At 50.2% G+C, this 71618-nt stretch overlaps 1 protein-coding gene across 1 annotated transcript; it reads left to right on the top strand.

Annotated features, from left to right (window-relative positions):
• Positions 1 to 22410: 22410 nt before the first annotated feature.
• VSTM2B (V-set and transmembrane domain containing 2B) lies at positions 22411 to 49567 on the top strand. Its single transcript, XM_032613627.1, has 6 exons — positions 22411 to 22532; positions 23020 to 23643; positions 24196 to 24380; positions 25381 to 25410; positions 26681 to 27152; positions 48859 to 49567. Exons 2-6 carry the CDS (start codon positions 23562 to 23564, stop codon positions 48945 to 48947), a joined length of 858 nt encoding a protein of 285 aa, XP_032469518.1. The 5' UTR covers positions 22411 to 22532; positions 23020 to 23561; the 3' UTR covers positions 48948 to 49567.
• The last annotated feature ends 22051 nt before the right edge of the window (positions 49568 to 71618 follow it).

Genomic DNA, 71618 nt, shown 5'->3' with positions numbered 1-71618 from the left:
CAGGGAGCATGCACCCTTTCTCCAGCCCAACATCCTTCATCCTGCACACTCAAGCAGTGCAGAGACCACTACGGGAGACCCCAGTGTTGGCAAGTCCCACCCCCTTCAGTACCCAAGAGCCCTCTGCTCCATCTCCAAGGGTCGGCTGGTGCACCAGATCCTGACTCCGAGCATAGCCCCCATCGGACTCTGCCAGTAACAGGCAGCTCATTGCTTCTCGGGGTGATTCTTCTCATCCCTGAATATCTACGACTATTAAACACACCTAAAACCCATCTCCACCAGTAGGTCTAATTCTGCTCTCAGGGGCCACGTATAGCAGATCAATTCTTCCTATGATAGTCCTTCAGCTATTTGAGGAGAGATGTCTGCCTGTCACTACAACTCCTCTCCAGCTTTGATACCTGGGTAGCAGGGGGCTGTTATGGACCCAATGCCAAGACAGGACAACTGAGTCTAGTGACATAAAGAAACAGGGTGGTTCTGCTTCATTTCTGGGCAGCACCCCCGAGTGTTCATGTATCCCCCCTCCACACCCCTCCTGCAGTCCCACACCTGCAGCTCACCTTCCCTGCACGCCATGCTCACTCCCACCCAGGGGCGTCGCCAGCCTTTCTCTCCACACAGCATGATTTCTCTAGTTTCTACATTGCTATGTAGAAATAGTTTCCCATCTTTCAGGTCCCAGGTCCACAAGCAGCCTTCCCCAAGCTCCCTGCTAAAAGGTACCCCCCATCATGCCCAGGCACACCCCTCTGTTTTTAATTCTCTGTAGCAGTGAACACTATCTGCTTTATTTTTCTTCCTTTTTATTCACGTGTTTATTATCTATCTCCCCCTCTAGGATGTAAGACCATGAATAAGCACGGGGTAAGAACTCAATAAATGGTTGTCATTTGAATAAAGAAAACAGCTTTCCAGGCAGAACAAACAGCAGCTGGAGCCAAAGCGCCCAGAGAAGCGGTAGAGCCTTTTGATTCTGAGCACAGCCTTTGAAATGAGAAAGATTCAGGTTAGCCAGCTGTGTGGCCTTGGGCAAGTTACTTGACCATCCTGAGTCTCAACTTCTGCACCTGCAAAGCGAGGACAATAACAGCACATGCCTCCCATTGCTATGAGTGACGTGGTGTCTGGGGAGCATTTGGCAAAATGACAGTTCAGAACAAACTCTCCACCTATGGGGCTATGGTGAGTAGTGGGGGTGCCCAAGGAGCCCTGCCCTGTGGAGGGAGATGAGGCTGGGCTGGGCAGCGCAGAGGGGACAGCACGGTGGGAGATGCTACCCAGCCCGTGGAGCTGAGGGTAGAAGAGCCAGAAATAAATGCCACCACTGAAGCCCAGACTAGGAACCCAGCCCCGACCCTGTCAGCTGTTTCCCACACTTCTCCTTTTCACCCCTTGGAAGAGCCTCAAGCCCACTGGCGGCATCAAAGTCAGGGAAGGTGGCTAAAGGGGAGCAAATCCACAGCCATCTCATCTGCTGCTCACATCCCCCAGGAGTGCAGAGGCCAGTGAGAAAGAAGCCAGGCCCAGCACTTCAGGTACAGCCTTCAGCATCCCTTTCAGGAGGCTCAACGGCCTCCCCCTTGGCCAGTGTTGGCTCCCCATGGGCAGGGCTGTGAGAGAAAGTGGAGGCCCTGGAGAAACGGACTCCCTGAGGGCCCTGCCTCCAACCTCCCAGGCCCAAAGCCCCCCACAGGTCCTGGGCCAGAGCCAACGCACTTCCGTTGATCCCTGGTTCCCCAGGACACAGCCAGGATTGTCTGGCCTGCTGCAGGCGCCAAGCCACAGCTGAGGGGACAAGGCCCAGCTGTTCCTGGAGACAAGCAGGCAGCTTTCTTTCCACAAGAAAAGAGAACCTGTGTCCCCTGGGGGAAGGAGAGGAGCAGAAGGGAAGGGGCCAGGGCAGACCCAGGCGGGGCTGTAAACATCTCCTCGGGGTCCCCACTGTGCCCTGGAGCAGGGCCAGGAAGAGGAAGGCAGCAGGGGTCCTGCGCAAGCTTCCCAGCCTCCTCACAGCCGTGGGCTCAGCCCTGCCGGGGGCCACAAAAGGGGGACAGACAGCATGCCAACAGGGTTGAAAGATGAAACCGTGAGCACACAAGCAAGGGCTTCTAGAAGCGGGGGCTCATTTATGCTGGGCCTTATTAAAAACAGCAGTAGCTTCTATTTAATGAGTACTTTTTAACTGGGGATAAAGACCTGGACAGATACTGCCGGAACTCTTCCAGTAGGAACTGACAGAAAACTGCACTCCAACTGGAGTGTACAAAGGAGGGTAATGGCCATGGAATTGAGGAGTCTGGGGGTGCACCTCCTTCCAAGTGTGGCTGCACCAGGGACTCGCGCAACTTCGTAGGATCAGCTGGGTGTCTGCTCTGCCTTCCCCCCAGAGGGAGTTGGCTCTGGCCATCTTCACAGCCCACCATTCTGGAGAACAAGGAGTGCTGCCCTCCCAGTAACTCTGGCCAGACTCCTTGTCATGACATGGACATTACCTCCAGCCAGGGTCCTGGGCATCCCTGGACCTAATCTTGTGGTCAGGAGCCAGAGTGTTCTGATTGGCAAGATCTGAGTCACATTTCTACCTCTGAAGCTGGGGAATGAGGTTAACTCCACTCATCCAATAAGGATAGGCCGTGCAAGAAAAGGCCATGTGGAAAACCTGCAGGTTTTTTCCTTTAAAAAATCAGCCATTGGCTATAAACGTGAACAGCATGCCAATATCACCCTTCCCCACATGGAGGGGGAGGAGTTGGGGGGTGCAACCTGCAAGAGTAGAGGGAATGAGGCTAACATGCAGAGAAAGAGCCTACAGAAAACAGACAAGAGTCCTGATAAATTCATTTGTGTCCCTCAATCAAGCTCTGTCTGAAAGCCATTCCAGTTATGCGAGTCAACAGATTTCGTTTCGTTTGCTTGTTGTTTTAAATAGTGTGAATTGTTTTTCTGTCACTTGCAACCAAAATGAAAGTACGTTTAAATGCCTGCCCCTCCCACCTAGATGGTGAGCTCCAAGAGATCAGACAAGACACCATATCTTCTCCATCTCTGTACACCCACCACCTAGCACAGGGTTTGACATTGAGTAGATGCTTAAAGAGTGCTTGTTGGACTGGCTTCAGCAGGCTGTCGGGAGAGGCCAGGTTGTGTCGCTAAGGAGCTGGAGGCCAGCATCAGCCTCCCTCAGTGGAAGGAGCTCCCAAATATGGCTGCTGCCAGGATGAGTCCCAGTCTCCCTGCCTCAACTGGAGAACTTGCAAGACCAGCAGGTGCAGCACGTGGGATCTTCGTTGCCTCCTGCGGGATCTTCAGTTGAGGCACGTGGACTCTTCGTTGCACTATGTGGGATCTAGCTCCCTAACCAGGGGTCAAACCTGGGGACCCCTGTACTGAAAGTGTGCAATCTTAACCACTGGACTGCCAGGGAAGTCCCTGTTTGTTTCATTTTTAAAAATAGCTATTGGCTTCCCGCTTCGCCGACCCACCTGCTCTCCCGCGGGCTCCACCAGCCTACGGACTTCTCCGCGCAGCACAGCCTAGTTTGGACACCTCCTCTAATGGCGGGAAAAGCGTTGGGGACCCGACTCCAGATAGTAGCCGTGTGGAGGACAGGCTCATGGTGCTCCAGCCAGGCATCAGGCCTGTGCCTCTGAGGTGGGAGAGCCAAGTTCAGGACACTGGTCCACAAGAGACCTCCCAGCTCCACGTAATATCAAACGGTGAAAATCTCCCAGAGATCTCCATCTCAATGCCAAGACCCAGCTCCACTCAACGACCAGCAAACTACAGTGCTAGACACCCTATGCCAAACAACTAGCAAGACAGGAACACAACCCCATCCATTAGCACAGAGGCTGCCTAAAATCATAATAAGTCCACAGACACCACAAAACACACCACCAGATGTGGACCTGCCCACCAGAAAGACAAGATCCAGCCTCATCCACCAGAACACAGGCACTAGTCCCCTCCACCAGGAAGCCTACACAACCCACTGAACCAACCTTAGCCACTGGGGACGGACACCAAAAACAACAGAAACTACGAAACTCCAGCCTGTGAAAAGGAGATCCCAAACAGTAAGTTAAGCAAAAGGAGAAGACAGAGAAACACACAGCAGATCAAGGAACAAGGAAAAAAACCAACCAGACTTAACAAATGAAGAGGAAATAGGCAGTCTACCTGAAAAAGAATTCAGAATAATGATAGTAAAGATGATCCAAAATCTTGGAAATAGAATGGAGAAAATACAAGCAACACTTAACAAGGACCTAGAAGAACTAAAGAGGAAACAAGCAATGATGAACAACACAATAAATGAAATTAAAAATACTCTAGAAGGGATCAATAGCAGAATAACTGAGGAAGAAAAACGGATAAGTGACCTGGAAGATAAAATAGTGGAAATAACTACTGCAGAGCAGAATAAAGAAAAAAGAATGAAGAGAGTTAAAGACAGTCTCAGAGACCTCTGGGGCAACACTAAATGCACCAACATTCGAATTATAGGTGTCCCAGAAGAAGAAGAGAAAAAGAAAGGGACTGAGAAAATATTTGAAGACATTATAGCTGAAAACTTCCCTAATATGGGAAAGGAAACAGTCAAACAAGTACAGGAAGTGCAGAGTCCCATACAGGATAAATCCAAGGAAAAACACACTAAGACACATATTAATCAAACTATCAAAAATTAAATACAAAGAACAAATATTAAAAGCAGCAAGGGAAAAACAACAAATAACACATAAGGGAATCCCCATAAGGTTAACAGCGGATCTTTCAGCAGAAACTCTGCAAGCCAGAAGGGAGTGGCAGGACATATTTAAAGTGATGAAGGAGAAAAACCTACAACCAAGATTACAATAACCAGCAAGGATCTCATTCAGACTTGATGGAAAAATTAAAACCTTTACAGACAAGCAACAGCTAAGAGAATTCAGCACCACCAAACCAGCTTTACAACAAATGCTAAAATAACTTCTCTAGGCAGGAGACACAAGAGAAGGACAAGACCTACAATAATAAACCCAAAACAATTAAGAAAATGGGAATAGGAACATACATATTGATAATTACCTTAAATGTAAATGGATTAAATGCTCCAACCAAAAGATATAGATTGGCTGAATGGATACAAAAACAAGACCCATATATATGCTGTCTACAAGAGACCCACTTCAGACCTAGGGACACATACAGACTGAAAGTGAGGTGATGGAAAAAGATATTCCATGCAAATGGAAATCAAAAGAAAGCTGGAGTAGCAATTCTCATATCAGACAAAATAGACTTTAAAGCAAAGACTATTAGAAGAGACAAAGAAGGACACTACATAATGATGAAGGGATCAATCCAAGAAGAACATATAACAATTGTAAATATTTATGCACCCAACATAGGAGCACCTCAGTACATAAGGCAAATACTAACAGCCATAAAAGGGGAAATCGACAGTAACACAACCATAGTAGGGGACTTTAACACCCCACTTTCACCCATGGACAGATCATCCCAAATGAAAATAAATGAGGAAACACAAGCTTTAAATGATACATTAAACAAGATGGACTTAATTGATATTTATAGGACATTCCATCCAAAAACAACAGAATACACATTTTTCTCAAGTGCTCATGGAACATTCTCCAGGATAGATCATAGGTCACAAATCAAGCCTTGGTATATTTAAGCAAGTTGAAATCATATCAAGTATCTTTTCCGACCACAACCCTATGAGATTAGATATCAGTTACAGGAAAAAATCTGTAAGAAATACAAACACATGGAGATTAAACAACACACTACTTAATAACCAAAATATCACTGAAAAAAACAAAGAGGAAATCAAAAAATACATAGAAACAAATGACAATGAAAACACAACGACCCAAAACCTATGGGATGCAGCAAAAGCAGTTCTAAGAGGGTAGTTTATAGCAATACGATCCTACCTTAAGAAAAAAGAAACATCTCAAATAAACAACCTGACCTCACACCTAAAGCAATTAGAGAAAGAAGAACAAAAAAAAACCAAAGTTATCAGAAAGAAAGAAATCATAAAGATCAGATCAGAAATAAATGAAAAAGAAATGAAGGAAATGATAGCAAAGATCAATAAAACTAAAAGCTGATTCTTTGAGAAGATAAACAAAATTGATAAAGCATTAGCCAGACTCATCAAGAAAAAAACGGAGAAAACTCAAATCAATAGAATTAGAAATGAAAAAGGAGACGTAGCAACTGACACTGCAGAAATACAAAGGATCATGAGAGATTACTACAAGCAACTATACGCCAATAAAATGGACAATCTGGAAGAAATGGACAAACTCTTACAAAAGCACAACTTTCTGAGACTGAAGCAGGAAGAAATAGAAAATATAAACAGACCAATCACAAGCACTGAATTTGAGACTTTGATTAAAAATCTTCCAACAAACAAAAGCCCAGGACCAGATGGCTTCACAGGTGAATTCTATGAAAGCTTTAGAGAAGAGCTAACACCTATCCTTCTCAAACTCTTCCAAAATATAGCAGAGGGAGGAACACTCCCAAATTCATTCTATGAGGCCACCATCACTCTGATACCAAAACCAGACAAAGATATCACAAAGAAAGAAAACTACAGGCCAATATCACTGATGAACATAGATGCAAAAATCCTCAACAAAATACTAGCAAACGGAATCCAACAGCACGTTAAAAGAATCACACACTATGATCAAGTGCAGTTTATCCCAGGAATGCAAGGATTCTTCAACATATGCAAATCAATCAACGTGACACATCATATTAACAAATTGAAGGAGAAAAACCATATGATCATCTCAATAGATGCAGAGAAAGCTTTCAAGAAAATTCAACACCCATTTATGATAAAAACCCTCCAGAAAAGAAAGAGGGAACTTTCCGCAACATAATAAAGGCCATATATGACAAACCCACAGCCAACATCGTCCTCAATGTGAAAAACTGAGACCATTTCCACTAAGACCAGGAACAAGACAAGGTTGCCCATTCTCACCACTATTACTCAATACAGTTTTGGAAGTTTTAGCCACAGCAATCAGAGAAGAAAAAGAAATAAAGAGAATCCAAATTGGAAAAGAAGAAGTAAAGCTGTCACTGTTTGCAGATAACATGATACTATACATGGAGAATCCTAAAGATGCTACCAGAAAACTACTAGAGCTAATCAATGAATTTGGTAAAGTAGCAGGATACAAAATTAATGCACAGAAGTCTCTTGCATTCCTATACACTAATGATGAAAAATCTGAAAGGGAAATTAAGAAAATACTCTCATTTACCAATGCAACAAAAAGAATAAAATATCTAGGAATAATCCTACCTAAGGAGACAAAAGACCTGTATGCAGAAAATTATAAGACACTGATGAAAGAAATTAAAAATGATACAAATAGATGGAGAGATATACCATGTTTCTGGTTTGGAAGAATCAACATTGTGAAAATGACTCTACCACCCAAAGCAATATACAGATTCAATGCAATCACTATCAAACTACCACTGGTATTTTTCAAAGAACTAGAACAAAAGATTTCACAATTTGTATGGAAACACAAAAGACCCCGAATAGCCAAAGCAATCTTGAGAAAGAAAAATGGAGCTGGAGGAATCAGGCTCCCTGACTTCAGACTATACTACAAATCTACAGTAATCAAGACAGTATTGTACTGGCAAAAAAACAGAAATACAGATCAATGGAACAGGATAGAAAGCCCAGAGATAAACCCACACACATATAGTCACCTTATCTTTGATAAAGGAGGCAAGAATATACAATGGGGAAAAGACAGCCTCTTCAATAAGTCGTGCTGGGAAAACTGGAGAGCTACATGTAAAAGAATGAAATTAGAACACTCCCTAACACCACACACAAAAATAAACTCAAAATGGATTAAAGGCCTAAATGTAAGGCCAGACACTATACAACTCTTAGAGGAAAACATAGGCAGAACACTCTATGACATAAATCACAGCAAGATCCTTTTTGACCCACCTCCTAGAGAAATGGAAATAAAAACAAAAAATAAACAAATGGGACCTAATGAAACTTAAAAGCTTTTGCACAGCAAAGGAAATCATAAACAAGACCAAAAGACAACCCTCAGAATGGGAGAAAATATTTGCAAATGAAGCAGCTGACAAAGGATTAATCTCCAAAATTTACAAGCAGCTCATGCAGCTCAATAACAAAAAAAACAAACAATCCAATCCAAAAATGGGCAGAAGACCTAAATAGACATTTCTCCAAAGAAGAAATACAGAATGCCAACAGATACATGAAGGAATGCTCAACATCATTAATCAGTAGAGAAATGCAAATCAAAACTACAATGAGATATCATCTCACACCGGTCAGAATGGCCATCATAAAAAATCTACAGGGCTTCCCTGGTGGCGCAGTGGTTGGGAGTCCGCCTGCCGATGCAGGGGACACGGGTTCGTGCCCCGGTCTGGGAGGATCCCACATGCCGCGGAGCGGCTGGGCCCGTGAGCCATGGCCGCTGAGCCTGCACGTCCGGAGCCTGTCCTCCGCAACGGGAGAGGTCACAACAGTGAGAGGCCCGCGTAACGCATAAAAAAAAAAAAAAAAAAAAAAAAAAAATCTACAAACAATAAATGCTGGAGAAGGTGTGGAGAAAAGGGAACCCTCTTGCACTCTTGGTGGGAATGTAAATTGATACAGCCACTATGGAGAACAGAATGGAGATTCCTTAAAAAACTAAAAATAGTACTACCATACAACCCAGCAATCCCACTACTGGGCATATACCATGAAGAAACCATAATTCAAAAAGAGTCATGTACAAAAATGTTCTTTGCAGCTCTCTTTACAATAATCAGGACATGGAAGCAAGCTAAGTGTCCATCAACAGATGAATAGATAAAGAAGATGTGGCACATATATACAATGAAGTATTACTCAGCCATAAAAAGGAACAAAACTGAGTGATTTGTAGTGAGGTGGAAGGACCCAGAGACTGTCATACAGAGTGAAGTATGTCAGAAAGAGAGAAACAAATCCCATATGCTAACACATATATATGGAATCTAAATTTTTAAAAAAATGGTCATGAAGAACCTAGGGGCAAGACGAGAATAAAGATGCAGACCTACTAGAGAATGGACATGAGGACACGGGGAGGGGGAAGGGTAAGCTGGGACAGTGAGAGAGTGGCATGGACATATATACACTACCAAATGTAAAATAGATAGCTAATGGGAAGTAGCCGCATAGCACAGGGAGATCAGCTCAGTGCTTTGTGACCACCTAGAGGGCTAGGATAGGGACGGTGGGAGGGAGGGAGATGCAAGAGGGAAGAGATATGGAGACATATGTATATGTATAGCTGATTCAGTTTGTTATAAAACAGAAACTAACACACCATTGTAAAGCAATTATACTCCAAGAAAGATGTTAAAAAAAAGAGTGCTTGTTAAATGAATAAATATTATTAATGATGACGAAATTTTTGTCACTGTCCTCTGCATACTCCTAGAATTTGCAGAACATGTTCACCTATTTCATTGCACCTGAACATACAGCATCTTCCCCAGCCCCCACGATGTCTCTGGGACTCAGGTGGGGCAGCCGCCCTGGCGCCCTTTCTACAAGAAGAATGAGGGCTGAGGAAATTACCCAGCCTTCTTTCCTCAGGGACTGTCATTTTTTGTGTGCTGATTAAGATGTCTTGGAGAGGCCCGTTCACGTTACTAGAGAGCCACCTTTTGGACAGGTGGTGTCCGTGCCTCCTCAGAGGGTATCCCCTCTCCAGGGTCTCCCTGCAGAGCTAGTGAGGCACACAGGCACCCACTGATGTGGGGCTCCTGCAAAGCAAGGCAGGCAAAGCATCGGACATGTTTTAAGAGTGAGATGGAAGTTGTTAGCTCCCATTTTAATTTAACAAGCCCAATTTTATAAATAAGAGTAAATTTTCCCAGGCTATTATTTCTAATTATGCATTTACATCAATTCACATTATGCGGTTGATGAAATGTTAATACCAAAGGCAATTTTCTGCTGATGGGTGGCATGGAGAAGAGCTTTCTTCCCATTACAAGTCAATATTTTTGGAAATAATTACCGAGTTGCTCACCAACGTCTGTACTGACTAACCCAGTAGCTGCGTCTACACAGCCCCCAGCTGGAGATACTAAGAGGGGAAATCCCCCAGCGGAGAAAGGAGGAGGAGACCAAGGACAGGAGGAGCTGAGCCAGGGACCCTGGACAGCTCCAATTGCTGGCCTCTGCTGGCAGAACAGGCTTCCCTCAGCTCTACCCAGTATCAGAGCTGTGCACTTGGCTATGTTACTAAATCGCTCCAGAACTCAGACTTTTCATCTGCATAATGGGAATGATAATAGTAACTCTCCCATAGGGTGTTAATGCATTCATGCCTTCATTCATTTATTTGTTCAGGAAGAATTTATTGCAGATCTACTCTCTGTTGGTACTCAATAAATGGTAAGAATGATTATGAGGAAAAGAAGGAAACACACTGGACTTCCTGACAGACCAGGCTGGTGGGTGCCTCTCAGTCCTAAGTGACAACACATCTCAGGACTGACGGAGCCTTGCAGGAAAGAGTCAGAGGCCCACCCTTCAGCACAAAGACCCAGCAACTTCACAGAGCTTCTTTCACAATAGAGGCAAATGCTAGGTGCGGGAGACCTCAGCATGGTCCAGGGATGGCCAGGCCAGTTACTGAGACAGAGATGACCACCACGTTCACAGCAGACCAGGCTTGTGGAGGGAAGTCATGAGCCTCAGGTGGACATCATGAGGATCCTTTGCGACGTCTACATGGAAGCCCACAAAGACAAAGGACCCCCTCCATCTGAGCCAGAGAAGAGGGCCTGGGACCAAGTTGTGCGGACTCCAACTCAGCAGCTTGGCAAAGATGAGCAGCCAACAGGGAGACTGAGGGGGTGTGGCCAGAGCAGTGGGAGGGAAGCCAAGAGACAGTGTCGCAGAAGCCAAGGAAGCAAGTGCTTCAGGGAGAAGAGCATGCCCAACCATGCTGAATGTGCTAGAAGGTCCAGATTAGGACTAAACAGTGTCCCTTACATTGGAGAATTTTGAGGCACTGAGGTATCTTTTTGGGAGCCATTGCAATGAAGGAAGGGGGTGAGGCCATGCTGAGAAGGACTGGGCAGCAAGGACACAGACACAGAGCTGCCCCAAGGAAGGGAAGAGAGAGGTGGATGGTGGCCTCTGTGGGCCTCTGCAGGAAGGCCTAGGAACAAGACATACCATCTGCCCTCCCATCCCAGGAGCGGGGGGACAAAGCGGGCAGCTCAGGACCTATAGGCCAAGTTCCTTCTTTCTGTGTGTGAACCCAGCTTCCTCATCTGTAAAAGGGACAGGAATTCTAGACACAGGGTTGCTGGGAGGGTGAAAAAAGGGAACAGAGCCTGACTGGCACCAGCTGCACTTCCCACCCCTCCAAGGCCACTGCTTCCCTGCAGCCAGCACCTCCCCAGACAGTCTTTGGGCTCAAACACTCTGGCGCCAGCACAGGTAAGAGACCTAAGCAACTGAAAAAAGAAAAAAGCCCGATTCAAGAATAACATTCTCACCTGAACTTGAAATGGAGAGAAAATTCAGGTGAGTCTGAAAAATCCACGAGTGCCGTACCTCATAGATACCTCCGGTCTCACAAGTGTCCCCACAGCTGGCACAAGGGTGTCAGTGCCAGTCCTGCGTCAGTGTCTCCACAGTTTCAGTGGGAGGGTGAGGGCCACATCAAAAGTGTCTTGCCTCTGGGGCCTCGGCTGGGACTGCTAATGAGGCATACTGGACCCCGGGGTCAAATTTAGCCTGAAGACCCCGTAGGGTTTATTTTTGTTGTGAAATCAACTTTTAAAAATTAGATTTTTCATAAAAACCTGGATTTCTAGCTTCATCTAAAACACTAGAACATCAGGCCTCTCAGGGTCTGCACTGAGCAGTGCCCCCCACCAAGGTGGGGTGTGACAGCGAGGGCTGCCCTGTCCTGGGTACTCCCCAGCACCTCTGGGACCAGCTGCCTCACCCCTTCCTCGTCTGCCTGGCCCCGCAGGCTGGAGAATCCACATGCTGAGCTTCGGGCCTCCAAGAGAGGCCTGGGACTCAGCATGAGGGATGAGGGAGTATCCATGCTCTGCAGGCAGGTGGGCCCTCTTCTGGCCACCCCAAGCCTGTCCAGAGTCCCCATCCACTCCCCCAACCAGAGCCGCCAGGCACAAGATTGAATGGCCCAGAGGAAGGAGGAGGAAGGGAAGCTGGCTCAGATTTGCAGTCCTTGGAGAGAGGAGAACCATTAAAAGGAGAAGAGGAAGGAAGAAAGGAGTGAGCTAGAGTCAAGGGAGGGAGAGAAAGAGGAGGAAGTGAGGGAGGGGGAGGGGAGTCAGGACAAGGAGAGCAGAGTCTCCTGCTTCCTGTTCGCCAGCCCCCTGGCCACAACTTGCCTCCCTGCCTATGTGTGTACCACACACATGCTCCACTTGCACACACACTGTGCACACACTGTCTGGGCATAGGCACACCATTTACACACACCCATGCTGTCTGCTCACACCAGCTGTCACTCATCCAGGCAAACACTGCCCGTGCGCACAGAGGGCAGTCTGTCTGTGCACAAGTGCCCCATCCACACACACAGACACACACACACCCTCCCTGCACATAAACACACCCAGCACGTGCCTACCACCCCTGTCCTGAGGGCGCAGCCTGGGATTCCAGTCCGTGGAGGAAGGGTTGGGGTAGGAGGTCGGGCCCATCGGAGACTTGTGGAGAGAGAGGCTGCAGGATGTAAGAGGACGTGCACAAGCGATAGGGCCTGGCCATGCTGAAGGCAGATGTGGGGTGGGCTGCCGCCCCAGTCTGAAGGCCAGGCCCAGGACTGCAGGCAGGTGTGGGGAGAGCCATGTTCCTTCGTCACCCCACCCCGGGTTACTCCAGGTGCACGCTGCCATTCTTTCTTACCACGGAGCACTGCCAGCTCCTCAACCAGAGCCCCAGACCTTTCACAGCTATACCAGCCCCTCAACCTGGCCACCCTGGTCTCCCTCCACCACCCTGAGCCGGGTGGGCTCTGGAAGCCTTCCTACCTCAGAGAAGGCCCACAGTGGATGCTGCTGCGCTCCCGTGGGGCCAGACCTCCCCGTCCCCGCACCAGGGAGCTCCACACGTACTCAGAGCCCCTGCGCCTGCTCCTCTGTGTCTAGGCTTGATTTTCCCCCACTGGGCCATGCACATAGCAGGTGCTCACTAAACGCTTGCCAGGCTGAGCTGAGTCTCTAAATACCACCTCTCTAAATGCCACGGCACAAGATCAAAACCTGACAAAAATTCTTGCACCCATACTCCACCCTGGAATGAGTAGGACTAGAGAGGGCAGGGCCAAGCCAGAGAGAGGAGGAGAAGGGCACAGGCTAGTGAGGGTCGGGGCCTGGGGTCTCCCCAACTCAGACCTCTTCCCAAACCGAGAATCTCATTCAACAGTTTTGTTTTGGATTTTTTGGAAAGAGAAAAATGACATTTTGAAACATTACTGTGAAAAATTAATTTAGGTCTGAAGCATCAAAGACATTTTGTAAACAAAACCAGGGCATTTTGTGGCTGGCCACTGCCTGAGTTTAAACCCCCAGGCGCCTTGGCCCAGCCATGAGTCCCCACAGGGAGAAGTAGCCGCACCCATCCGAAACTACTCTCCTGGGGAAAGTGTGGCCTGACTCCAGAGCCCAGGGGGACAGAAAAGTAATCACACATGTTCAAAGCCTTGGCAGCCCCTGGCTCCCCAGGCAGGGTGTCCTTTTGTCAACTTCGGACGGGAACACAAATCTACCTACCATCACTCTGGATTGGCCTTGATTGGATCAAAATCCCATTGGAAAACAGGGGTGGGGAGACAATAAAACCTCCAGAATTGATATTAAACCACTGACATTTCACAAACCGAGCAGCACACTGGCAGCTGCCAGTCTAACGGCAGGAGGAATTCTAAAGGGGCAAGTCAGGCATGAAGATCACCGCTGTGCTGTGGAGTCTCTCCCAGGCCCAGGCATTAGCACCGAGGGGGCAAAGGGCTTAGATGGCCAGGGTGGGAGCCACTGCGTGACAGATCTGTCCCTTCTGCACCCTGTCTGTGCGATTCCCCAGGTGCACCCAGGCAGGGGACGTGAGCTGACCTCCAGAGTCTCCCAGACCAGACGCTCTGAGGCTCTGAAACCAAAGATGATGTTGAACTCAGAACTTGTGCCCATTCCCTACTGTACCTACTGTAGCCCCAAAGTGGGGAGGGGCCACCATCTAGTATGAAACCGGGAAAGGTCCTTCGAAAACAGCCTGGCTCTGAAATTCTCCGCGAGCCATGCAACTGCCCGAGCTTCCTGCCACATGCCAGGCAAAGTGTCCAGGCAGGTACAGACAAGTGTTCTTCTTCTGCAGATAACTCCACTTGGGCAGGAGCAGGGAGGCAGGCTGAAATATGGTGCCACCAGGACCCTGGCACCGGTCCCTGCCGCTACAGTGAGCCCTCCGGTTCACTCTCAGGCTCTGCCAATCCCAAGCACAGACCTTCGTGTGCTGGCCTTGAGGGGAAGCAAGGAGAGGAAGCTCTGTCCAGAGATCTGGGAGCCCAGGAATTCACTCCAGAGATGGCATATCCCCTGCTCCCTCTCAGCGCCCCCATGCTGTTGGCAGACGTCACCAATCCATGACAGCATGCTTCCCTGCAGAACCGGCTGTGCACCCCTGCTCTCCTCAACCAGAGCCCCAGCAGGCACCACCACCTCACAGGAGTCAGCCTGTGAGATGAGAGCAGGTCTAGGCCTTCCTGAGAAGAGAGCTTAACCCAGGCATGATGGCCGCTCCGGGTGTAGGACAAAACGCAAGGGCAGACAAGGGGAAGGAAGAGACCATGAAGAAGGCTTACTGGAGGAAGAGGGTCTGGCTGGCTGGAATCAGCCAGAAGAGTGGGGTGGACAGGCAGGTGAGCAAGCCTGAACTGCTTTGGCAGGACCACAGGGGGCTGTGAAATGGGACTCGAGTCGGCACCCTGAGCTCAGCCTTGGGGCTTCTAGGTGGGGCCAGAAGTGAGCCTTCCCCCAGACCTGCAGGGGCTGCCTCAGCCCAGGATGGTCTCAGTGGATGCAGAGCCCTGCTGCTTCCCCTCACCCTTCAGAGCCAGTCACGACACCAAGTCCAGCACCACTTCAGCCCACCCTGCAGGGAGGGAGAGGGAGCCGCCAAGCACCTGGGAGCCTCCTGTGGGCCACAGTGCCTCTCATTGGCCCCAAGGCCCCCATAGGGATGCTCTGGGCTGAAACTTCTAGGTGGTGGCTCAGAAGGATGTGGAAGGAAAGATGCCAATACCTTAGGGACCTGGAAATGAAGCCATCTGTAAGCCCAACTGGCATTTCCTGAGTGGCTCCTGAGACCCAGAAATGCAGAGGATACAGGACCATAATCGTCAGCATAAATCCCCCACCATGACAATTCACAAAGCTGCTTCCCAGACTCCAGCTCATCACTTCCCACAGCGGCCCCAGGAGGTAGGGATCCTGGTGACCTCTGACAGGGGGAGCTGAGGCTCAGCTCAGCATGGCAGAGAAACAGCCAAGATTCCCAGCTTTGACCATCCCACCACTGCCTCCATAGCACTGTGTCCCAGGCCTCTGGGCTCTGTGCCTGCCTTGGTTCCCTGACTACACGACGCCGAGTCTTCAGAAGGCTGACTGGTCAAAGGTACTGGGAGGTCACCAGAGGGGTCACCTCTGGCCCCCAACAGCATCTCCAGTGGAACCATCAAACAACATCTCGCCAAGGGGGAGATTCTCATGGGTCTAGATGAAGCATTGGAGCCAGAGACCTGGCCGGCCCCTGGGCATTATTAGCCAGCTCCATGTTTTCTAATCACCATCCTCACCATTAAGGTGAAGAACACTCATGGGGAAATGAGAGTTTTATCTCAAGCAGATCGATCCACTCAGATCCATCTGCCCCAGCCTCTTAATTCTCCATAATGTCAAAGCAACTTTTGGTTAAGTATACAGTCTGGCCTGTACTAAATTAAACTAATAGATCCAGTGGGAAATAAAACCCCAAGTGTATTGCGAATATTAAAAAACACACAACTCTCCATGGGTCTGTAAGATTTACTCTAGCAAATAATTATGTACATAACACACGCAAAGGCTATAATAAAATCCATTAGAGGACACTCAGCTCTACTTATCACCTCCCCCAATAACACCATCCCTCCCAAGTGCCCAGGCTCAAGGAGAGCCAGTCAAGACCCTGAAATCCCCCATCCAACATTGTCACAACACCAAAGTCAGATAGGCGTGCACTTTAAAATGTGAACTGTTGCTGTTAGTACTACATCCCAGGTGCTGAGTGATCTGCTGTAAACACTTTATCTTAAAATCAATCCTTCTATTCACCCTCTGCAGTCAGCACGGCTGGTATACCCTTTTTACAGATGGGAAAACTGAGGTTCCAAGAGGGCCAAGGCAAGACCAGGATCTGAACCAAAGCCCATCTGACTCCATAGCCCTGGACACCACCTTGCTCTGCTTTGTTTTGTTTTGCATTTGTCTTAATTTTCCATTGAGCAATGGATAGCCCAGGCCATGAGGATGAAGCTCATCAGAGATGGTATCTAGAGGCCCTGGAGCCTGCCCACATACTACTATTCCTGCCAACCCTGGCCTAGCACCATGGGCATCTCCATGGAAGGTGGGGGAGGGAGAGCAGATAGGGCAGAAATTAGAACCCATATTGCAGTTGGAGAACCTGAGGCTTGAGGGCTTTCCCAACCAAGCCTAGAGGTCCAAAGACCTCAGCAGGTCAAGGACCCAGGAAGGACAGGGTGAGGCACTTTGCTGGGGACTCGGGCACCACGTGGTGGTTCACCTGAAACCCTCACACCTTTTTTGGGCCAGGTGTGCTGCTCTTTTGTCAGAGCCAACTCTCAAGTGCAAAGGGAGTGGAGAGAAGAGAACAGTGACAGGTGAGGACTCATCAAAGGCCCCTCCTTGGAGCTGCGTCCAAACAAGGAGCGGTCTGTGGCAACTGCCTTGCACCTGCTCCCAGCTTCCAGACCTTGTCCATCTTTGAGACCTCCAGTTTCCCTGCTCGCACCCCTACCTCATGCTGCCATCAGGGTCAGATTTCCTCCTTGTCACCTCCAAGCCCAAAGCCTTAGCCCGTCCTGTCCCTCAACTCTACCCGATGATGCTGTCACCAGACTCTTCTCTTTGTCCCCAGACCTGCCACCTCCCATCCTTTGCACAGGCAGCTACTCTGGGATGCTGATGCACCCAAACCCTGCCCGCACACTCAGTCAAAATCCTGCTCTGCGCTCAGGGCTGAGGAGTTCAGGAAGTCTTCCCAGGTGGGATCCACCCGCCACCTCCCTGAAGGTCCCCTGCCAGGGCTGGGGTCACTCTGGACTGGATTTGTATTCCCACTGGGCTCTGAGCCCCACTCTTCTAGGCCCAGAAATCCTTACTGTGGCCACAAGGCCCCGCGTGCCCTCACCTGCCTGCCCCGCCTCCTAGCCCCACCTGAGCCCTTCATTCACTACGCTCTGCTGCCTCATACCCTCCAACCCCCTCTACCCTACCCTTGGCCTCGGCATTTGCCACGCCTTCTGCCTACAGCACCCTTCCTCTCCCAGGTCTTTGCCCGGCTGACACTTCACATCTTCCCTGACCACCAGGACTCCCACTGTGTGTGTCTGTGTGTGTGAGCACGTGCGTGTGCGGGCTGTGGGCTTGCACGTTACACATCACCGGCTGAGAGGATAAGGCTTAGTTTTTGTTTCCTCTTTGCGGGTGTGTCTCTGCCCCCTTCTGGGCTGAAATGCGGATCTTTTGCAGGCAGGATGCTGTGGGCTCCCCAGCACCAGGCGCACAGTTAAATTGGTGCCCACAGATATGCATTGGATAAATGAATGATGAGGTTCTCAGGACTCGTTGGCTAAATAAATGTTTGAGGTGAAACAGGCTCTGCCTGGAGTTTCTCTCCCTTATTCCATCTCTCCAGACAGTCTCCAAGTCCCAGCAATCCTGTCTCTGACAAGCAAACAAATAGCCCCAGGCTCAGGGAACCCAGCGTGGTGACACTGACACAGCATTCATGGGCCAGACCCTGGGGCCTGATAGCTATGGGTCCCCAACTGCTGCCAACCCAGAACAGGCTGACTGCAAGCCAGGCCCACTTTGCAGTGTGCACACAGGCAGAGGCGGGCTCACCTCCCTGGCGGCCATGAGGCCTGTGAGAGCAGAGGGCCCTCTCTTGCCTCTGTGCCATTCAGGGGCTGACACCCCACTGTCTTTCTCCTGGAATTCAGGGCAAAAGAGGGCAACAGGAACCCAAACTGTGAGCTTCCCCACTTGCCCTCCCCGCCTCGGAGGCACTCCATCATCAGCTCCCTCTCATCATCCAGGACAGAGACCACCAGGGCACAGAGAGGGCCACGCCACTGCCACCCCCACCACCCCTCAGCTGCAGCAGCTGACCTGAGGCGTGCCCTTGGAGGGGAGTCTCCTGGGGCTAGACTTCAGGCCTTTCTCCCCTGACACTAATGGCAAGTGAATGACTAAACTGGCCAAAAATAAAAGTCCCCATAAATCTGATCTTTTCCTTTAAGCTGTAGGGTACACAGAGTGTGGCCGGGATTATTGATGGAAAAGTTTATGGATGGACTGAATCTTAAAATCAAAATACATTACGCAAAATCAATGTTGCTGTACGTGGTATGGGGAGGACAGGAAAGGTCAGCCGAGAGAAGACTATCGAAACCAAAACTCCAAGAGGGCCTGAACATTAAAATAAATTTTGAAAGTGAGTTCCAGGAAAACCATTTACTCAGGGCTGTAATTTAAGGGTGCTTTCATGAGAGGCTGGGCAGTCTTTCTAACTAGCACTTCTGAAGCATCTTTGGGAGTCCGGTGAATTCATCCACAAAATAGTATTGACAAGCACTGCATACCTCAACTCACAGCCCGATCAGAACAGCGTGTGCTGACGGTGGGCGTGAGTTAGAGAGCTGAGGATGGGCACATGCAAGCCCCCAGGCACTGCCAGACCGTGGGTCAGGTGGGTTGAGTGATTATTGATCACATTACAGGAGGGCTCACCTCCAAGTCCCTATACACAGCTATTCTGAAGGCATTTCAGAGCCTGTGGATGGAGAGAGGGAGGGAAAAACCTTGTAGCCCAAAGGATGGTTGTCACTACCTACTGATGAGCACTCAGGACTGGGGATGCAACGGTTCTGAAATGCTCTCTCACAAATCCATCTGTGGGAAACCAGCTTCATTTCACATGGCCAATATTCCCTCTAAACAGGGCATCTTTGTGGAAACGCAAGGGACACTGGCAGTGGTAGGGTTAAGTCGCTGTGTCCCCAGAGAGTAGTTTTCCTTAGGAGAAGCAACACACATACTCCATCACAGATGCCTTCCTTAGAGCTTCCAACTGAGACCACATCCCACCCTGACTCAGTGAGAAGGAACTGGCTTCCTTGCAGGAGCGGGGGCCAGCCAGGCATCGGCAAGGACTGGTGGGGGCTGCTGCCTGGTTTCAGCTCACCAATCCTCCAAATGGCCAAAGGGCTATGGGTGAAAGAGACAGAAGTCCCTGCCCTGCCCATCAGGAAAGCCCCAGGAAAGCAGGAGCAAAGCACTGCTTCTCGACACTTCCTAACACTGCTCCTGGTTCCTACATTCACGGAGCCCTATGCGTGGGTCAGCCCCAGCTGGGAGTTAAAGACACAGAGAGGAAAGATGCAGCCATGGCCTCACAGTCTACGAGACAGGACAGAAGAGCAAACAGACCCTTTTGATACAGAGCTGCTGTGCACCACTGAAAAGCAGGGAAGAAGACGCACGACTAGCTCAGACCTCACCAGGCTGCCATCAGTCAAGGCAGAAGGGCCTTACCTTCTATACCAACTCCAGGTACAAGGACCACAGTGTCACCTGGGGTAGGGGTGTTTGGGTTAAGAATTAGGACCCCAGAGTAAGACTTGGGTTGAAGCCTTACTTAGCTGTGTGACTTTGGGCTAATTCCTCAAGCTCTCTGAGCTCAGCCACCACATCTCTAAGATGGGTAAAATCACAGTGTCTACCCACTGTTATAGGGTTTAAATGAGCTCATTCATTCACTCCACAACTATTTATTGAGTGCCTACTGTATGCCAGACCCTATTCTAGGTGCTGGAAATACATCAGGGAACAAAGCGATCAAAGAGCCCCACCTGAGTAGAATCTACAGCCCACAAACAAGAAACACCATAAATAAGGATATTGGATCGTATGTTGGAAGGAAGTTAGCGCTAAGGAGAAAAAGAAGAGCAAAGAGGGATTGGGAGTGCTGGAGGTGGGGGGTGGAAGAGTACAAATTGCAATATTAAAATGGTGGTCCCAGCAGGCCTTATTGAGAGGTGACTTCTTAACAAAAATCAAAAGAACGTGACAGAGTTAGTGAACCAGGTATCAGAGGAAGGCTCATCCCAGTCAGACGAAACACCTGGTACAAAGGCCCTGGGGGTGGGAATACACCATGTGAGTGGTATTATAGGAAGGAGGCCAGTGTGGCTAGAGGAGTGTGATCAGGAAAAAGACAGAAAACATGAGATGAGGACAGAGGAGGTGGAAGTGGAAGGCAGATGGTTTGACCTTATCAACCACTGCAAGGTCACTGATGTTTGTCCTGAATGGAAAGGGAGCCACTGCAGGGTTTTGAGCAGAGGAAGAATAATCTGAATTCTGTTTGAGAAGGATTGCTCAGTTGTCATGTTGACAACTAATGCGTGGAAAGTGCCTGGTACATGAAGAGTATGTAAAACAGTATAGCTATTATTCTTATCAATAATAACACCAACTCATGCAGTGGGAAAGAAACACCTTACCCCACAAGGTGCTACAGGTTTACAAGATTCACAAACCTTAAAGTAAGTGAGGTATAACTCCCTCTAGCTGCAGGAATTCTCCCCATGTGCATCCCTGATCACTGGCCACCCAGCTTGACTTGGAGCTGGTATCAGGACAGGAGATCGCTGCATCTCCAGGCAGGCCACTGCACAGTAGGCAGCTCTTGCCATCATAACCCTGCTTGGAATCAGCCACCAAATGAACCTTCTTTCCTAAAATCCCACTGGTGTTCTGAGTCTGTGTAGTACAATGCAAGTCTGCCCCCTCCCTTTAGAACTTGAGGACAGCAATGGAGCCCTGCAGGGTTTTACATTAAGCGATCCAAGGGTAGTTTCTAAAGGAAGGTGGAATTATCAAGGGAAAGTCCCCTATTGGGGTGGGGGGGGGGAGTTGAAAGGGCAGAAGGCAGCTGGCAACTGTTCCTTGGGGCACCTGGAGAGAAACTGTAGGAAGAAAAGGAAGGCCCTAGACATTCCTCCCTTCCTAGCCAGAGACCTTGGCTAACAGGGGCTCAATAGATGAGCAGCAACAGTGGTCTGAGTGGGTAGGAATGACTCCTTGGCCCAGATGAGATGCTGAAACCCAGGCCTAGGAGGGGTAAATGGCCCTGCCCAGGGCACCCCGCTGGTAAAGACATAGCTTAGAAAGGGCCTGCGGCTTCTTGTCCCCGCCCCCGCCCCCGTGAGCATCCTGGACCAGGTCAGCTGCTGGTAAGTATTTGCCCAGTCGTTTTCCTTCTCCTTAGTTCTTGGGGAGCCCTCTGGCAGAGCCTCCAGGAAGGTTAGTGAGCAGGGATAGCAGCCTCGTGAATCTGCAGGAGCTCCTCTCACCCCAACCTTAGGTCAGAGCTAAGAGGTTAGAGACCAGGGATAGCGACAGAGATACTGAAATCCACGGACTGGGGTCTCCCTTGAGGAAGGGAAGCAAGAGAGAGCCAAGCCAAGGTGTGGGAATCGCCCCTACAGCAAGGTGCCCCTCCAAACCACAAGCCCGCCACACGCTTCCCTTTGGGGACCAGACTGCACCCCCGCAGACGGCTGAGGAGGGAGAAGGCTCCGGGTGAAAGCTGTGAGAGGTGCGGGCTGCGGGGGGATGCGAAGCCAGGGGATGGGCTCCGGAACGCGGCTGTGGACCCGACCTTTGCCTCCTGCCTCTTCGGGATACCCCCCTGCACCTGGTAAAGCGAGGGCCGCGACCCGCGAAGAACAAGTGGGGACGCAGGGGTCAGCGAACAAGGTGCAGGAACCCCACCCCCGCCCGGAAACCTCCGGGGCCTTGAGTCGTGCCGGGCGCTCCCCCACCCCACCCCACCCCCGCCGCCTCTGCCGTCACTCACGGCTGCTGCTCTCTGGCTCGCTCTTGCGCTCTCCGCGCCACTGGCACCTGCTCGCCGGGCGCTCTGCGCTCACTTCTCGTTCGCACACTGCAGACTCCCGGCGCTACCGCCGTCACCCAGCCTCGTCCCCGGCCCAGCACAGCGCTCCGCCCTTCTCCCGGGCCCACGGCGCCCACCCACCCGCCATGGCCTGGGCCTGGGACAAAGACCGGGGCAGCTTATTGCCCAAACCGGGGTAAGAAGTTGAGGGCGGGGGTCTGCGGAGAGGGCCTCGGAACCCGCGGAGCGCAGGGATAAGCGGCCGTCTCCGGCTCTGGAGGCTGGAAAGAAGCAAGGGAGAGTTTTGGTGGGAGGACCCCCCAGCCAAAGCGGGTGCGGGGCGCAGCTGCGCTCCAACCAGAGAGACTGTGGTCCCTCCAAGCGACCGGGGTTGGGGGGGCGCTCCGGGGCGGGGGCGGTGCCTGCTGTGGAAGGGGAGAGGAGGGGAGGGGAGGGGAGGGGAGGGGAGAGGAGGGGAGGGGAGGGGAGAGGAGGGGAGGGGAGGAGAGGGGAGGAGAGGGGAGGGGAAGGGAGGGGTGATGCAGCGGTGGAGGTGGCACAGTGCCCAGCCACTGACAGCCCCCTCCCTTTCTCTTTCCCCTCCCCCACTCCTGCCTCTCTCCGGCTCTGGGTCGGCCACGCCGGACCCTCTCTCCCCGGCGCTGCGCTGGGTCGGACGCCAGGTCTGCGCGCCGCGGCTGAGCGCCCACTTGCCTTGCAGAAAGAGCCGAGGAGGGACCGGCGGAGGCGACAGCGGGAGGGCTGGGCGGGAGGCGGAGGAGGTGGCAGTCGGGAGCCAAACCAGAAGGAAACTGAGAGGCAGAAGCTCACGGCTCCGAGGCGCACACTCTCTTGGCCAGGGATGGGTCCCGGGGCGGCCCAGCCCCTGACCGGCCCGCCGGGCAGAGACTAAATTGCGGGTCCCCATCGGTCCAGTGTATAACCAGAGAGGGGGAGGCACGGACCGATCGCCAGTAGCCTCCCGGCGGGACCTCGCGTTCTGCGCACCCCGAGCAGCGCCCCCAGCCGGAGCCGCGCCGGGCAAGCCGGCGAGGGAGCGGGGCTGATTGGCGGCCGCCGGCGGCCGAGGGAGGGAGCGCCGCGCGGGGCCATGGCAGGCTCGGAGGCGTCCTAGCCCGAGCCCGAGCCGGATCCGAGCCCGAGCTGCCGCCACAGCCGCCTCTCCGCGCCCGCGCTCCCGTCGCCGCGGCGCCCCCTGCGGGAGATGGAACAGAGGAACCGGCTCGGTGCCCCCGGATACCTGCCGCCGTTGTTGCTGCACGCCCTGCTGCTCTTCGTGGCCGACGGTGAGCGCGGGAACTTTGCTGCCGCTGGGGGCTCGGGGGTCCTTGCCGGGGCCGCCAGAGCCAGCCTGCCCTTGTCGCCGAGGAGGAGGAGAAAGAGAAGGGGAAGGCTTCACAGTCTCCAGCATTCCCGGTGTGCAGCCCGGGCCCGGCGGGGTAGGGGGTGGAGAGAGGCAAAGGGTCGCCGCATCGCTGGCGCCCGCGCCCGGGTCGTTCGGAGCCGGACCGGGGCTCCAACTGCGGACAGGCTGCTTGCGGGGTGCCGGGAGCTGGCGCGCCCCAGCGTGGCTCTGATAGTGCGGCCAGGCGCGGGGAAGAAGTGTAATCCGCCCCTGCTGCCCCTCGCGATCTGGAGGGAAGCAGCCTGCAGCTGTAGCCGGTCTCCCCTGCGGCCCGGCAGCTGCTCGACCGAACTTTGCCAGCGCCTGGGCCACACGAGTAGCTGGGGGGTGGGAAGCACACGGCCAAGCGAGCCGGGGACCGACCGTCTCGCCTGGGGTTGCCCCAGGCCTCCGCCCCACAGCTGGTCACGCCTCTCTCTTCCCCCGCCCCCAGCTACATTTACTGAAGTCCCCAAAGATGTGACAGTACGGGAGGGAGACGACATCGAAATGCCCTGCGCGTTCCGGGCTAGCGGAGCCACCTCGTATTCGCTGGAGATTCAGTGGTGGTACCTCAAGGAGCCGCCCCGGGAGCTGCTGCACGAGCTGGCGCTTAGCGTGCCCGGCGCCCGGAGCAAGGTAACCGGCCGCCCACGCGGCGCCCGTGCTCACCCGGCTCGTGTCGGGCGGCTGGCGTAACCCGGGCGAGGAAGGCAGGGCGCCGCCCTGTGGTGCAACCCATTTCCTACCCTCCCCATGCCCACAGCACCTTCAACAGCAGCATTTGTTACCCCCAGATCCTGTTAATTCACTTCCTTCGCCGGAAACCTCCCCGAACTCCACGCCTAGCCCCTAAGAAGCCGCACCTCATCCAGTTCGCCTGCTCTTGCTGGCTGCGGGCCCAGAGGCTGATGGGTGCTGGGTGTTGAAAGAAGACCCCTTGCTGGGGCCGGGCTTTCCCTGCCCTCTGCCACTTTGAGGTCCCCAGGGCACGGGGCCAAGGAGTTAAGCTCCTCTGGGCTGCGTTCCAGAGGCCGGCAGAGCACGGTGTACAGGTTACCTCCTGCCCCCGCAGGATCAGAGGGACTTCCCCCACTGCCCATCTGCCTCTTAAACCACAGTCTCTAGCACTGGCGTTCTCTCTCTCTCTCTCTCTCTCTCTCTCTCTCTCTCTCTCTCTCTCTCACACACACACACACACACACACACCACCTACCTACCCTCTACCCAGAGTCCCACCCTTAGTTACTGCTCACGTCTCCCACTGGGTCCTGTCCAGATACACCAGCCCCTCCATCCAAGGGGTTTAGAGAAACACGGCAGGGAATGAGGATGCTCCTCCGGAGGGAAATTGGCCTTTCTTCCCACCGGGTGGCAATCCAGCCTCCCCTCTTTGGCAGGCAGGTGTGCTAGGGCAGCCCCTCCTTGGCCGGGCGCCATGCTAGCTGCAAGCCCTGCTTCCTTCAGGGTAAAACTCCTGAAAATTCTGATGTCCTTCGTGCCCTCAGCTGTGGCTACCTCCCGAGCGGTTTCGAGTCCCAGCCCGCCTGCGGAGGATCCTCTTGCAGGAGGCTCATCTGAGTTCCCTGAGCCTGAAGGCCGCCAGCCTAATATCTCTCTCTCCCTCTTTGCATTTTAGGTAACAAATAAGGACGCAACTAAAATCAGCGTAAGTGTTGAGCCCAGCGCGGGCCGCGGGAGACCCCTTCTGGCCGCTTTGTGCCCCGCAGCTTCCTCCCTTTTAGAAAGGCTCAGCGGACGTGCGGTGTAGGGCCCTGCTCGCAGCCTTGCATTGTCCGCTGCTTGGCGTGTCTGGGCGCCTTCTGTCACCGGTAGCGGATAGGGTTCTCTTTCGTGTAAATCAAGGGTCCCAGGCCTGAATCTCCTTCCTCCTCTGTACAGTCACCTGTAAAATTCTCCTTCAGTCTCCTTGCCCTAGCTGCGACCGGTGCTTAGGCTTGTGGCCCCCACTCGTGCCCTGCACACACCCGGCGCTCCGCTGCAGCCCTCTCCTCCGCCTGGGTTGCGGGTCGCGGTGCCGGGGTGCTGTGGGCTGGCTTGGGGAGTTGTGGTAGGGGGAGGAGTCTTGCCAGTGTTGGGGAGGAGACGTGCCCAAGCTTTCCCAGCTGGAGCGTGGAAGTATCAGGGCCTGGAGACGACCAGGTCTTATGCTCGGTTCAGAGGTGACGGTTCTCTGGGAGCTCGGTGAGGGCTACAAAGCTGTTGCTCCCTGGCGTCTCCACCAGGCGGCAGGGAGATGAGCTTTGTCCGGAGCTTCATGCTGCCGCGGAGAGGCAAGTTCATAAGTAGCAGGGACTGAGCGGGTCCGGCAGCAGCCTCTGTATCACCTGCCTCCTTGGGAGGGCGGAGGGTTAGCTGAGAAGGGCTGGAGCCGGGAGCAGGTATATATGCGCACTCTGAGGGCAAGGCGGCTTTCCTACGGACACCACCCCGGTCCACCGGATTCTAGAATTAAGGAACGTTAGTACGAGTAGATGTGGAGGACCGGACGTAAGGCCATACCTCACAGTGGATGCGGGGCCGAGCCTGAGGTTTCTCCAAGGTGCCAGAGGGAGGAAGAAGGGGTGGGTTCTGCGGCTCTGAAGGGAAAGCTATGGGAAGACGCGAAGGTAGGTTTGTATGAGCAGTGGGGGCAACCTGAGGCACTCCTTTAAGATATGGGGCAGCTGGAGACTCGATGCAATGGGCAGGGCCACCGAGGGTCCACTCAGAGTTGGGAGCTCCATACCACTGGGGAGCCACGGGGGTGAAGGAAACCTGAATCATGATGATGGGCAGAGCCGGGTCTGAGAAGTGTTGGGGTGCTGTGGCCTGGGAGCGCCCTGCGGGGCTGGGCACAGCTGCACTACGCTGGCCAGGAGCGCGGATTACGGGCCTGCCCATCCCGGCCTCTGACCCCAGCCCCCGCTCTCTTGCAGACCGTGCGCGTCCAGGGCAATGACATCTCGCACCGGCTGCGGCTGTCGGCCGTGCAGCGTCAGGACGAGGGCGTCTACGAGTGCCGCGTGTCGGACTACGGCGACGACGACACGCAGGAACACAAGGCCCAGGCGCTGCTGCGCGTGCTCTCACGCTTCGCGCCGCCCAACATGCAGGCCGCCGAAGCCGTGTCCCACATTCAGAGCAGCGGCCCGCGTCGCCACGGTCCCGCCAGCGCCGCCAATGCCAACAACGTCGGCGCCGCGGGCCGGGCCACCTCGGAGCCCGGCCATGGCGACAAAAGCCCGCCTCCCGGGAGCCCTACCGCCGCCCCGGGTCCCGGAGTCCCCGAGGCCGCCGCCAACTCCGCGGCCCACGCAGCCGCCACCACTGTCGCGGCCGCGACCGCTGCTTCATCAGCGTCGCCGCCACCCCGTGAGGCGGTCCTTCTGCGCCAGAGGCACGGCTCGGGTAAGGGTGGCGCCGAGAGGGCGCGCTCGCGCGGGGGTGGCTCTCGCCGGAGGGGCGGTCCAGCTCGGGTAGTTTGCGGATGCAGTCTTTGGTGGTTCATCTGGGTGCGCCCGGGAGCGTTTTCCGCAGCCTCGCTTCTGCGCTCTTCCTGCTGTTTTCCTGCCTTCACTGTTGGCCGCTTGGAGCATTCGGGACGTGTGTTTATGAGCGTGCGCGCTGCCCAGCCAGCGACTTCCCGCTACGCACGGGCTGGAGGGAGGGGAGCCCTCCTTGCGTTGGGAGAACTGAACCCTGCGGGCTGCCCTCCGACGGCAGTGGGCCTGCTTTTCTCCTGGAACCCTTAGCGCCTAAAGGGTGGGTGGGCACTAGCACTCAGTCTAGAGTGAGAGGAGGTGGTTACAACTCAGGTCTGGTAAGTCTGGCTGGTGCCTGACTGGACTGAACAGACATACTTTGTTCAAGCCAACAAGGGTGGCCTGGCTGTGTAGGCTCTGCTCTCCTTGGCTACCTCCAGGCTGGTCCTAGACACAAGCTCTGCTATAACTCACCACTCCAGTCTGCTTTAGGCCCTCGTGGTGGGAGGTTGGGGGTGAGGATGGAGCCCTACTATTGTTAGAAGGGCACGCAGAGGTTAAGGCCTGCTCTCCTAGGGAGCTGAGAGGGTTGGGGGAAGGGGAAGGGAGTGATGTTGAGAAGGGAGTCAGAGAACAGAGAGTAAGGACAATGGACTGACTGCAGAGCAGGCAGGTCTGGAGAAGGAGGGGCTGCTTAGCAGTGGTGGGGTTTTATGGAGGGTGGAAGGGCCTACTGCCCCATGTGCCCTTCCTCCCAAGGCATCCCCCACTCCCAACTCAAAGATGGGGCCTCAGAGGTGAGCTCAGCCCCTGTGCTCACTCTCTGTGTCTGACTTTAGGCTCATCACTCGCTCTCAGTCTTGTTTGATGCATAGTCCCATAGAGAGCATCTCTACTGTCCTTGCATCACTGGGAGGCTGGGCTCTGGGACAGTCGTATATAAACCTACTGGGGGGCGGGGAGCACACTGTCATGCCCTACTCTCATGGTCCTTAAAGTACAGACCACCCGCCACCAGCATGAGCACTTTATAAGGATGCAGGCTCCTGGGCTCTCCTGCTGAATCCAAGGAGACAGGCATCCTAGCCTCCCTCCCTGGCTGATTCTTAAGCCTTCAAGCAGTCCAGACCCTGCCAGTTGTCTTCCACATCAGTTCAGTTGTTTCTCACGAAGTTATACTCCCTGTGGGAGCTTCTCCATGTGGCTCAGACTGCTGGCTACATCTGGAGGCCTCGTCCCCCTTAGGCTCCACAAGACCTTCCCCCAGACTGTGGGGGAAGGTGGGTCAGCTGGGAACCTGTGGAGGTCCTCTCCCCAGATTCCCCCACCTGTCTTGGAGCTTTCCCCCATATTAGTTTAAGATAATACCAGTTGCTGTGCAAAACCTCAAAATGCCAGAGGCTTAACACAATTCAAATGTATTATTTCTGGTTTACATCACTGGGGGGGGGGGCGGGGGAGGGGGGCGGAGTGGCTCTGTTCCATGCAGTGATTCAGGGACTCAGGCTGACAGAAATTCTACCATCTTTAAGAGGTGGCTTCCAAGCTCACTCTGGGCATCAACATACAGCCCACATACAAGGGAAAAGAGAATGGAAGCAGCTCTTCTCAACCCAGTTCCCTGAGCAAACCAAGCCCTGGGGCTCTAAGGCACACATTACATGTGATGAATTGACTTCTTTCTTGTGCATTTAGAATGGATCTAGTTATCTGTCATTCTTGTAAGATTGAGAAAATGGCCACTCAGATCATTTTGGTAGGGCTTAATTCTCTCAGAGAAAAGCTGATATGGAGAATGACAAAGGAAGTTTTTAAAGGCCAGGCCTGGTAAATGTTAATTCCACCCTCATCCATTGGCCAGAGCTCAGTCAGATTGTTCAACAGATGCAAGGCAGGCTAGAAAATGTCCTCAGCTTGGCAACTGTTATCCAGCCTCATCTATTCAGGGTGGAAGAGGAGCCTGAATCATGGGGCACGTAGCCATCTCTGACTAGCACACAGTACGTATACTGGAAAAGTGCTTACTCACTTGCAGGGTGACTGGCTTAGTTGATGAAGAAAACACCCTTATGCCCCATTCCCTTGGGCACTAGCAAGTAAACGTGTGTGTCTTGAGCTGGAATATTCCTCTGGGATATCCCATAGACCATGAGTAGAGCGGCAAAGCAGAAGATTTGGAAGGCCAGAAGCCCAGATATGCATTGTGCCTCCTTCATTTACTGGCTGTGTGACTTTAGGCAAGTGGCTTACCATCTCTGAAAGTACTTCTTTCAGAAATACTTTAGTAATCCCTGACCTCAGAGGGAACTCAGAATGGAAATTGCTGTATAAGGCTCATTGCTATCACCAAGGCCATTATCTGCTCTGGCCAAAGAGGAGAGGTTGCGGGAGATGAAGCTGAGTGGCTGGTGGTTGGCAAGCTGTAGAGGGCCTTGAATGCTGAGTGGAGCAACAGGGATCATTAAAGCCTTTGGTCAAGGAAGCGCTATGTGAAAAGAGATCATTCCTGCTTGAATCTCCCTTGCCCCCTGGCCAGAGCCTGACCCCCTGAGCCTAACCAAGGCTGACCTGACTATGCCTGCCATGGCTGGTCAGATGTCCAGTCTCTGGGCTCGACCACAAGGGGGCTCCACGGTAACTCATCGCTATAGCAGGAACCCAACCATGGAAGGTGGCATGGACAGTGCCCTTCTTTCTGGAAGGTCCTCAGGTTAGCCCAGTTCTGATGGCACCTGCCAGCCACAGGACAGCATATTAATGCCCACATGGATAAGGGCAGCAGCCCAGGCAGGCGACCCCTCTGCCCTCCCTGGAGTGGGAAGGAGTGTTCATTTCCCTCCAGAAAGCACAGCCAGCTGGGCTCCCACCAGGGCTGACAGGGCAGCGCAACTAGGATAGGGGTATGGTGGCCCCTAAGGTCTCTGTTGCCCCAAAACCACTGCTAGCTCCTGAACAGGCCAGTAACCATGCAGACATATCTCAGAAAGAACCCCAAATTTCTCTCCATCTCCAGTTTGGAAGGCCAGTAAGGTGGGGCCTTCAGCTGGAAGACCAAAAGGCTTGTAACCTCCACTCTCCAGGTGAGCTCTTGGGAGAATCATTGTGCTGTGGGCCTCTCTGTGTCCCACTCTGGGCATGGAGAAGTGGATTAGAGGACTTCTAATCCACAAACATACCTGAATGGCTTGATCCCAAGGAGGGACCCATACCATCTTAAGTGCCCCATCTCGCCTCACCACTCAAGGCTGCCAAGCCTGTGGGCTGTGGACGGAATGAAGACTGCAGACTGTGTTATGAGTCACGGCATTAGTAACCTTTCTATAGGGCTGTGTTGTCGAGCAGCGCTTGGGCCTCCCGAGCCTCCCTGGGATGCAGCAGCCCAGCCAATCACGCAGAGCCACCACCAGTGTGAGTCAGAAAGGGAGTTCGAGGCAGTGACCTGTCTTGCTCCCCACCCCCCCGCTGTCCCCACTCTTCTCACCCCACTCTCAGTTCTTGGCAGCTTAGAGGGGAGGGGACGAGGAAGGACTATTGCCCCTTGGTTACCAGGCAAGGGTGTTTGCAGAGTATAGCAGTGAGGATGCTGGCAAAGCAGATGGCACACTCAAGCAGAGTCATGGAGGAGAGGCAGTGAGAGTATTTTTTAAAGGTGTGAACAAGGTTAGGACAGCTAAGGATGAGAACTGGTCCCCAGGGCTAGTAGCACTGAGAGCCACTGGCCTGAAAGGGGCAAGGGGAGGGAGCAATTAGCAGAACCCAGAGAGGTTAGCTGGACGGAGAGGCCTCCCTTGAAAGAGCTGAGGCCTTGGGAGAGGGACACAGCCGACCCACAGTAGCCCAGCAAGAACCTCACTCTTCTCCTGCCCTCCAGTTCCCTGTCAGGGCCTCCCATTGGCCAAACCTTCCTGGGCACGGAGGGTAAGGGTACCAGGTGATGCAGGCTATACAAGCCAGCTTGCAGGGGCTCAAAGCAGAGTGGAGAAAGCCAACGGGTGGATCTGGAGGGACAAAGGGAATAACCCAGCTCTCAAGGGAGGAAGATGAATTCTGCCCCACCCCAGCTCCAAGACAAACCCAGAACTGAGTTTCTAATTAAAGAGGTCACATAAGGCCTGGGTTGAGTGGATACACTAGCTGTTTCAGATTGGCAGCCTCAGAGTTGGTCCCAGCCCACCTCCCCAGACAGTCACCTGTTAAGCAATTGCTCCTGGGAGAAAGTCAGAAGCCCCAGACAACACTGTGTTGCTGTGTTTTTTAAGCAAGCCTCTTTACTAATGCTAGGAAAGGGATGAGGGTACTGACTCAGAACTTCATACTTTAGCTACTGCACAGCCAGGCCAGAAAAGCCTTCCTATGCTCCATACATGCCCAATGTAGCCAAATACATATTTGCACTAAAAGTTTATGTGCAAAACTCATGCATTTCACATCTCATTTGTCAAAAGACATTTTGATATTTGTGCTTAAAAATAACATGGGCTAGATTAACACAGCAGAGCCAGCACAGGAGATTGGGCTCCTTCTTAGCCATGTTCATAAATCTGACTCCTAATTAATCTGAACACTGAAAATATTTCATGAACACTTTGTTGCTGCCTGCCATTTCCAGGAAAAAAAAGAAAAAAGAAAAGAAAGAAAACAAAACGGTATCTTCCAGATAAACCCTTCTAGCTGGAAAGTTGCCACAGTGAAGCCAAGTGTGGCCTTAATAGAATACAGTTTGCAACTGAAATGGCTTGTGTGTTGGCAAGAGGTTCCCCTCTGCAGGGACCTGGGGATCAGTTCTGTGGCGTGTGAACCTATACTTAGCCTTGGGGCTCCGGCTTCGAGAAGAGCCACCATGGCCCCTACAGAGAACCAGCTGGATGTGGCAAACTGCTGCCTGGTGCCCACACAGAGAACTGGCTCTCAATATTTCAATTAGTAATGAGAGAAAGACAACCAAGGCCATAGGTGTGACGGCTTCGGCTTTAGAGAAACTGTTACTGCTGGGAGCCATCAAGAGGAGCATCCTTGGTGTGGCCATGGCAACCGTAAACCATGACCGAAGGGGACTGTGGATGAGGTGAAGGCACTTACTCTCGACCCACGCCCCTGGTGGATGACAAAGCTGGCGGAAACAATGCCAGCGTGACCAGGGAGAATCTCCTTGCAGTGGGGAGGGTCTCCAACTAGGCCAGCAAGCCAGGCGGCAGTCACCTGGTCTTCCCATCTCCCTAGGCCCACAAGGACCTGAAAACCATCACCTTAAATAAACAATCCACTCTTCCCTCAAGCTCTAATGTGACACAAGGATCATAATTGCAGAGAAAATAAATCTGGCAAAAATTGTCCCAGAGAAGAGAAAGTGAGGCTCTCTGAGCATCCTGAAAGAGAAAATTAAAGGATTTCATAAAGGAAATGGCTGAGCCTCACAGCTGACAGGAGGCACCCACATCAGTGGCAAACGCGTGTGATTATCAACTACATGGCGTCCCCTCCCTCGTCAGCCAGTCCCATGGTTGCCATGACCAGGAACCAGTGATGGCAGTCACAGACTCAGCTCAGAGCATCAAGGGCACCCATGGAACTCCAGGACAAAGCTGTCTGTGTCAGTGGAAGTCCCAAGGGAGGATAGCCCCAATCCAGCTGAGGCAGTCAGAGGAGGCCTCCTGTAGGCAGTGTGTGATTTCAGGCTTGAAAGAGGCTCCTGGGGCTTTGTCCTCCTGCTTAGGTCAGTCCTGGGGAAGTTTCTGGAGGCCTCTCTTTTCCTCCCCACTCTGTGCCCCATGGATTGAGAAAGTCACACCAAATGGAAGGGCCTTTGTCCATCACCGAGCAGTTAGTCGGCTTACTGCGCGGCTGTTCTCTCAGCATCAGGGAGACCCCAAATTAAGGATGAAACAGCTGCACTAAGGATTGTAATAATGATAAATAATACTTGCCTTTCACTGAGTACTTAGTGTATGCCACACACACATCTCACTGATGTCCCCCCTTTCTGCAGTTCCCCATGACTCTTTCTGCCCCACTTCATCCAACAGTCCCCTCCCCAGAGCCCAGACCCTTTCTTCAGCCAGGGTGGCAGCCCCCTGGGAAGGGCGGAGAGCCAGGCTTTCTAAGTGTCACTGGGAGCCGAACCCACCAAGAAGCTTCTCATTAAATATGCCAGGCACACATTTTAAAAGCTCTGAATATTAAGGATTCCCCAAGCATCCATGGGAATAAATGAGGTCAAGAGCTTTTGTAGTATGATATTGATTACTTCTGCCCCATGTGGACAGAGGCAAGGGCTTGGCTGTGGGCTAAACCTCTAAGCTTTATGGCAGATGCCGACTTGGTTTTAAGACACCTTTGCGGCACAAGAAAAAAAAAAGTATCATCTTTTCTATTCCCCCATGCTTTGCTGACTGTCACTAGGCGTCTCTTGGAAACTCCAAAACAGTGAGAAACTTCGTTTTGTCTTATGTAAGGGCTGCAGGAGAGTTTAAGATTACAAGCAAACAGGCCCAGCACCTGCAACCGCTGATCCCTACCTTTTCCTTATGAAGGATGACAAACCTCCTCCCCTGGGATGTAGCTCCTGGGGGAAACAGCCTGCTTGTTGGTGGTTTTGGTGTTCTCAGGGAAGGTGCGCTATAAACACAACATGGATTACCCACTTCGGCCTCCCCTGGGTTAGGGTTTAGCTGCCATTGAACAGAGAGCCGTGCAAGCGGCTGCAAGGGGTGCTGAGCGGCAGCGAGGGCGTGAGGCCAGCCGGGACCTCACTCGGGCCCCCTGTCACGCCACCCCCTCCGTGAGACAGCCCTTGAGGGGCAGGCCTTGTGAAGCCTCGTCCCTGCATCTGCAATCCTGGGTGAGGCTATTTCTGGAAAGTACTGGTTGTTCCATTCCATCCTGACCACCCCCCAGGCTGAAATATCAAAGCTACTCTGGACTGGCTTCTGGTCTTTGTGGTTCAAGGAGAGTGTTTTTGGGGGCCCCACCATTCCCCCACTCAACCACGCCCTCAGGCTCTGCTCCGTCCATCTCAGAAGTGACCACCCTTCCAGAGGGCTACTCATGTGTGAAGGCCAGCTGTGAACAGGGCACCTCCCGAGTGCACCCAGCTGGACACCCAGCACTGTTAAGGGGGGAGACCATGGTCAGTCAGGGCCTAGACAAGATCTCTTAAGGGAGCTGCCCATTATGGTGGAAAAAACAAAACAAACCTGAGAGAGGCTGACAACAGTTCAGGAGAAAGTGTTACCACTTTTCCAACCACTTAATTCTTCCTCTGCATTTCACACATTCAGCTAGCTGTTCAGCTAACTGGCTAGTAGGCAAGCCAGGGTTTGAATGCCAACCAATCTCCCTATTTCTGGGACTTACAGAGCTCCAGCCACCCAGAAGTCACGGTACATGCCTCATCCTCTCACCCTTCGTAAGTACTATGCTTCTCATTTTCCACATGAGTCCAGCTGCTTGCATTTGAATCCTGATCCAACGCTTCCTGCCTCCCACATGCAAGTTCTCACGTCTGTTATCATCTGGGTGGCACCAGTGACCCATGCCAGGAGGCGAGGGGCGGGATCAGAGGAGATAACCCACAGAAAGAGTGGAGCCTAGCACAGGACCTGGCACCCCGAAAATGCTCAGTAGATGCTGATTCTTATTATCAGCGTTACTCGTGGGAACGGCACTGACCGGCCAGGGTCGTTTCCTGAGGCCTAGGGGCTCCGATCTTGAGACTTCGCTCTGAGACGTGTCTCCCTCCATGCACTGTGCATGTCATGGGGCTAAAGGAGAGGAGCTGATGGAGCTTCAGAACAGAAAATGCCCTCAGATTGCCAGTGGCTCAGTGAGATGCTATTTTTGTCATTTCTCCCTCTGTGCCGTTTGGAGGGGGGAGGAAAGGAAATGGGGCTGATGCCATGTCCTCATCCTTGTGTGGTGGTGGCTATTTTGCATGAGTCAGGAGCTCCTTGGTGAGCAAGGACAGGTTCACTATGGTTCCTCGTGTCCCACCTGCACATTGCACCATCACATCTGTGCACCTGGACCCCTAGTGACGGTCAGGCAGCCAAAGAGCCTCCAGGGCCGGCCCAAGTGGAGGGGAGGTGCCCAGTGTCCTCACTGGGACTCTTAGCACACGAGATGGAGCCACTTGTGTGGGGAGGCCGGCTGCCCCGCAGGGATGGGCGTGTCAAGTGTTGGGGCTCGGGCCACTGTTGCAGGCTCAAGCCTGCACTGTCTTCCACCATGTGCTCTTGCATTTTGTCTTTCATATCCATACCTGCCTGGATCCCTTCGCTGTGGCTCACTGAGCCTGATGACTGCCAGTAAAGGTGCTGCTTGGCACCCAGGGACCAATGGGGAGAGGGTAGGATGAAGAGCGGGCTGCATGCAGAACTAGGAGGCCAGGACCCCTTCAGGCCCCACATGAGCCTCCCTCCCACGCAGCACTGCAGGCTCATCAAGAAGGAGGTCTGCCTGCCTTTAACGGATGGATATAGCCAAAGATCCAGAGCCCCTCCCTCTGCTGCCATACCCCACCCCCCCACCCCACCTCACCACCGCCTTCGGCTCTCCTCAGGAAGGTCTTGGTTTTCTTTAAGCCAGGAAAGCCCAGCTGCAAGGTCAGTCCCCTTACAGTGACTCTTATTACAATTGATTATCACACAAATGCTGCTTAGCCCAGAGAAAAGATCCTTAATAAACCCCCGGGGAGATGGGGCTGACATAGTTCCAAGGCTCATTCTGAGCTGGGGTAGGGGTTCCTAGCTAACTATATCTGGTCTGGCTAGGGCCAAGGGGTGGGGGCTGCCCAGGGCGTCAGATAGACCCCACCTCTGCCTCAGGGAGGAGCTGATGGCCCAGCAGTGGTGGCCAGACTGAGCAGCAGGTACTCTGAGAATGAACTCAGGGCTCAGCTGGGACACAAAAGGGGCTCAGAAAAGGTGCAGCCAGGGTGGGTTGGTAGTGGGGGATCACTCCACAGAGGGAGGAAGTCTTCCTGACCCTGCAGCCCAAGGGGTCTCATTCATCCTGAGCACTCAGAAGGGCCCCACTGCTCTCTTAGGCCCCCAACGTTTCCCTCCTGTCCTGGAGTCAGGGCCTGACTGAGCACCCCATCCAGACTGATGCCCTGGGAAGGCAGGCCCAATTCTTTCTCATGTCTGTATCCCTACCACCCCACATGCACATTCACTGGGCCTGGCACTGGTTTGTTCAATCATTCATTTACTCATTCATTCAGAAAATGTCCATTGAGCATCTTATGTGTAAGAAATATGCTAGGCACTGAGAACACAATGTGAATAAGACCAACAATGTCCTGGGAGTCAGAAGAGGGAGAGACAGACATTGATCAAACAGTCACATAGCAAGTAAAAATTTGCAGCTGTTGCTGGCACTCTAAATGAGGGACCCATGGGCTATGGGAACTAAGAATAGGGGGATGTGACCCAGTCAGGAAGGGGTCCCTGAGGGAATCACACTTAAGCCATAATCTGGGAGATGATTAAGAGTTGGCTTGAGAAAGAGAGTAGGGGCTTCCAGGAAGCGGGGACAGCATGTGCAAAGATCCTGTGGCAAGGCCTGACAAAGAGTTACTATGGCTAAGGCAGAGAGAGCAAGAAGGGGTGCAGGGGGAAATTAAAGTCAAGAGTAGTTCAGGGGTTAAACCCCATAGAGATGGAGGCTTTGGCTTTTGGCAATGGATGGGGAGCAGGTGTCTGGCAGGGCATGATGCTTTTTGAAATGACACCCTAGCTGCAGTTGTGGAGAATGGAGAGGTAGGAGCAGAGTGGATGTGGGGAAACCACTTTAGAGCCAGTGATCCAGCCAAGAGATGGCAGGGCTTGGACTAAACGTTTGGATGGATGGGTGAATGGGTAGCAAAATAAGTATCTGATGAGTGAGTGAAGGGAAGGATGTGTGACTGGATGACTGAGGTTGGGGGTGGGTGGGAGGAAGGATGAATGGACATGTGGATGGATGGAAGGAATGTGTGGGAAAAGGGTGTAACTGGGTGGATGGATGGGTAAATGGGGGATAGAAAGAAGGATGAGTGGATATGTGCATGAAACACGGATGGGAAGTTGAGTGCATACGGCATGCAAGATGGGCCTTGCAGGAGGAGTGGGGCTGGGGCTGCAGACGTGCCTAGGGTTCACATTCCCCACACCTGCACTCTGCACACTCAGTCCACGTCCTCCAGGAAGGGGAGGCCACAAGGAGAAAGGTCCCAGGTGGTGACATGGCACAGACTGGCTAGGCCCAGAATTTCATGCCAGGTCATGCTTCTGCCTGCTGTCCCAGGCCACAGAAAGGATGGGTAGAGCAAGGGGACACAGCCAGTCTCCAGCCTGCCCCAGGTCCCCGAATCCCTCAATCTTCAGAAGGTACCTCTGTCACACGCTGTTGAGGGGCAGGAGCAGGGGACCCCTCCTTCTGCTGGACACCGGGCACTCTGGTGGATGTAGCCTGGCCAAGACTTGATGATTATTGCCCATATAAAAGTTAATATAGATATATTTTTTCAAGCATTTAAAAAAATCAAATCTCCAGGTGGGCAGATGAGTAACTGTAGTCACGTTAAAGACTAATGTAACAAAAAATACACAAGGCAATAATTCATAATGCATTCTATTCTACAGAGTCATATTTTAATGTGTGACATATCCTGGGCAGCTCCTCTGTGCTAATTTTTTTTTTTTTTTTTTTTTTTTTTGCGGTACGCGGGCCTCTCACTGCTGTGGCCTCTCCCGCTGCGGAGCACAGGCTCCGGGCGCGCAGGCTCAGCGGCCATGGCTCACGGGCCCAGCCGCTCCGTGGCACGTGGGATCCTCCCGGACCGGGGCACGAACCCGTGTCCCCTGCATCGGCAGGCGGACTCTCAACCACTGTGCCACCAGGGAAGCCCACATGTTATAGAATTTTCAGAGCACTATCCCTGGGTAATTAAAATGTGTTAACCTTTTCAGTTAAATTGTGTTTCTGAAGAAAAGTCCTCAGTGTGAAACAGAAAGAAATATCCAGGTGTCACCGAGGTGTAATCTAGAGGAAGGAACTGCTGTTGTGTGGCCTCAGGGACCTGCAGCCCTTCTCCCCTAGCCTTGAGCTTCCAGTCTGTCATTCCTGCTTTTTCTTGGCCAGGCCCAGCTCCACTGAGTGGGACGAGGGAGACTGAGGCCTGGACCCACACAGAGAGAAGCCTGCACTGAGCAGGCATGAACTGAGTGTTCACTGTTTGCCTGACCTGGGGAATTTGGGGCACACTCTGCCTCAAGGGACATAAAGGCTATGGAGGGGACAAGTGGGATTTAAACAGTGCTGCAATGCTCCAAAGAGGGGAAGGGACCACTCACTTGAAGCCCTGACAGGTCTCCATTTCCCCATCTGTGTAATGGGCACACCAGCACTCCAGCATCTACAAGTCCATGAGTTTTAGGTCTGGAAGTGGCCCTGGAGAGTCTCTAATGAGTGGTTCCCAAACTTTGTTCCTTGGAACCCTGGGCCCCCAGCCCTACCTCCAGGTTCAACCAGAGCAGTTCTGCCTCTAATTCTTTTTGCGGGGGGGGATTGTGTGGGTTTTTTTCCACACCACCTGGCATGTGGGATCTTAATTCCTCAACCAGGGATCGAGCCCATACCCCCTGCACTGGAAGCACAGAGTCTTATTCACTGGACCACCAGGGAAGTTCCCCCTCTAATGGTTTTAAATATTGGGGTTCCACGCAGCCTTTAGCTTGAAAAAGGAGTTCCACTGCTTTAAAAGATTTTAAACCAACTGATTTAGACCAAATATTTATATATATATATATATATATACATGCAAATATATAAATATATAAATTATACAAAATATACAAATACATTTTTATATTTTTATGTATATAAATTTTTTTTCCTAAGGGAAAAATTTGAAGCGGTTTATAAAGCTGCACATGGCATAATAGAACAAAAATTATTTAATGAAGAAATTGGAATAAAGGGAAAATGGTGAAATTCATTTGAGAAAGTTAGACAAAGAGATGTGTGTACACAGTCTTGGGCAGTTGAAAGGTCAGATAGCGATGGGCCTCCAGCCCCAGCATGTATTTGAAGATATAGCTTGTGTTTAAGATGAGAAACATGAAGCATATGGCCGATGCCTGGCACACATCATGCCTGCTTAGACTGCTGGGGGCGTCTAAGAAAGACTCCCATTCATTCGTTCAACAAATACTTTGTGAGCACTGCAGGTGTGGGCAGGGTGCTAGGTGATGATGGGTTTACCCACTGGCAGAGGAGACAGGGGAGACAAGTCCCGGCAGGACTGAAGCTGCTTCCTTGAATTTGCAATTCAAAATGATCATTCACCACAGGACTTGGCAAAAAGAGGACTCTACCCCTGTCTTTAGATTTACAGTCTAAAGACAGGTAAACCGCAGTGGCTGCCCAAACACAGCCCAGCATAAATGTGACTTGCTCCGGAGCCCATGGGACAAAGGGAGCCTCCAGCAGGGCCAAGGAGGATGTGGTGTCTGAGGGAGCCCCATGGAGGGGAGGGGCAGGTGGTGAATGAGAGGACAGGGGGTAAGCAGTGTGGAAGGATGCTGGACCCGGAAGGGAGAAGTAAGGGTGCAGGGGGGCTGAGGAGGGGCCCAGTGAGGAATTAGGCCTTCAGCCTAGATGAAGCCTCTAGGGGTTTGGCGGGGCGGGGGTATGATGTGTACTTTGCATTTTAAAAGGGCACTCTGGCCTCTGGCTAGGAAGTTGCCTGGCTAGTTGGGTTAGTGGCTGTGGAGAGCCCAGTCAGGGGTACTGCATGGCCCACCTGAGCGCTGATGTGGTAAGAGGGAGGGTTAAAGGACCAGGGCAGGGGTGGGCCTGGGGCAATGTGGGTCGGGGGTGAGAAGCTGACAGATTAAGAGCTGTCTTGGAGGTCACCTTGTGGGTGTCTCTGGGCTGAGCTGCAGAGGATGGGTGGGTTCTGGGCAGGAGGGAACAGGAAAGGGCTGTCAGCACCAACAAAGACCTGGGGGGGCAGGAAAGTGAGGGCACTTGTGGTCTCTGTGCAGCAGCCCAGTTTGCCTGGAGCTTGGGGCACCTGAGGCAAGTGTGGAGGCAGGTGAGGCAGACCTTTCCCCGAGGGTAGGGTCAGGAAGGTGTCCTGGACTTGATTCGAAAATACCAGGGAGTAAACTAGAGATAACTCCGCTACTGCCTACCAGCTGTGCAACCTTAGGCAAGTCACTTTACCTCTCTGTCTCACCTGTGGAAGGGCATAGTGGTTCCTACCTCCCAAAGCCTCCTGAGAGGGTTAAAGGAAAGAATTCTCTCAGCACCAAGAACCAAGGACCACAGGCCTATTTGCATCCCGCAGCCTCAAAGTTTAAAGAATATGAATGGGCAGGTGGGAGATCCTCCCTCCCCTGAAGACGAGGCTCAGAACTGAGAGAGACACCCCCACCATCCCTGCCTGGGAAGTACCCTGATACTGTGGTCAGGGCTGCCCCTGGCCCTGCAGACACCAGCCGCCTAATGGTAGGGAAAGGCCTGTTAACCATTTTCATTAAGTGGCACCATTAAAAGATCATCTGGGGCAAGACTTCATTTCAAAGGAATTAAGAAGCTGGAAAGGAGCTAGCAACAAAGTTGACCACATTAAAAAGCCATTATAAATGTTAAAATACAAAAAAATCTCATTCCCATGCTCTCTCCCTTAGAAGCAGCCTGGAGCTGTCGTCTAGCCGAGGCACTGTGGGAAGAAGAGTTCTGGCTCTTCACCCCTGAGAGTTTGGTGTGTATGGTGGTTAGGTGTGTGGACAGAAGCCAGATTGTCTGGGTTCATGTCCCAGATCTGCCATTGATTTTAGTGTGGCCTTGGTAGGGCTGCTAGATTTAGCAAATAAAAATATAGGACACCCGGTTAAATTTGAATTTCAGATAAACAGTCAATAGCGTTTTAGTATAAATATGTCCCATGCAGTATTTGGGATCAATATATACTTAAATTATCAGTTGTTTATCTGAAATTCAAATTTAACTGGGCATCCTGTACTTTATCTATCAACCCTAGGCTTTGGGCAAGTCAGTTTACCTCTCTGGATCTCAGTTTTCCCATCTGTAAAATAGGGATAAAATAGTAATTCCCGCAGTAAAGAGAATGGGATTTCAAGTAACGTGCTTGCCACGGTGCCTGGCCCCAGCAGGAGCTAGCCAGGTTTGCTATCATTATCCTGAAAGTGCTTGGCTTGGTCTACTTGAGCCCCGGATGTGGGTGGGGCTGCTTGCTGGGGGCAGAGGAGGGGAAGAGGCCTGGGGCCAGCCCTCTGGCACCTGCGGTTCCACCATGGCTGGAGAGGTAGGACATGTGAGGAAGCCATTTATGGGGCTGGGGGAGAAGGGGACATGGGCAAGGGCCACATGAACACAGACATTCATTTGTGCCAAGCCCCTCTGTGTCTGGGTGCTCAGAAAGGGCTGCCTGGAGGAGGCGCACTTGTTCCAGGTTTGAGGTACAGGTCAGACCCAGACAGAGAAAAAGGAGGACTCAGTGGTTCTGCAGGGTGAGCCTGGAGTGCACCCGAGGTGCTAGCAGGGAACAGTGGATCGGCGCGCAGGACTGGTGGCAGAGGAGCAGTGGGGGTGAGGTTGCTGGGGAGGATTATGAAGCAGCCCCAGCAGTGGCACTGACATGGTAGCACTTTCTCCTGAGGGCAGAGAGAACCCATTGAAGATTTGCCCCTTAGGGATAGTTATCCAGGTGCGTCAGAAGGTGGGAGATAGGCACGGGGTGGCAGTTGAGGCAGGAAAACACTTTAAGAGGTCACTGCTGCACTGGGGCCATGGCAGGGGAGAGGGCACAGTGAGGTGTGGCTAAAATAGGCGTGACCCCTGTGTCTGCCCCCTTTCAGCCTGGGAGCACTCAGGCTCCTCCCACTGCCTAGACAAGGAGGCTGCCCTGCGGGCATCACTCCCAGTAGACATGCTGTCACCCACCAGGAGGACAGCTTGTTCTCAAACCCAGGAGCCAGCTGCCTAAGGCTGGGGTAGGACAGACCAACAGAGCAGGGTCAACACAGGACTGAGGGACCCACATCTCATCCCTTCTCTTGCATCTCCACATCCCACACTTCCAATTTCCTTTAAAACCCAAGGCCATTTGTTGCTCCTAGTTTTTGCTCTAGTTACCAGCGCACATTAATCTTATGGCAGAAATTAATTCTGTCCAATTCCATTAGTGCTTGATTATTCCTTGCTGACTCCCTTTGAATAAATATCCATGAAGAGGCTTAAATTAAAACATCAACAACGGAAGTAGCCTCTTGCAAGGTGGCATCTTCCCACCCAGCTGCAGCTGGGCCGCCTGGCCTAACCAGCACAGCGTGCAGGGGAGGGCAGAGAGCCAGAGTAGGGTGGGTGCAGGTGGCCATCAGGAAGCCAAGAATGTCAGGGCAAGGAGGGCTAGCTCCCCATCACACAGTGGTGTAGGTTTGAAGTCGGCTTGAAAGCCAGGCCCCCTGGATCCCACACCAGAGCTGGCTCCGAGGTTGCAAAATCAGTCAGTCACAAAGGGCCAAGTGTGGGGGATGGAGGTGAGTGAGGCAGGTTGGGAAGGGAGGCCTGACCGCACAGGGGGCCAGGGAGGTAACTGGCAGCCTCCCTGTGCCCAGCTGAGGGTCAGGAGAGAGCAGTGAGAAGGAGATTCCTGCAGAGAAGACAGCTGCTGGTCGTGTAGCTTGGTGACTAAGCAGGCCCAGAGCTGCTGTGTCTTGGGCCTTTCCAGTAGACATTCGGATCTGTGCTTTTAGGTAGAAATCTCCACATTTTACATGTTGGATTATAATTTACAATTTTTAGAGCTCTGTGTGCACCAAGTCAGACCCTTCTGCAGTCCAGATTGAATCGTCAAGTGGCGACTTGGTGCCTTTCTGTTGCCCCTGGGCTCTGTGACCTTACGCATCTCCCCTGCAGATAACGGCATGGTGCTTAACCATAGCCAAGATGACTCCTAAGAGCACTCTCTGTTCTACTCCACAAGCCCCTGCAAAGCACAGAGAGACTCCTTGTACCCTGGCCCCAGGAAGCTCCAAGGGGAGCCTTCCTCTTTGGCTGGGCTTGGCCACCACCACACTCACAGTGTGGGTCCAGGATGGAGCTGGGTCAGGGATGGGGGTGCAGGGCCAGTGATGGGAACAAGGTGTAAGAGCTGGTCTGTTCCCAGCTGCCCCAGGCAGACAAACCGTGGTTTCCATGATAAGTGGATGTCCAAGTCCAGCCCATAAAGGCCAGCCAAGCTCAGACTGTTGCCACTTGGGAGGTGTCCATCTTCTCTCATTCTCAGATGGCAGCAAAGGGGGAAAGGAATAGAATCCAACATCCACGCTGAAAGAACCTCATCCAGGGCACTCCACTTGGTTTTCTAACTTTTTTAGCCAAAAAGCACTTATTCAAAAGACATGTCGTGACAGCACGAAATGCTGAATGGACATAAGTGGGCTTCCTCTTCTTGACACAGAGGAGGGACCTGGCCTCCAGACCCTCATCATAGTCCTGATGTTAGGATATCCATGCTTACCGGTGGAGTGGCTTTGTCCACTGAGACTGGACTAGTTCTTTTCTGGCTACTCAACATGGGAATATTCTAATGCAGCGCTGGAGGGGGCAAGGGCAAACCCACAGAGTGAACCTCCAAATTTGCTTAGGTCATGAGAGCAGAATCAGCCTGTTAGCCATTCCTGCATGTGGAACCAGACCTCAGATGTATCTTAGTTGTACTTACTCTTCTCAAACCTGAAATAAAGCTTTAGTTTTTAAGCTATAGCCAAAACAAACAAAACAAAAAAATACAGCCTTTGGGCACTGTTTGCGAACTCCTGACCCAGATTGGCCCCTCGGCTGCAGCTCCCAGGCCTGCAGTGGGGAAGCGGAGAGGCTGCAGCTCTCTCCTATCCACAGACAGGCGCTGCAGACCACAGCCGGGACAGAAGTTACCCTTGAGACCAAGAGAACCATCCGTGATTCTAGAAGCGTGGGCTGGGCAGGTGGAGGGAGGGCAGTGTCTGTCCTGGCTAGCCATCCTCACTGGTCAGCTGGGGAGCAGCCCACCATGATTCTAATGCCTGCAGAGTGCGAGTGGTCCCCTCAGTGCCCCCAGGCCTGTAGGAGTCCAGGCCAGAGTGGGTGTGTCCAGCTACCACCTCTGCATCCCCCCAGGAACCAGACTCACAGGCTTGGCCTCCAGACAATGTGGGCAAAGTGAGGATCCCAGAGGGTGGCTGGAGCCAAGCCTCCTTCACTTTCATCACTAGGTGATAAATGGCCCCAGAGGTTCCCTGTTGTTTTCTAACATGGTCTTTGGAGTTTTGCCATTGCTGGGTAAATAGAGAAGCAGGATTTTCCAGTGGAAGCTGCTTGGACTGGCGCCTTTGCTGTGCCCATGGGTCTGGGTGAGCCCACATTTTTGGGAGCTCCTTTTAAATGGCTCTGGCGTGAGTCTTATCCCACTCACCATCCACATGATAAAAGTTAATATTCACAGAGCAGCTTTGATTTCTTTAAGAATGATTAACAACATGGTGATATTTGTTTCATATAAAGAGTGAATCAGCTACTACTCCATCAGATGCTTCCCTCACCTCTCAAGCAGCCTGATTTTCCAGCTTAACTGTGACATAAGCAAGCTTCTGTGTGTTGTAGAGCTGTCCCCGGTACGCCTTAGGAAAGGGGGAAATAGATAGATTGTTAGCAACCAGTCATCACAGCAGCCTCCACGTCCTCGGGAACACCAGGAACACAGACCTCTCCATGCCGCGTGATAAAAGAGGCCAAGATAGGAGGTCCTGCCTCAACTGAGGCGCCAAAGGCACCCTCCTGGCCCCTGCCCTGGAGGGTCGAGGTGAGCCCTGACAGCAGTGGGCAGTCCTAGCTTGCTCCAGGAAACAGTGAGAACAGGGACTAGGGCAGCAGATGCTGAGAGGTCTGGGGGAACAGCCAGGTACTAGACAATTGTGAGTGGCCCTCCAAGTGGATAGTACGCGGGGAGGGGGACAGTGGGCTGCCAGACTCCTGCATTCTAACCCATTCTGATGTGAAGACCCCTCTTCCGCCAGGAGCAGCCTGGAAGCCAGTCTTCCTTGGTCTGCCCTGGCTCGTTTGGGTATCCGATGGGTGCTGTAGCAAGAGGATCCAAAACCCGAGTCCTCCTTTGCCCTGAGGTCCAGGCGTGTCGGTCCGTCTTGAAAACAAATGCTCGGGGAGATAGCTTCCCCTGCTTATTCTATCTTGGAAAATGTTTCTCTTAAAAGGAGGACAGGGCTTCCCTGGTGGCGCAGTGGTTGAGAGTCCGTCTGCCGATGCAGGGGACGCGGGTTCGTGCCCCGGTCCGGGAAGATCCCACATGCCGCGGAGCGGCTGGGCCCGTGAGCCATGGCCGCTGAGCCTGCACGTCCGGAGCCTGTGCTCCGCGACGGGAGAAGCCACAGCAGTGAGAGGCCCGCGTACCGCAAAAAAAAAAAAAAAAAAAAAAAAAAAAATGGAGGACAACCCTCAAAACTGGTTCTTCTCCAACACTTTTCAGAAAAGGAACTGTGTTGCCCGTTTTCATTGACATTTTATTCACTTCCAGACTGTTTGAGGCCCTTTTGTTTACATGATTGTATCTATCAATGAGCTTTTGTTGTGTAACACGAGACCTAAAACTTGGTGGCTTTGGTGTGACACCACAGTCATCTGTTTAGGTCATGATTCTGCGGGTCAGCTGGATGTTTCTCCTGCTGGTGTCTGTCAGGCTCATTCATGCATCTGTGGTCATCTGCCCTTTCATTTGGGGGCTGGTTGGTCTAGAGGGACCTCTGCTAGGATATCTCCTAGCTCTTATCCTGCAGCAAGCCAGCCCAGTCTTCTTCACATGGCAGTGGGTGCCAAGAGCCACAGAGAAAGGGCAAGCCTCAGTGCACTTTTCAAGCCTTTGCTTGTTTCACATTTGATACTATTCATTGGCCAAAGCAAGTCCTGTGGCCAGCCCCAGCGTGAGTGTGTGAGGGCACTATCATAGAGTGTGGACACTGGGGGCAAGTAGATGAGGGAGGATGGGGCATTTGTAGCCATTTTTGAAGTCTGCCACTACGATCTTGCTAATCTGGACCCCAACCTGGTGAGACATGCCCTGCACATACTCGTTTCATGGAGCCATGCATATGCACATCCCCATTTTATGGAGTGTGCCACAGGACCCAGAGAGGTGAAGGGTGTTGCCCAGGTCACACAGCAACCTGGCCTGGAAGCTGTCCTGGTGCCAGCCCACTGCCCCATACCACCTCCCTTAGTCCCCTGTATGGTGATGCTGGGTCAGAGAAAGGATGAAGTACCACCCAGGAGCCAAACCTAGCTCCCCCCACCCCCAGACATCCACCAGCAGGGACACTGAAGACCCTGGTGTCCACCCTCCCCAGATATTGGCCTCTGGGAGCCACCAGTCCCATCCTCCAAGCCCCAGCTGCTCCCGCCTTGGCCCAGCACAGTTGCAGGCTGGTTGTTTCAATCCAGGGTCTTTTAAAAGTCTCGTGCAATTTTTAAAAATTTTAAATGTGAGTAGGTGAGACTGTAATAGTGGAAAAGACAAGTCAACAGTATTTGGAGGCAAATTAAAATTTCTCCTCCCTTTTCCTGTGCCCACGGTTCTGCAGTGTTCACCTTGCCTGGCTCGCAGCCCATTTGCCATGCCTCCTGCCCCTGAGTGCCTTGAGGATCTGGAGTTCTATTGCACACATACATCTGCTTTTACATGCCTCACGTGCTTGTTTCTGTCTCGACTGCACGGGCCTGAGTGTCAGGGTTTGCAGGAGCAAAATGATCGGCACCAGGAGATGTGGAAGCCAGTGGGCCCGGTCTGGCCACATGAGCCCTGTGTGCCCAGCAGCCAGTGCTCTGCTGGCTACATCCCTGTTTCCATGCATCTGAGCCTCGGTGAATCCACCCAGACATCTGGCCATCCATCAACTAGTCCGTCACTGCATCCACCCTCATCCTTCCCAGAGACACGTGGCAATGAAGAACAGCAAAAGAAGACCCAAGTCTTTGGAGTGACCACACCGTGGTCCTCCCCAGTGACAGATGGCAACAGGCAGGATGTCAACTCGGGCCAAGCTGCCCGGAGGGCCAGGAGTGACAACTGTGTGAAAAATTAATACCCTAAGGGAAGGTTAGCACGTTTGGATTCTCCAGTCCTTGTGCTTCTCAGTGGGGCTCAGAACTATGTGCAGAAATGATTGACCTTGGATAAGACAGGCACAGCGGATGGCCTATGCCCTCTTTTATTTCAGATCTTCAAACACAACCCTTGTTTTTTGAAAATGAACAGATGGAATCCTGGCATCTCAAGCCAGAATGGTCCTGGATCATTTGTCCAACCCCCTCCTTGTACAGAGGGGAGACTGGGGCCCAGGACACAAGAATGATTTGGGATTGAGGGAAACACCTTGGATAGAAAAGACAAATGGCTCTTCCACCTGGAAAGGGGAGAAAGTTGTGGGTTCAGGCCCAGCCTTGTCAGGGAAGCCACAAATCTGGCCAGCCTGGCAGCAGCTCCTGCAGGTGGCTAAGTGGAAGTGGCCACAACCTCTGTACCATCTGCTTGGCACAGGGAAGGGCCTCCTGTGTCTCTCCTCCCAGGTACGGAGCTCCAGCCCAGCTGGCTAGGTGGGGTGAAGGGAGGAGAGGCCTCCATATGTTGCAGGTGAGCAGGGTGGGGCTGGAAACTGCCTCCATGGATGCAGCCCGATTCTATGCAAGTTAGTAGTGATGTCCCCAGGGTTTGGGCAGTACCTGGGGCATGCACGGTGCTTCTACATTGGCTCCTCTCGGTAACCCTGGAGGGAGCATCCCACTCCCAGGTGAGAAGCCTGGAGTTCATGGGTAGGCTTTCGCCCAGTTACACAGGAGGCCTTCCAACCAGATGAAGACCTTATGACAGACAGACGGGGAGCTGAGCAGGCAGCCCAGGTGAGGAGGATGAAGACACGGTGTTACCGTCCCAGGAGTGGGCCAGAGGCTTGGGTTGGAGGCCACATTGAAGGAGCAGATGGGAGTGACCTCCCAACAGGACAGTGCTTGGGTCACTCCTGGGGGGCCCTGGCCCACCCACCTCCACCAGCCAGTGATTGCTGAGCACCCCACTGTGACCCCAAGGGCTGGACTGACAGTTTGTGGAAAGGACTCATGCACAGACCTCAGGATGCCTCAAGCGGGATGTTTGTGAATGCAAAACTGTGCAGTTCAGGCAGGAGTTGGAGGGGCTGGAGTTGTGTGCACGGAGTCTCTCTGGAGGAGTGGGGAGCCGGGCCTTAAACACTGAGGCCACTTTGCAGTGTAGTCTTGTGGGTGGGGGTGGAGAGGGAGCATATTGTCTTCCTATTCAACTAAAATAATGTTTGGATTTTGGATCTACTATCTAGCGCACGCCCTTCAGGCAGGGGCACCCCTGTGTCTGACCACGGTGAGCTCCTGTGCGGTCGGTAAATAGGAAGCGAGCGCAGAGCAGCTGCGTGCCAGCTGAGTACCAGCTGGGTGCTGACATCAAGAGCCCAGCCTGGGGAGGGCTCATCCTCCCCCGTCTGTGCATAGGCCGCTGGGTTCTGGTGGATCAGGTGTTAACCTTGTCCCTCTCTCGTCCCCTGCAGGCACCGGCCCTAACTACGCCGCAGACCCACTCCTGTCCCTGCTCCTGTTAGCTGTACATAAGTTCCTCCGCCTGCTGGTGGGCCCCTGACAGGCTCACCGTCCTGCGCTCCTGAGTGGGCCCGCGTGGCTGCCCAGTCCCTGGGTGAGGACTGCGTCGCCAGACAGACGCAGACAGACTCAGAGAAGCATGACCGAGTCTACGTGGAAAATAAATAAATCATATTTTTGGGGAAGTTACACAAATGTAGACCACCTAAAATAATGCATCTAGTTTCCAAATAAGATGGAGTTTGGACCATGCAGTATGCATGGGATCAATGATTTCTCTATTTTAATGTATTTTTCTTTTCTAAACTTTTCCTTCAAGTCTTCATTTTGCACGAACTGTTGAGCAGTTATCTTTAGGATACTATGTAAAAATGTTGGGTTAAAGCCTTTCTGACAAAGCAAAATATTTTTAGTAGATTATTGTGTTTAGGAAATTTTTAATTTACTTTTTCCTCTGGGGGCTTTTCTCTTTTTTTTATTAAAGTAAATTATTTCTTTTGAGACATTTTAATTAAAAAAAGATACATCTTATCATAATTAAAATTCACTGTCAATAATATTTATTTTTAAATAAAGATTGGAAACAAGGTCAAACACTTGTTTATAAACTGTATTGTATAATGCTGAATAACAGTTGAATAAAAAACAACTTTGAAATAACCTTTCTACAGACATGTATGAATGTTATAAGCCTTGGTGCCCAAAGCAGCCCGAATGCTGAATGCCATGACCTCATGGTCTCTGATGCCAGCTGCACCCTCAGCTGGCTGTGGCCCAGCCTGGAGGACAGCTCAGGGCACCCGGCCAAGGCCACACTGAGTAGACCGGAGTGCTTGCCCAGCCTCTGCTAGGCACAGGGAACCTCATGGAACCAGGAGTGAAAGGCACCCCCGGCCTGGGTCCTGAAGGAAAGGAGTTCCTGTCCTGGGAAGAGGTGTGATACAGATCAAGAACCATTCTTTTCCCTTTTGGCTTAACTCTTTGTGCAGATGCATTTGCCCAGTTAGAGATGATGCACCCAGGTGTGATGACCGTTGTTGGACTCACTGCTAGTTTGAGGAGAGAATCTGAGGAGAAGGTGGGGCATTCCACACTCTTTCTTCATGCATCCAGAGATTGCTTTGAGCCTCTGAAATGTGCGTGTCTGGGGCAGGTTACACATGTCTTAAAGAAATAGACAGGCCCTGGGGGCTGTTATTCGTCATTCCATGACAAGATCACATTAAAGCACCAGATCCCGTGGATTCGTTTAAAACCTAGCCAGTTTTTAGACAAACGTGCTCGTCACTGATGTTGCTCACCAAACATCTCTATCCCTTCACTGGCTGGCACATGATTGGGACTGTGCTTCTTGGTATCCTGCGTGGGATACCAAGAAGGTGGGGCCGTGTCACCAGCTCTGGCCAACGAGTTGTGAACAGAAGGGGCATGCATGATTTCCAGTCCCAGACATTGGTTTGCTAATGCAAGAAGCATTCTTTTACCCTGATAGGATGACTGGCAACTTTCAAGACAGTGAATGCTCTGCCAGCCAAGGTCCCAAGTTTCTATGATGGGCAGAGCCCCTCCTCTGCTGGCCAGCACTGGAAATGCAGCACGATGAGGTATCAACCTCGGCTGTTTCAAGCCACTGAGCTTTGGAGCTGTTTGTTATTGCAGCATAATCCAGCCTATCCCTACTGATTTAGCAAGGTACTGCCATATTTATTTGAGAGGAAAGAGAAAATAAAAGTGAGTTTGGACAATCCCACATGTACAGAGAGCCCCATTGTGGAGCTGACGTACTGGGATACCTGTGAGAAGACAACCTCGGGCCAGCTGTTTCTGGTGGCTACATTAAGCTGTTTCACATTTCATTTATATTGAGTTGTAAATTTAATCATTTTGTCTGGTGGGTAGTGATTCTGTCCAGAAGGATCATCTCTGTTTATAGTTAACTCAATACTGCAGCAGGCTGTCATGTTAAATACAGGCCCTCTGTGCTTAAAAAGAAAAAGGAACTTCCTGGAGGCCAGGTTGAATGGAAGCGATGTGTCAGTGATGGGCCGATGTTGTGCCAGATCACTCTAGGGGCCAGGAGCCGGGGAGCCATTTTCCATCACCAAAACCAGATCCCTCTGCATACGTGCAATCAGCCAGGTTCCTACCTGGAAGCAACTGGTCCTGGTGTGATGCGTGTGGGCAAGAGGAGGCAGGTGTGCTTTGGGGAACTGCTCCCACGGGCTGCCCCTTTTCAGCACAGAGAGGCAGTGTCTCGCACCCAGAGGAACAAGACCTTAAGTCTCTCCTTGGCGATCAAGGACTTCTGGGAAGGAAGTCATGACGGGGCTTGGCAAGTTCCCTAAAGTGGGAGCTTAACTGCCCCCCCCCCCCCCGCCGTAGATGAAAATGGAAGTCAGACTAAGGAGGAATGAGTGTCCATAGGAGGCAACAGCAAATCCCTCTGACCCTGGGACACCCATGGCCCAGCATCCCTGCTAGTTTAGTGCCCTGGACTCAAAGGAGGGAGAAGTGAAGTGTTCCCCTGCAGATCCACGAAGCAGACAGATGGGGATCTGGGTACATGCTCTCTGGGGTCCTTTATGCCACCCTCCAAGATAAGGACAAAGACTGAATAGCCTGCATTGAATTTTATGGGATGCATACAAACCAGGAGGGCCAAGCACCACTGAAAAGGGAAAAGGTGGGATTGGACTCACCACCCAAACCACCTTTTCCTTTGGATTTTGGTTCCAGCCCAGGGCAGATAGGGGTCTGAGGACAAGACAATTTATTTCAGTTTGGGAAGGACACACTGTGGGTGATTCAGGACCTCTGGTCCCAGCCTGTGAGGACCACCCACTCTGCTTGAAGGGACTGTCAGCATTGCAAGCAACACCAAAACGAGGGTGTGGAGGCAGGAGGGAAGAGGAGGGAGGTGATGGCGGAGCAAACTCCACCCCTGCCAGAGGTGGAGCAAGAGGGTGGAGGAGGGCAGTAGGGGAGGTGAGGGGGGAGCCAGGCAAGTTGGGGAGCAGCCCCCGCATCTACAGTTGTGACAGCACCTCCTGTTGCTGACCCACATGGGCCCTTCAGACGGCAGGCGGCACTTCAGGGCACAGCCTTGGGGGAGGGACAGAAATTCTCAGTCTGACAGGAGGTGATGTGACCAGAGCCAGGGGCATTCTGAGTTTTGATTCTATCGCCACCCCACAATCTTAGGTCCAGCTCTGAGTGAGAACAAAAAGCTCTGTCTGACTGATTCAAGACTGGCCTTGGTTGGAGTTTAACAATTCAAGCCATTTGTGAGCTGAGCCTGTAGCTAAGGTGCTTCTTACACAGGCAGGCACGGGTACCCGTTCTTATCTTTGCATTGCTTCCCCATACAGGCCCACCTCCACACCAGACAACATTGGCATCCATTTTGCCAGGGTTCAGAGGGTGCAACCCCTTCTTTTTCTGGATAACAAGAGGCAAGAAGCTCAGTGCATCTGCTCCCTGTGTCCATGCACGTGCCTGCTTAGCAGTCTGCTGCTCTAAACACTTTCCTTCCAGAGAGAGGAAGGGAAGAATGCAGCAGTGGAGCGACCCACCCTGTGCGCCAATTCAGCCAACCTGGCTGCACAGTGATGCTGCGGCCCTGCAGAGCTCCCTGCCTTCCTCAGCCCAGAAGAAACTTTATCTCATCCCTGGGACTCCAAGGGCCCTAGAATGCATGGAAAACCCATGTCCTTTAGGAGGGACCCATCCTATTTTGTGGCTGCAGACAATGCATGAGGTAAAGTCTAGAAACAACACTGGCAGTGACCCCTTTTAAATGAGAAAGAGCCATGGAGCACTAAAAATACATTTCAAGTCAGAAAAACATGACTTCACACCAAGTCTAATCTGCCAGCAACTAGCAAAAAAACCAACAAAAATCAGATTTGTTCCCTGGATCTAATTTTTTTTAAGGGGGAAGTGATAAGTGATAGCTCTTATCAATAAGTAATTCTCTTGGAAAATATAGATGATATATCTTTTAGATTTTGAAGTCAGGGAGGATTTCTTAAATAAGACATCAAAAGTGGTCACTATAAAAGATAAGATGGAGGGGGGACCTTGAAGATGGCGGAAGAGTAAGACGCGGAGATCGCCTTCCTCCCCACGGATACACCAGAAATACATCCACACGTGGAACAACTCCTACAGAACTCCTACTGAAGGCTGGCAGAAGACCTCAGACCTCCCAAAAGGCAAGAAACTCCCCACGTAACTGGGTAGGGCAAAAGAAAAAACAGAGACAAAAGAATAAGGACGGCACCTGCACCAGTGGGAGGGAGCTGTGAAGGAGGAAAAGTTTCCACACACTAGGAAGCCCCTCCGCGGGCGGAGACTGCGGGAGGCAGAGGGGGGAGTTTCGGGACCGCGGAGTAGTGCACAGCGACGGGTGCGGAGGGCAAAGCGGGGAGATTCCTGCACAGACGATCGGTGCCGACCAGCACTCACCAACCCGGGAGGCTTGCTGCTCACCCACCGGGGCGGGCGGGGCTGCGAGCTGAGGCTCGGGTTTTGGTTTTGGACGGAGCTCAGGGAGAGGACTGGGGTTGGCGGCTTGAACATAGCCTGAAGGGGTTAGTGCACCACGACTAGCCGGGACGGAGTTCGGGGAAAAGCCTGCACCTGCCGAAGAGGCAAGAGACTTTTTCTTCCCTCTTTGTTTCCTGGTGCGCGAGGAGAGGGGTTTAAGAGCGCTGCTTAAAGGAACTCCAGAGACGGGCGCGAGCCGCGGCTAAAAGCGCGAACCCCAGAGACGGGCGCGAGCCGCGGCTAAAACCGCGGACCCCAGAGACGGGCGGGAGACGCTAAGGCTGCTGCTGCCGCCACCAAGGGGCCTGTGTGCGAGCACAGGTCACTCTCCACACCCCTCTTCCGCAGAGCCTGTGCAGCCCGCCACTGCCAGGTTCCCGGGATCCAGGGACAACTTCCCCGGGAGTACGCACGGCGGGCCTCAGGCGGGTGCAACGTCACGCCGGCCTCTGCCGCAACGTCACGCTGCCTCTGCCGCCGCAGGCCCGCCCCGCACGCAGTGCCCCTCCTTCCCCCATCCCCCAACCCCCGGCCAGAGTGAGCCGGAGGCCCCGAATCAGCGGCTCCTTTAACCCCGTCCTGTCTGAGCGAAAAAACAGACGCCCTCCAGCGACCTACGCGCAGAGGCAGGGCCAAATCCAAAGCTGAGCTCCTGTGAGCTGTGAGAACAAAGAAGAGAAAGGGAAATCTCTCCCAGCAGCCACAGAAGTAGCGGATTAAAGCTCCACAATCAACTTGATATACCCTGCATCTGTGGAATACCTGAATAGACAAGGAATGATCCCAAATTGAAGAGGTGGGATTTAGGAGCGAGATCTATGATTTTTTTCCCTTTTCCTCTTTTTGTGAATGTGTACGTGTATGCTTCTGTGTGAGATCTTGTCTGTATACTCTAGCTTCCACCATTTGTCCTAGGGCTCTATCCGTCCATGACTTTTTTTTAAAAAATTCTTTTTCTTAATAATTAAGTTTAATTGTAATAACTTTATTATACTTTACCTTCGTTCTTTCTTTCTTTCCTTCCTTCCTTCCCTCCTTTAGACAACGAATCACCCCAAATTGAGGAGGTGGTCTCAGGGAGCAGGATTTATGATTTTTCCCCCTTTACCTCTTTTTGTGAAGGTGTATGTGTATGCTTCTGTGTAAGATTTTCTCTGTATAGCTTTGCTTCCAACATTTGTCCTAAGGTTCTATCCGTCCCCTTTTTTTTTTCTAAATATTTTTTAATTCAATAACTATATTATACTTTATTTTATTTTTACTGTATCATCTTTCTTTCTGTCTTTTTTTCCTTCTTTCCCTCCTTCCTTCCTTCCTTCCTCCCTCCCTCCCTCCCTCCCTCCTTTCTTTCCTTCTTTGCTTCTTCCTTCCTTCCTTCCTTTCCTCCTTTCCTTCTTTCTTTACTCATACGTCTACTAATTCTCCCTACTTTTTCTCCCTTTTATTCTGAACTGTGTGGATGAAAGGCTCTTGGTGCTCCAGCCAGGAGTCAGGGCTCTGCCTCTGAGGTAGGAGAGCCAACTTCAGGACACTGGTCAACAAGAGACCTCCCAGCTCCACATAATATTAAACGGTGGAAATATCCCAGAGACCTCCATCTTAACACGAGCACCCAGCTTCACTCAACGACCAGCAAGCCACAGTGCTGGACAACCTATGCCAAACAACTAGCAAAACAGGAACACAACCCCACCCATTAGCAGAGAGGCTGCCTAAAATCATAATAAGGCCACAGACACCCCAAAACACACCACCAGACGTGAACCTGCCCACTAGAGAGACAAGATCCAGCCTCATCCAGCACAACACAGGCACTAGTCCCCTCCACCAGGAAGCCTACACAACCCACTGAAACAACCTTAGCCACTGGAGACAGACATCAAAAACAACGGGAACTACGAAAGTGCAGCCTGCAAAAAGGAGACCCCAAACACAGTAAGATAAGCAAAATGAGAAGACAGAAAAACACACAGCAGATGAAGGAGCAAGATAAAAACCCACCAGACCTAACAAATGAAGAGGAAATAGGCAATCTACCTGAAAAAGAATTCAGAATAATGATAGTAAGGATGATCCGAAATCTTGGAAGTAGAATGGACAAAATGCAAGAAACAGTTAACAAGGACCTACAAGAACTAAAGATGAAACAAGCAACGATGAACAATGCAATAAATGAAATTAAAATCACTCTAGATAGGATCAATAGCAGAATAACTGAGGCAGAAGAACGGATAAGTGACCTGGAAGATAAAGTAGTGGAAATAACTACTGCAGAGCAGAATAAAGAAAAAAGAATGAAAAGAACTGAGGACAGTCTCAGAGACCTCTGGGACAACATGAAACGCACCAACATTCGAATTATAGGGGTTCCAGAAGAAGAAGAAAGAAAGAAAGGGACTGAGAAAATATTTGAAGAGATTATAGTTGAAAACTTCCCTAATATGGGAAAGGAAATAGTTAATCAAGTCCCGGAAGCACAGAGGGTCCCATACAGGATAAATACAAGGAGAAACACGCCAAGACACATATTAATCAAACTGTCAAAAATTAAATACAAAGAAAGCATATTAAAAGCAGCAAGGGAAAAACAACAAATAACACACAAGGGAATCCCCATAAGGTTAACAGCTGATCTCTCAGCAGAAACCCTACAAGCCAGAAGGGAGTGGCAGGACATACTGAAAGTGATGAAGGAGAATAGCCTGCAACCAAGACTACTCTACCCAGCAAGGATCTCATTCACATTTGATGGAGAAATTAAAACCTTTACAGACAAGCAAAAGCTGAGAGAGTTCAGCACCACCAAACCAGCTTTACAACAAATGCTAAAGGAACTTCTCTAGCCACGAAACACAAGAGAAGGAAATGACCTATAGTAGCGAACCCAAAACAATATATAAAATGGAAATAGGAACATACATATCGATAATTACCTTAAATGTAAATGGACTAAATGCTCCCACCAAAAGACACAGATTGGCTGAATGGATACAAAAACAAGACCCTTATATATGCTGTCTACAAGAGACCCACTTAGAACTAGAGACACATACAGACTGAAAGTAAGGGGATGGAAAAAGATATTCCATGCAAATGGAAACCAAAAGAAAGCTGGAGTAGCAATTCTCATATCAGACAAAATAGACTTTAAAATAAGGACTATTAAAAGGGACAAAGAAGGACACTACATAATGATCAAGGGATCGATCCAAGAAGAAGATATAACAATTGTAAATATTTATGCACCCAACATAGGAGCACCTCAATACATAAGGCAAATACTAACAACCATAAAAGGGGAGATCAACAGTAACACATTCATAGTAGGGGACTTTAACACCCCACTTTCACCCATGGACAGATCATCCAAAATGAAAATAAATAAGGAAACACAAGCTTTAAATGATACATTAAACAAGATGGACTTAATTGATATTTATAGGACACTCCATCCAAAAACAACAGAATACACATTTTTCTCAAGTGCTCATGGAACATCCTCCAGGATAGATCATATCTTGGGTCACAAATCAAGCCTTGGTAAATTTAAGAAAACGGAAATTGTTTCAAGTATCTTTTCCGACCACAACGCCATGAGACTAGATATCAATTACAGGAAAAGATCTGTAAAAAATACAAACACATGGAGGCTAAACAATACACTACTTAATAATGAAGTGATCACTGAAGAAATCAAAGAGGAAATAAAAAAATACCTAGAAACAAATGACAATGGAGACACAACGACCCAAAACCTATGGGATGCAGCAAAAGCAGTTCTAAGGGGGAAGTTTATAGCAATACAAGCCCACCTTAAGAAGCAGGAAACATCTCGAATAAACAACCTAACCTTGCACCTCAAGCAATTAGAGAAAGAAGAACAAAAAAACCCCAAAGCTAGCAGAAGGAAAGAAATCATAAAAATCAGATCAGAAATAAATGAAAAAGAAATGAAGGAAACGATAGCAAAGATCAATAAAACTAAAAGCTGGTTCTTTGAGAAGATAAACAAAATAGATAAACCACTAGCCAGACTCATCAAGAAAAAAAGGGAGAAGACTCAAATCAATAGAATTAGAAATGAAAAAGGAGAAGTAACAACTGACACTGCAGAAATAAAAAAAAATCATGAGAGATTACTACAAGCAACTCTATGCCAATAAAATGGACAATCTGGAAGAAATGGACAAATTCTTAGAAATGCACAACCTGCCAAGACTGAATCAGGAAGAAATAGAAAATATGAACAGACCAATCACAAGCACTGAAATTGAAACTGTGATTAAAAACCTTCCAACAAACAAAAGCCCAGGACCAGATGGCTTCACAGGTGAATTCTATCAAACGTTTAGAGAAGAGCTAACACCTATCCTTCTCAAACTCTTCCAAAATATAGCAGAGGGAGGAACACTCCCAAATTCCTTCTACGAAGCCACCATCACCTTGATACCAAAACCAGACAAGGATGTCACAAAGAAAGAAAACTACAGGCCAATATCACTGATGAACATAGATGCAAAAATCCTCAACAAAATACTAGCAAACAGAATCCAACAGCACATTAAAAGGATCATACACCATGATCAAGTGGGGTTTATTCCAGGAATGCAAGGATTCTTCAATATACGCAAATCTATCAATGTGATAAACCATATTAACAAATTGAAGGAGAAAAACCATATGATCATCTCAATAGATGCAGAGAAAGCTTTCGACAAAATTCAACACCCATTTATGATAAAAACCCTCCAGAAAGTAGGCATAGAGGGAACTTTCCTAAACATAATAAAAGCCATATATGACAAGCCCACAGGAAACATCATCCTCAATGGTGAAAAACTGAAAGCATTTCCACTAAGATCAGGAACAAGACAAGGTTGCCCACTCTCACCACTCTTATTCAACATAGTTTTGGAAGTTTTAGCCACAGCAATCAGAGAAGAAAAGGAAATAAAAGGAATCCAAATCGGAAAAGAAGAAGTAAAGCTGTCACTGTTTGCAGATGACATGATACTATACATGTCCTAAAGAGAGAATCCTAAAGATGCTACCAGAAAACTACTAGAGCTAATCAATGAATTTGGTAAAGTAGCAGGATACAAAATTAATGCACAGAAATCTCTGGCATTCCTATATACTAATGATGAAAATCTGAAAGTGAAATCAAGAAAACACTCCCATTTACCATTGCAACAAAAAGAATAAAATATCTAGGAATAAACCTACCTAAGGATACGAAAGACCTGTATGCAGAAAATTATAAGACACTGATGAAAGAAATTAAAGATGATACAAATAGATGGAGAGATATACCATGTTCTTGGATGGGAAGAATCAACATTGTGAAAATGACTCTACTACCCAAAGCAATCTACAGATTCAATGCAATCCCTATCAAACTACCACTGGCATTTTTCACAGAACTAGAACAAAAAATTTCGCAATTTGTATGGAAACACAAAAGACCCCGAATAGCCAAAGCAATCTTGAGAACGAAAAAAGGAGCTGGAGGAATAAGGCTCCCTGACTTCAGACTATATTACAAAGCAACAGTAATCAAGACAGCATGGTACTGGCACAAAAACAGAAAGATAGATCAGTGGAACAGGATAGAAAGCCCAGAGATAAACCCACGCACATATGGACACCTTATCTTTGATAAAGGAGGCAGGAATGTACAGTGGAGAAAGGACAGCCTCTTCAATAAATGGTGCAGGGAAAACTGGACAGGTACATGTAAAAGTATGAGATTAGATCACTCCCTAACACCATACACAAAAATAAGCTCAAAATGGATTAAAGACCTAAATGTAAGGCCAGAAACTATCAAACTCTTAGAAGAAAACATAGGAAGAACACTCTATGACATAAATCACAGCAAGATCCTTTCTGACCCACCTCCTAGAGTAATGGAAATAAAAACAAAAATAAACAAATGGGACCTAATGAAACTTCAAAGCTTTTGCACAGCAAAGGAAACCATAACCAAGACCAAAAGACAACCCTCAGAATGGGAGAAAACATTTGCAAATGAAGCAACTGACAAAGGATTAATCTCCAAAATTTACAAGCAGCTCATGCAGCTCAATAACAAAAAAACAAACAACCCCATCCAAAAATGGGCAGAAGACCTAAATAGACATTTCTCCAAAGAAGATATACAGAATGCCAACAAACACATGAAAGAATGCTCAACATCATTAATCATTAGAGAAATGCAAATCAAAACTACAATGAGATATCATCACACACCAGTCAGAATGGCCATCATCAAAAAATCTAGAAACAATAAATGCTGGAGAGGGTGTGGAGAAAAGGGGACACTCTTGCACTGCTGGTGGGAATGTGAATTGGTTCAGCCACTGTGGAGAACAGTATGGAGGTTCCTTAAAAAAATACAAATAGAATTACCATATGACCCAGCAATCCCACTACTTGGCATATACCCTGAGAAAACCAAAATTCAAAAAGAGTCATGTACCAAAATGTTCATTGCAGCTCTATTTACAATAGGCAGGACATGGAAACAACCTAAGCGCCCATCATCGGATGAATGGATAAAGAAGATGTGGCACATATACACAATGGAATATTACTCAGCCTTAAAAAGAAATGAAATTGAGCTATTTGTAATGAGATGGATAGACCTAGAGTCTGTCATACAGAGTGAAGTAAGTCAGAAAGAAAAAGACAAATACCGTATGCTAACACATATATATGGAATTTAAGGGAAAAAAATGTCATGAAGAACCTAGGGGTAAGATAGGAATAAAGACGCAGACCTACTGGAGAACGGACTTAAGGATATGGGGAGGGGGAAGGGTGAGTTTTGACAGGGCGAGAGAGAGTCATGGACATATACACACTAACAAACGTAGTAAGGTAGATAGCTGGGGGGAAGCAGCCGCAAGGCACAGGGATATTAGCTCGGTGCTTTGTGACAGCCTGGAAGGGTGGGATGGGGAGAGTGGGAGGGAGGGAGACGCAAGAGGGAAGACATATGGGAACATATGTATATGTATAGCTGATTCACTTTGTTGTAAAGCAGAAACTAACACACCATTGTAAAGCAATTATACCCCAATAAAGATGTTTAAAAAAAATAAATAAATAAAAGATAAGATGGATAATTTTGACTGCATTATAATTAAGAACATTTCTCAAAAGCCACCGTAAAGAAAGTGGAAAGAATTCATGAAATACAACCAACAAAGGATTAGTATCAAGCATGTATAAAGAACTCCTAGAAATCAATAAAAAAGCACAAATAATACAATGGGAAATTAGATAGGAGACATGAACCACCATATCATGGAAGAGAAAATACAGCCAGAAAATATATAAAAAGGTGTTCAGCCTCAAAGTGATAAGAGAAATGTGAATCAAAGCCACAATGATTATGCCCACTCAATTATCAACAATTTAAAAAGTTTGACAGTAACAAGTGTTAGAGAGGATGTGGATCACAAGATCTCTTACTCATTGATTGTAGGAGGGTAAATTGGTCTAACGTCACTGGAAAACACTTTGGCACTAATTCTTAAAACTGAACATCCACATACCTTGTGGCCCAGGAGTTCCACTCCTAAGTGGCAAAAACTCTTGCTCAAAACAAAAGTACACAGCAGACCCATTCACATAACCTGGAAACAGACAAGTCTCCACAGGCAGGAGAATGGCTGAATCTGCTGTAGAACACGCTGATGGCATATTACACAAGAGCCAAAGTGGAGGAACTACATCTCAGCATCTATTAGTTGAAAAAAATAAATTACAAATGATTACATATAGTATAATACCCTTTTTATAAAGTTAAAATCCAGCTAAAACCAAGAGATAAAGAATCTAAAAAGGAAAGTAAGGGAGTGATGAATATGGATACCTTGGTAGAGGAAGGCAGGAAGCGGGTAGGGAGAGAGGAACCCACAGGTGGATGTAGCTGATTCTCATGATCCTAGTTTTCGAATTGAGTGGTGGGGTAGGGAATTTACTGTATTATTTTGAATGAATGAATGATGCCATACAGGAATCAATGCTGAGAGCCTATCATAAACAAGGACAGACCTTCTGTGCAGGTGAAATTAAAAACAAAAGAAGCCAAAAAGACTGAGACCTATCAGGGATTTATATTAAAACAAAATAACTTTCCCTTTCCAAGCCCCCAAGACAAACGCACATCTTAATCTCCCACCCAGAGGTTGCAAACTGGCAGTTCGTGGGCCACGCAAGGATGTTTGGCCTGCACAAGGATTTTTATTATTACTTGACAATATTGGGAACTCTCATGTAAAAATCAAATTTCTGGCTTCTCTTGAAAAAAATCATAATATGGGGCCCACATTCCCACATGGTGAATGTGTCGGTGCCAACCAGTAGCTGTCCCCTACAAAAGGACAGTCCCCCCACTTCCCTACAAGCTCTACCACTCCCCACCACCTTACGCAGCCTGCTGTATGCAGATACACAGTCTGTGAGCACCTGCAGGAAAATGAGTCTGCACCCAGGTCCTTTGCTGTCTCCATCCCGCCTCTCCCCTCAGCAGCCTCTGACAGCTGTGGTCACTTACAGGACCAGAAAGCAGCCATTCAGAATGCTCCTCAAAGAGGCTGAAGCAAGAGAAGGTTCAGGGTTCACCAGAATCCCATTCCCAAAGCAGGTAATGGATGTTTCCAAGTACCATGTACCCAGTTTTTTATTTAAGCACTCAGCAAAGTTCAATTGGATTGCAGATAACCTGAGTTTTCTTTTCCTTGCAAATGCTAATTTTTCTGTGCCTTTCGTTTTTAGTAAATTATAGTATACAGAATTCTCCATTTTACTTTGGAAGGTCTGAGGTATGTCTGCAACACAATCTACCAACATACTTTATGTAACTAATTCGGTTTGCAGCTGAACAGATTCCTGCTCCTTGAACATCAAAAGCCTTGGTCTTGCTATTCCAGCTCCCTCCACTCACCCAGCTCTAAGCGCTTCCACAGTGAGAGTTTGATCCCTCCACCACCTCCTTCCACAGCTTCCCCGAACTGGGCCCTCACAGATCATCGGTGCTTTTAAATAAGGCAGAGCACAGTCACTTTTCAAAACGTTAATTCCCATAAAATGGAATGTCAGTTTTACACAGAAGGCTCTCCTTTATCAGCAAAAACTGATTCCATTTGACTGATTAATTGTGCTTAGTACTGTCAAGGCTTCCAGACTAGAGGTGATGGCTGGGGAGGACGCAGTGTTGTGATGTGGGCACTCCTGGACTGGGGAAGCCAGGAGATTACAAATGCACAAATAATTAATTCAAATCAATACAACGAGGGCTTCAGGCTGAGAGACATTCAATTATATTGTTCAAAGAGAAGATGCTCATCTTTAGCTAGTCTGCTCCATGCTGCAAATGATAGAACATTTTTAATTTGTATGGCAGGGATGTTAATCTTTTGCTGTGTAATCCAGTCCTTGAGGCACACCATGAATATGTGGTACTGGGTGTATGAGGCTCCCTGAGGAGGGCACTCAATCAAGCCAGCGCTGGCTTCCCTGCCTGTCTCTTTATCTCAATCTCTCAACACTCAGTTAGGAAATACACGATAAGCTAATAGATGATGGATGACGGATGGATGGATGGATGGATGGATGGATGGATGGATGGATGGATGGATATGGAGGCAGAGATAGAGACAGAAATTTTCAAAAATTATCAGACACAAAACCCCCCAACCATAAACAGTTTATGACTTCCAGATTTTGCCTGATCCAGTAGCACAAATAAATCCCAGAGGAATTATTCACATCCCCAAAGGAATCACTTTAGAATTCCTTTAAGTAGCAAGCTTCTGTAGCATGTTTAAAATAGGATTTGAACCCCAACTTTATTACAGTGAAGCACACTGCAAATATTAGGTTTGGAAGGTTATACATCAAGGAGTTAAACGTTTATGTCTCCACGGTGGGTGGGATGATGGATAATTTAATGCCTGACTGTGAGGTTCAACTTTTCTGTGATGAACATTTATTACTTCTATAATAAGATAAAAGCAATAAAATATTTTTAATTAAAGAAAAGACAATTTCACACACACACAAGGAAGATTCAGTTATGAAGGTGTAACTTCCCAGTGGTTTTCAGAAGAATGTTAACTCTATGGAGAGGCTCTGCAGGAATGTAATTTTTCTCACACCTGGCTCCTTGGTGGCTGAGGGTGGAGCAGATAGCTGAGGCAGGGAGCCTGAGGCACACCTGGGGTGGGTGATCTACTACACCTGCCACCGGCAAAAATGCATCTGTTTGGCCTAAGCAGGGGAGAGGTGGCAAACAGGACTCAGAGGAAGGGGAGTTTAGGGATGTGGGGTGTCCTGGGGGCCAGGGACCCACAAGGTCTGCAGGGCCTGGACATTAGCTACTTGTATTCGTTCAACAAACACATTGATTATTATTCTGTAAACTGCCCCATATAGCAGAAAGAGATGAATACGGAAGGATTCACCCCCACCCCATAAAGGAGCTGGTGGTCCAGCAGGAGGGATGACACATCCACAGTTAACTGGAATTTAAGTTGGACCATGATAAGCACAGAAATGGGGTAGAAAGGGGCCCCGAGGGAGGAATAATTAATTGCGAGGAGGTGTCGGGGAGGGATAGCAAGGACTCATCAAATGTTAGTGGAATTGAATTGAAGTGGCATTTGAGCTGAGACTTATGAGGCCTCCCTCCCTCTCCCCAGTGCTTGGAGAGTCCTATTAGACTAGGCACAGATGGATTTCCCCTACCACCAGAGCTGCTGTCATTTGGGCAAAACTCAGTGCTTTTTCACAAATGGCTGTCACCAGAAGTAGACGCCTTATTACATCCCTTTCCAAGATGTGTTGAGATATGGAAACAAGAACCAGTGAGTCTCAGGGTGTCTGAGCAAAAGGCAGCCATGTGAGGGTCTCAGAGCCCACTCACGAGCATGGGTCTGGACAGGGCTGTGACAGGCAGCAGGTGCAGGGTTGAGTCAGGCACAGGGAGTGGGACCCGTTCGGAGCCATTCCAAGCAGGTGGTGCCTGGGAGAGACAGTGCTGCACCGCATGAATCAGAAGGCACCTATAATGAGGGAGACAGATGTGGCGGAAGCCAGGCACACCACAGATCAAAAATAACAAGGAAAACTCCAGTCAAATAAGACTGAAGAAACGTCAGCTCTTCTGCTCTTAGCTTTGCCAGAGCCGGCCAGTCTGTGCACAAAGACTCACCTGGGAAAACAGAAACATGAGCCACGTGGAAATTTTGCAAATGAATAGGCGGATCCAGGTCCAAAGGATGTATTTGTTGCCTTTGTAGAAAACTAAAATCAGTCAAATAAATGAGAAATTTGCCACTTCCCTCCTAAATTTTATAAGATAGGGACTAAGAAAATGATCTATCAGGCAGCAAATATTTCAGCAGTTGGTTTTTATTTATTAAAGAGCTGCACAGTGTTTGGCATGCTACAGTGTACATTTTCTACAAAATAGAAATCGTAGAAAGAAGTCCATAAAACTGGGGAGAAAACTCAGAGATTTTTGTCCTTGCTTGTTAATATAAATAAGTTCTCGGGCTTCCCTGGTGGCGCAGTGGTCGAGAGTCCGCCTGCTGATGCAGGGGACACGGGTTCATGCCCCGGTTCGGGAAGATCCCACATGCCACAGAGCGGCTGCGCCCGTGAGCCATGGCCACTGAGCCTGCGTCTCCGGAGCCTGTGCTCCGCAACGGGAGAGGCCACAACAGTGAGAGGCCCGTGTATCGCCAAAAAAAAAAAAAATATATATATATAAATATATATATATATATGTTCTCAATTTCCCAATTTATGCCGTTGGTAAAGATTAAAAGGAAAGTTTCGCTGGAAGATCATTTGCTCTTGCCACTTCAGGTGATAATTTCAGCCATTCCAATTTGGGGGCATCTACTACGTTCCCACATCTGGGTTACTTAGGCACAGAGGGGATGGAGATGTGACTGTCAGTATGTCCTGACTGTGACGGGTACTTTCTCGGTCACATAGGACTTTGCCTCAGCCCTCTCCGAATTCACACAGCTGTGGTGGATGCTTCCAGACAATGACTGAGGCCCCACATCAAGGTGCAGCCTGTGCTCTCTGCTTTTCTACCAAGGGCTTCCTCTAAGCTGTGGAACCTGTTTCCGTCAAGAGAAGACACAGTAGAAGCACACTGGGGGTGGGCAGTGCCCTGGAGTATCCCATGGATGAATGTCCCTGCCTCACCATCCTCAGGCAGATCATTCTGGAAAGCATTCTGCCTGCTTCTCAGTGTACAGCCAAGCTATGTATTGTCAAACACATCTGCTTGTCTTCTCTACCAACTGGCTCCCTTTGCTCAGGGCACTGCAGCTGGTGAAAGTACACCTATTATACATCCACTTACCCAAGGAGAAGTTGTATCCCTGCCCCCTGTCTCTCTCTCTCTCTCTCTGTCTCTGTCTCTCTCTCTCTCTCTCTCTCTCTCTCTCTCTCTCACACACACACACACACACACACACATACACACATACCAGTCCTATTCCAAATCCCCAGAGAAGGGCTCTGATTGGCAAATCTTAGGTCAGATGACCAGCCTTAATCTAAGTGAATGTGGTAAGGAGCTGGGGTCATGGTATCCAGTATGGCTGCCAGCCCTACCCCATTCTGCTGGTGAGGGAACAGGGTGCCACTGTGATCTGGTAAGATATTACAATGAATCCATTATTTCTGTGCTTCTCACACTTCTCTGTGCCACAAGCCACTGGAGAATCTTGTTAAAATGCAGGTCTGGGGTAACAGGTGGTACTGATGTGAGTGCACAGTCCATACTTTGCGTAGCCAAGGAGGACACACTCAGCCCTCTTCAGTCTCACTAAGTAAGGGCCCACCCTCCCCACACTTACTGTTGAGATATGATAAGAAGTGAATTGTCAATGACATTTTGATGGACCTTGTTTTTATACAGGGACATTTAACTCAGCCTACAAACCAAACCATTAAACTTATAGCCAAGTAATTACTTTTACCAAGTAATGATCAAATCAGATAACATCAGACCCTAGGCCTGAGCCTTACCCCATAATCTGCTAGGGATCGTGATGGGAACATCACTGATTAATTAAAAGCAGTGATTTTACATTTCAACATAGCACTTTTGGTGCAGTCACATCAACTGGCCAAGTCAAAGTGATCTGCTTCATCTGTCCCCTTTACCCAGTCCCTGGAGTGTTCTCAGCTGTCCATCCTGGCCCCAGCCTCTGGTAAATTTCATTCCCCTATAGCCCCCCTTGCCTCCATCTGCATCTGTTCTGTCCTGCCCTGTCTGTGGCCTCAGTGACAACCAGTACCAGGTGATCCTATTTCACCTGCTCTTCTTGGCTGTGGCCACATGCCCCTCACAGCCCTTCCCTTCTTAATAGCCAGCTAGGAGATGGCTAAGTTCTCTGGCTAAACCACCACGGGGTATAGGGGATGCCCATTTAGGGCAGCAACACAATCTCAGTGGAGAGGCTACCACCCGAATGCTGCAGAGCCTGTCTGTAAGGCCCCACAGGGGCCGGGGAGGACCACCTGGCACTGTGCTCCATGGGTGAGGCTGCAGGAGCAGTGCGGCCTTGACACCTACTACTCAGCATTTCACATGGCCCCTGTACCCCACCTTTTTGTGAAAACTCTTATATACCTCTCTTCTAGGAAAAGCCACCAAAGGCAAGTTTCCCAGTTCATAGAGTTTAATCTTTTGTAGGCCTGGCACCAGGGCCAGGAGTTTTCTTCTCAGTAACCACACCCAAGAGTAGCCCACACCTCCATTAAGAAAGCCATTTCTGAGAAGGGAGCCCTGTACTCCCCCAGGGAAACCCTCTTCCCAGTTCAGCAGCTTGGTCAGGACTGGTTCAACTGCAAGTAACAGAAAAACAACTCATGTGATGAAAAGTACAGGCATGACGTAGGGTGAAACACCATTACCAGGCTCTATTCTCCCTCCATCTCCCAGCTCTGCCTTCCTTGAGGCTCACATGGGTCCTGGGCAGGCCCCTCTCCATGTGCTAACTCCTGTGGCTCCCAGCCTGCATCCCACTGCTTTAGCAACCTGTGGAAAGAGACCACCTCTTTCCTTAAAACTCCAGCAAAAATCCTGGGGTTGCCTCTCATTGGTCTGGGTTGGGTTATATGCCAAACCTAGAGCCAACCACAGTGGCCAGGAAGATGTGGCACTCTCACTGGCCAACATGAGTTATAAGCCTCTCACTAGAGCTGAGGACAGAGGGTGGGAGAAAAATGTTCCTGAAGGGGAAGTTGAGGGACTTCTCCAGAAGAAGGTAAGCACATTATAATTTGGCTAAAGCAACTAGACCTCTGGGGACAATGCATAAGTTCTTATAATTGTAATTATTTTACATAATGTTATATAAGCCATTATCCAACATGCCCAGGAAGTAGCAGGTCATGGATAATCCTATATTTCTGGTTAATATGTTGGGACCACACACACAACATCCCCAGATTACTGAATGTCTTAGTTTGAGTCACCCCAGATTCAGCTACTGGGATAAAGATGTGAGCAAAAGTAGTTTGTTTGGGAGATCATGAAATATCTATAGGGGAGAGGGAAAGTGAAACAGGGAAGGAAGCCTGTCGATAAAGGGTATGTTATCAGGCTAGTTACCATGATGGGAGATTGAAATTAATCTCACTGGGGAACTCTGGAAGACAGCAAGTCACACCTCAGAGTTATCCCACCCAAGGAATGAGGGAGCTGCGGGTTTTAGACACCAACTCCTGTTATTGTTGAGAACTGCTCCCGGAGCTCTTCTGGCTTACACTGCCCAGTGACGAAGGAGTCCTCCGGGAAAGAGATGCAGGTGCTGGCTATTGGAAACGAGGCTCACATGCACTCAAGTGAGAAGGGTAACAGGACGTGGGCAGGGAACCAACAGCATCTGTGATTTCCAAAGGCTGACTAGACCGAACTACATTGTTTTGGAGGTACTAAAGTCACTTGAGAATGTTTCAATTCCTCCAGGTCTGTAATAGTAATACCATGTACCACTGTATCAGGCCCTTTACAAAAACATAGTTAGTAGAGATTTTTCATAGGTAGAATGTTGAGTAAAGTCACTTTATGAGCTTTAAAAGTTAGAAATGTCTTCTTGGACTTCCCTGGTGGCGCAGTGGTTGACAGTCCGCCTGCCGATGCAGGGGACACGGGTTCATGCCCCGGGTCCAGGAGGATCCCATGTGCTGCGGGGCGGCTGGGCCCGTGAGCCATGGCCGTTGAGCCTGCGCGTCCGGAGCCTGTGCTCCGCAACGGGAGAGGCCACAACAGTGAGAGGCCCGCGTGCCACCAAGAAAAAAAGAAAGTTAGAAATGTCTTGCTGAATAATGATACTTTTTCCAAACTGGTTGCATAATCTTCTGGAGACAATGTAACTGACAGATTGATTTTTGCACTTTTTTTTTTTTTTTTTTTTTTTTTTTTTTTTGCGGTACACAGGCCTCTCACTGTTGTGGCCTCTCCTGTCGCGGAGCACAGGCTCTGGACGCGCAGGCTCCGGACGCGCAGGCTCAGCGGCCATGGCTCATGGGCCCAGCCGCTCTGCTGCATGTGGGATCTTCCCGGACCGGGGCACGAACCCGTGTCCCCTGCATCGGCAGGTGGACTCTCAACCACTGCACCACCAGGGAAGCCCGGATTTTTGCACTTTTAACCCAGTTGTTTTGACTTTTGATGAGATGCCACCATAACAGATACAGAATTTAGCCTCTCGCAGACTACCTTGGCCAGTCCCCAGAGCTGGGCCCCAGCTGTCTTCATCCCAAAGAGGTAAAAACTGGAGTTTAAAGAAGGAACACTTTGCCCCCAAAAAGTCCAAGCCGAGGGTTTGATAATGACACCTAAGAATCTTCCCAACTGTAGGCCATTAACCCACATGCACAGGGCACTTTACCATTTAAAAGGCATGTGACTTGTGAAATGGGAAGGACACGGATTGTGAGTTCCACTCCACAGACTCATCCAGGCAAGGGAGTTACCAGGGTTGATGGAAGAAGTAGAAACCAAACTCGACTCTAAACCCACCCAATCCTGGCATATAGTTCTTTCCAACTACACCATGGGGCCCCAGATGTTTGGTTTCCCAAGCGTTAGTAAAATTATTAGATCGAATCATCCAAACTTGCCATTCTTATGGGTCAAATGATGAAATAAAAGCAAATCTGCCATTTTTATAGGTCAAAACAGTCAAATATTAGCAATCTCACATGATTCGACTGAATATAAAACGATCTGGGTAACTGACTTTAGTAAGCAAGAACATTGGGAAAAAAACTCCATTTCAAATAGGTAAGACTATTTGAACCCAAAATATAGGAGGGTTCCTGTCTCACAATGCCAGACATGAAGCACTTGCTGCGTTGTCTGCACTCTGCTCATCAGACCCGCCAGGGACCCACGTCACTCTGGGGTCTCCAGGGCTGACTTTCTCCATCTTGACAAGGAATGCCAGGGAAGCCCATCCTGGGGCCACTACCATGGAAACTGTGCTCCAGGCATAAAGCTCTGCTTTAGTGGCCCCTCCTCCATTTCACCGACTGAGCACCACACTCCCCCACCTCCCCAGGAGAGGGAAGAGGATAGAAAGTACAAGGTAACTGTCATTGGGTCCCCAGGCACTGCATGGCAAAGCATCAGAGGGGCTGAAAAAGTGGCAAGAGACATGATCTGCCCGTGGAACCACCCCCACGGTACGGTGGGGACAAGCAATGTGGACACCACGAGGGCGAGACCCCGATGCATCTCACAGCAGAAAGCTGTTGGCTGAACAGAAGTGATGACTCATAAAACCCACAACTCTTTTGAGACAAATTCCTTTTTATGTAAAAAAAAAAAGAAGAAAAAGAAAAAGAGAATTATGTCTGTTTATTCTTTCTCAGCACTGAGCTCAATATTTAAATGAAGCATTTTTATGAACGAGCCCCACAGATCATCATCTCTGCTGCATTAGTTCTAATTGCAGTATTGCTTAATTGCAAAGCAATAGAGTGTGTAATTTGGGAGCTGTAATGCCTGGGGAGCCAAGAATGATTTAACTGTTCTTGCAAAGTCCAGAGTTGGGAACACTGTCCTGAGGACAGCACCGAGAGTCCAGCATCTCTCTCCAGCTGCCTCATTGGACAGTTCAGCTCTCTCCACATCAGGGAGGTGGCAGAGAACAAAGATCCCTTGGATCGTACCTCATGCTACCCTTGCAGCAGAACCTCATGAAGGGATGCAAAGTTTAGGAACAATGTGTCCACTGTATGCCTGCTGCTGGGCTGCATGAGCACCTGGGATGCACAGATGAATGTGGCTTAGTTCCTGTCTGCAGGAGAGCCAGTCCAGTGAGGGAAAACAGACATGTCAACAGAGCCACTCAGTGATGGAGATGAGCTGAGGAGGTTTCTTCACACAGAGAAGCCTAGACCTGAGTCTCCAAAAGAAAAATTTAGGTAAATAATGAGCTGTGAGACTGAGTAGGTGCTCACCAGTTCTTGCTTCTCTTGGGTGCAATTGATTTGTTGAAAATATGCTGCTGAAGCTGCTAGCAAGGAAGTAGGGGGGAAGCAGGGTAGAGAAGGGGAGAAGGCAAACAAGAATGTGATTGATGTGATTGATGCACATGAAAGTCCCAGACTCAGCCTGACCCATGGGAAGCTCTGGAGCATAAACTACATCTTGAAGTTTGACCTGCCTCAAGGCAAAAATGCTGGTCTTTTCTTCTCCCACAGCAGTCAGTCATGTCTCATGTCACACAATATTCTCTACATATATGGGAGGAGGCTCTGGTAAACAAGAGCAGCCCACAGAAGGTTGCAGGGGCCATCTGTAAGCAGAACACAGACAGATGCTCAGGGATAGGTGCATGGAGTTGATGAAAGTGACCCAAGAGGATCAAGGTGGGCCAACACCCAGTCTGTAACATGAAGTGACTCGACTATAGCAACGAGATGTGGATGGAAGGGAGATTTGCCAAATCCAGCCTGGCCATAAAACTCCAGGCACAATTAGCCATTTATCTGCTTCCTTTCCAGTTTGTGCAAGTACTCCAACTTTGTTCATCCTTTTAAGAATATTTTAGCTATTTTAGGACCTTTGCAATTCCATTCAAATTTTAAAATTAGTATGTTGGCTTCT

This window comes from Phocoena sinus, chromosome 19 (genome assembly GCF_008692025.1).
Source record: "Phocoena sinus isolate mPhoSin1 chromosome 19, mPhoSin1.pri, whole genome shotgun sequence".
NCBI lineage: Eukaryota > Metazoa > Chordata > Mammalia > Artiodactyla > Phocoenidae > Phocoena > Phocoena sinus.
This window is presented reverse-complemented; position numbering and strand designations above follow the sequence as displayed.

Excerpts from the sequence above, each read along its gene's own strand:
- VSTM2B (XM_032613627.1), top strand. The coding sequence starts at position 23,562 with ATGGAACAGAGGAACCGGCTCGGTGCCCCCGGATACCTGCCGCCGTTG. Across the intron at positions 23,644-24,195 it reads GCTGCTCTTCGTGGCCGACG|CTACATTTACTGAAGTCCCC; the intron begins GTGAGCGCGGGA and ends CCCCGCCCCCAG. Across the intron at positions 24,381-25,380 it reads TGCCCGGCGCCCGGAGCAAG|GTAACAAATAAGGACGCAAC; the intron begins GTAACCGGCCGC and ends TTTGCATTTTAG.